Consider the following 72,089-nt stretch of genomic DNA (forward strand, 5'->3'; position numbering starts at 1 on the left):
GGTCCAGAATGGAGGGACCCTTCTACGCTCAAGACTCTGACACAACTGTACAAAGTACAAGATCTTGGGTTTATGTCCCAATGCATCAACACAGTGGTGTGAGCAGAGGGACGACTCAACAGAATAGCGGGGGATAGATTGCATATCCCTTGGGTTCCGCCAATTGCCTCATAGAGGTCTTTACCTGCTTGGCACAAAAGTAAACAATCACAAACATCGCCTCTTAAGGAGGACTTCAGACAGTTGCCTGGCTAAATAACAAGCCAGGTCTTCCAGACTACATGGAGACAAGAGAGTCTACCTCAACTGGTTTATAAAACCAAGCAGCAGCAAGCAAGTTCTTAAAGAACTAAAGCGACTTAATGTACCTGAAATCAATCAAGTATCATCAGTACTCAGACAAACCAACAGTAAACAGCAAATGTTAATATGTACAGTCAAACACAAGTTAATGCACACAAGTGCAAGCCATGAGCTCAAACTCAAGCATCAAACCCTACAACACAAAGCCAATGTTAGTTTACAACATCAAACAAACTTAATTTACAACTTGAATTTTCCCCTTAAGGCATTTGCAGCTCAAACCTGAAACACAATTCCAACGGTGAGAAACAAGACCACTAGGCCAAGCCTAGGGTCCAAAGGGGATGAAAAATCCAAAACAGCAAACGAAAATTATCCAAAATCACAATCAAACAATTTAGGAACAAATTCAATTGGTCCCATGCTCATATCAATCACCATTATCATTTTATGCACAAAATAGCATCAAACATGCAATTTGCAACTTCAAAAGACCAAACAGAACTATCTCAACCAAAAGCATACCAAAACAATTCAATTAATTCCAAAAAAATTCAAATCTAAACATAACATATCCAATGAATAGCATATCAAATTTCAGCTCAATTGGACAAAAGGAAGTAGGTCAATGAAAATCAAGAAGTTCAGACAAGTTCAAGCAAGCCAACACATGGTATCCAAACAAACATCAACTTCCAAAAATCATAAATCAGTGACACAACAAGATAAATGAATGGGATCAAAACCACAATGACCTATAATGTGTCTACAATGCTCATACCAAATTTCACACTCATACAATCAATGATCAGAATTTCACAAATCAAATGGTAACATGTGTCACATGAAGTCACAAAAATGAGCCAAACAGAGGGAAAAATTCCAATCAAATAGGAAATGCCATCAATAAATCCAGAAAAAATCACATGTGATCTCAACATACATATGTTCAATCATGCAAAAAATTGGCTCAATTCAACATCCCTAAGCAAGGCAAATAAAATCATGAAATTCATCAAGCTTGGTGTGACACAAATTGTCACACCTCTATTCAAAAATTTATATCTCCTCAACCAAGTATCCAAAAATTACAAACTACACATCAAAATCACCATCAAAGTATCCAGAATATGCACAAAAATTTTCATCCATTTCTTTGAAAGCATCAGCATTTTATGAAAGATATGGCAAAGCATGTACAAATGTGACAACATCCAACAAACTCTAGGCATTTTAATTTTCTACACATGCAAAAAATCACAAAAATCATGATTAAACTCTACACTTCATCAGGAGCCTCATGGAAAAAATCTCACTCAATTTGGACTATTTTTGAAGGAGATATGATTTTCCTAAGTTGAGGTATCAAAAATGAAATAACAATTAGAAAAGAAATGAAATAATATTAATAATTAAAAGGAAAATGGCATTCTCGTAATATTAAACTGCCAGGCCAAAACAACGTCGCATCATTTTAAAACGTTGGCGCTTTACTATTGGACAGTGGCGCGCGGGAAACAGGATTTGAAACGCAGGCGAAGGACAAATGGATCTAGCACACGTTACAGTGAGTTCTTCTTCAAACACACATTCCAGAAAATCGCGATGAAAAATTTCTCACTAAAATGAACAAGCTATACATCAAAAGAACCGTCTCATCACGTACATCATGGATATGTAATTATTTTAACCTAATTCTAAACGTAGCGACGGGATCGAGCAAAAGAAGAAATGATCATCAAACTTCAACTCACGATTACTCTCTCAATACTTAATCAAATCACAAACCACAAACAGCATGTTAATCTACGTTGAACGATCTACAAAACGCATATAACAATTCAAGCAATGGAGAAATTCGAATTTGCACCTTATGATGATGGCAGCTTGTGATTTGTGTGTTTCCACGCGCAAAAAGTCCAAGATGGAGATTAAGGTTGTGCAAGTTGATTGGAAGAGGTTCCTCAGCTCAAGGATGCTCCAATTGCAAGATTCTTCAATACTCCATTGATGAGCAAGCTTTGGACAGTTCAAATCCAGCAATGTTTAGCCACGAATTTTGCAAAACAGTTCCTCCTCAAGGCTTTTGGAGCATGGATCCACGAAGAATGAAGCAAATTGATGAAGATTTGGCGAAGAAATGTTGAAAAATGATTGATGAAGTTTTGGAGAATTTGAGAGAATTGGAGGGAAAAACAGTTAGGTTCTTGAGAAATGGAATGTGATTATGATTCTGTTATGATTAGCAACTTATACTCACTCCTTAATCCATTTCCTTAATCCAAATTAGCAAAAATCAAATGATTAGTGAAAATGTGATTTTAAGTGAGATGTCCAAAATGACCTTTCCAAATTATGCACTATGACAGCAAATGACAGCTCACACAAGTCATATTTGGCATTTGGAGAGTGTTAGAAGTGGTCTTGTGTGCAAAATCCAAGTAATGCTCAAATTCACTATCTCACACCAAAAATGTTAAATAGTCCACTTGAAATTTGACTTTTTGCCTTGACCATTTTTGATGAATTTTGACCATGCACCATGAAAGTACATGTGAAATGGGGTTTGCTCACAAAAAGATCACCCAAATTGGACATTCCATGTGAAAGTTATGCCACTTTGATTATAGGCATTTTTGGAAAATGAATGGACCATAACTTGTCAACCATACATTAGAAATTCAAGTTCTTGGACTTTTTGGAAAGGTGAGAGCAAGATCTACAACTTTCATGTTGAACAAAATTTAATTTGAAGCTTTTTTGGACATGTAATTTTGTGGTGAAAAACTTTCCATTTTTGGAAACTTCCATTACAAGTCACTTTCTATTTTTGGCAACTTTTTGTCTGACTTTATTTTCTTCATTCTTGATGTTTGAAATGTCAAATGAAGCTTGTTTCAACATGAATGAAGTGTATCCAACTCTCTCCCACCTCCAAATCCATAAAATCAAGCACAGTTGACCACAGTTGACTTTTCAACTGATAGATGAATTTGGCAATACACTGATCAAGTTGAGCCCCAATTCTCTGATGAAATGGCTCAATGATGAAACCCTAGCTTCCATAAACTCAATATATTCACAAGATGATCCCCATATCCATTGTAGACCCCATCTCCTTGCCATGCCCTGATTGGCCCAATGCGGATGATTAGGGTTGACCAGTGGTCAAAACCCTAATCTCAAGGTATATGATCAACCACTTGAACCTCTTGGATGATAACAAGACCATGATGATGATGATGTACCATTTCAACCAAGATGAAGCTCAACCCCCTTGAGAATCAAGAAACCCTAATTTGAATCACCAACCCTCAGATAGTTAATGATCCAGTCCATTCAACCAATGAAACCATCAACTTGCATATATCCACCTCTTTATCTTCTGATCAAGACTTGGAATATGACTTGCACAATGTAACCACATGATATGCAATATGCAATGCCTAATGACCTAAAAAAATGAAATGCAATATGTTAAGCTAGTCCCAAGAGAGGAGGGCAAATTTTGAGGTGTTACACCAAGGAAGGTGTATGATTTATCCATGTAACAACTCTGAGTTACTATTACATCAACAAATATCAATTACTACCAGTTCTCAAGGGTATTTTCTCCCAAGTCCTTGGTGAGAAAACCTTTAATCAATCTACCCCATTTCCTACGTCCATAGCCAATTAGGGTGAAGTTAAGCTGTATAATATCAAGAATGCTTTGGTTCATACAGGGTACCCCTATTCCTAGGTGATATCTACTGTAGAGTAACCTTAAGAAAACCTTATCAATGGCGGTCCAGCCTAATTGATAACCACAAATCAATCTCAATTGGTCCGAAAGAGAAAGCAATAAACACATCAAAAGGTTACCGTAAAAACAATATTATAAATGCAAATGTAAACTCAAATTCATTACAATTCTAAATCAGGGACACCCCCTAGCATTGGGGGGTTTAGCTACTCATATTGTTCAAAACAAATGCAAGATAAAAGTTACACATTACAAGTAATTGGATGACTTTGATCTTCAATCGCTCTCGCTCATGAATATCTTCAGCTTTCCAAATGCCTTGATCTCTGTAATACTTGATTGCTTCACAATACTGTGTTTTGCTGTATTCCAAGATAATTTTTCCTTTGGTAGAAGACCTCCCTTTATAGTGAAAATCCCCAGCAGCAGTTGGACAGGTCCAAAGATGTCTCTAAAAAGCCTGACGAATGAAAAGCTCGAGAAAACTGAAATTTTTGGGCTTGGGCTGACACGGGCCGTGTCAGCCTACTATTTAAGCTGACACGCCCATGGCAAGGGTGACACGGTTGAGGGCTCTTCCTGACACGGCCTGTGTCAGCTGACATGGGTGGCCGTGTCAAGCTACTGTTTTCTTTGCTTATCTTCCCTTGCCGTCACACGGCCCGTGTCAAGTGACACGGGTGGCCGTGTCAGACCTCCTGTTCCGGGGTTTTCTGCTCCTTTGCATGCCAGAATCTTGCACTATCTTGTTCTGAGTTCTCCGGTTCTTCTACCTGGATCTGTCGGACAAAAACACAACTATCCCACACATAAAATCAAGATAATAAAAGGTAAAACATAACAAAGATAAAAATGCGTAAATAAAATGACGGAAGTAAAACTAACTCGAAATGTACCATAAATGCTTGCTTAGTGTGTCAAATGTCTCTATTTTGCGTCGGATCAGTAGTGAAAACTCAATGTAAATGGTGACTGATCAGTATCTTAGCTTAGCTCTGTAGTATTGTTGTTGCTCTGCTTGTTTGATATAGGGGAGAATTCTGGTGTTTATTTGTGTGATACAGAGGGAGAATTCTCTGTGTTCTATTTGTGTGAAGCAATGTGGTTGTTGCTTGTTGTGGACTGGCTCAAGGGGGAGTTGTTGTGTTATGGGAAGTTGCATGGACTTGACGGAGAGCACAAGCACTTGTGTGTCCTGATGTTTGCTAGTTGGTTCTTGCTAGTGTTATATGTGCAAGTGCTTGTGTGTTTACTAGTTGTTATTTTTGCTAGTGATGTGTGTATGTTTTCTTCTGCTGCTGAACTGATGCTCTGATTGAATTCTTGTGAACGTGTTATCTGTTGTTTGTTTTAGCCAAAATTTGCCAAAGGGGGAGTTTGTTGTTTCTATGAATTGGCATCAATTTTGGTAAAACTTAGTGTTATCACAAGATGTCACACTTGTAGTCTTAACATGTGATATCAGCTTTCTACAGGTTGTTTGATATGATCGTGCAAGATTTATTCAAGATGTCAGACCCGGTGTTACGACATGTGCATACAGATCATTCAGTCTGAATGTTATGTATTTTTTTGTTGCATTTTTCATGCAAGTATTTGTGTGCTTATGTGGAGATTGCATGCCTTATTCAAGGAGTAATTCTGTTTTAAGCCAGAATATTCTGTTTCCCAAAAAGGAATGATTCGCTGCTATTTCTTAGGGAATACACAATAAATAATATTAGGGTTTCATGCTGCCCAGACCCATTTAGAAAGATTTTATTTAAAGACTATGTAAACCCTGTTTTATATATAGAAAATATGCACGGTGAAGTGAGTGAGTATTAGGGTTTTAGTCTTGTGTGCGCCATTCATCCATCTTGTTGATGTGTGAATTGGACTGAGTTTTTGAGTTGTAATTTATCCATTCTAAGCTTTGAAGAACGAGTGTATTTGTTTACTTGATTGAAGCTTTTAAGCAAGATCAAGTGTGTGTCCTTGAAGTGTGTCTTCTTTCTTTTTGGTATTCGTTCTAGTATCACTGTTGTGATTGAGGGGTAGTGAGTAGGGTGTCATGTCTAAGAGTTCTTAGATAGAAATCACACGGGTAGAGATTAGGTGAAAAGACTGTAACTTAAAGTTGTTTGCTGGGAGTCTTTGAACTAATTATGTTTAGTGGACTTCCTTCCTAGCTTGGTAGCCCCCAGACGTAGGTGTGTTTGCAACGAACTAGGTTAACAATTGATTGTGTCATTTTTCAATTGTTTCCTGGATTTTATTCTGTTCATATTTCACTTGTTGTTCAGATATTAGTGTCATGACATTACCTTCGACATCTCATATCTGATACCAGAATTTCATAGATCATGTTCTAAAAAGTTCCCAGAGTTTTAATTCCATTTATCGAATATTACAGGTTAGGATGATTAACTCATCAACCCATAATATTCTCAAGAGAAACTCGTCTGAGTGTTATCAAGTCTACACTTGAACAGTCTTCGCACTACGTCCTAAATAGGCCTAGAGGGGTTAAATGTTCTACGGTCCTCAGCTTCTCGGACCCCAAACCAGAGATAGTAATGCCTAACCACAAATAACTTGTGTGACATTCCTAACTCCAAAAGGGTCTCCACTAAGTAGATGGGTCTCAAGCCAACTTGTTAAGGACTACTCCACACAAGTCGAACATGACTATACCATCCTCCTATCTTAATTGCACTCAAGTTCGGGTTAGAACTTATCTCACCACTCAGAGATCAGCAAGCATAACAAGCAGATTATATCATACAAACAAATATACATACATCAAATATACAGTTATGTACACACAAATAAGTAGGCTAAACCCACTGGAGACTACTCCCCGGCAGAGTCGCCACTTAATTTCTGTAGTAGTAATTTCATGACCATCAAGCTATGGATAAGCTAGACGTCAATAAAACCAGAGTCGTCACCGCGCTTTTATTGTTTTCAAGGGAAAAGGGAAAAGTACGAACAAAACCCAAAAATAAGAAGTTTTCAAATCAAAACTAATAAAATGCCATAGATTACATGTAAAGGGGTTGGTTACACAGAGGAAAGGTGTTAACATCCAAAGTGTCCTAGGGACTCCTAGGGAGCCCTTTCTTGTGTGCATATGTGTTTTTGTACAAATGATATTTGTAAACAAATAGAATGAGGGGATGAGAAAAGAATTCATTAATTATATTTTTGTTTGACAAGACCTTTGAACTTGTGCCTACGTACCAATATAAAAATGAGGGATCAAAACCTCGTAGTTCATGGTATCAATTTCAAAGTGGATGCATTGCTTTTAACAAGAATTTAAGTTTGAAAGGCACAAGGGCCTAAAATGGTTTGAATGAGTGCTAGTTCTTTTTGGCTCTTGAAATTTTAAATCAAAGTATAGTTAAATTTATTTACAAGTTTGATTAAGAAAAGATTTTTAAAAATGCAATGGCATAAGGCCAAAGTTTCTAGTTTGCAATAAGGTCAAAGTTAAGAAAACAGACACAAGCGAAAAAGATTTTAAAAGGAGGGAGAGATTTTGAAATTAAAGAAATGGAAAGGAGATGAAGAGACTAATCCTAAGCATAAATTTAAAAGTTGAGAGTTGAAAATATCCGACGAATGGGCTGCAATCCAATAGACAAGAATGTCATATAGAAACCCAAATTTCCCTTGGACTTTAGAATCACACATCAATCAATACACAAATAGCAAGTTGAAAAGCAAGGCATCAAATAAAGATAGCCACATCCAAGCTTAGCAACTCCATGATCTTCTTCAAAATTTCCCATGTAGTAGATGAATTCAAAGATGGCATAAGTCACAGGTTCAAAATAACAGCTTCACAATGATCATGTTGCAGATGAATTCAAATGGATCTTCAATGATGTATCAGATGAAGTTTCAATTCACAAGCACTTGGTCTCGTGAAAGTTGGCATTGGTCAAGTCCTTTGCATAGGGAGTGTTGCCTAAATTCTAAGTCCAATAGTCTCAGATCAAACTAACAGTCCACACAACATATCTTTTAGGTTTTTTGTTCTTATTATGTACATTGAGGTCAAAAGACCACAAAAACAATCACAATATACACAATCATAAAATATGGTCCAAGTGGACAAAGTAAAAATGACATTAACATAAGCAATTTGAATGGTATGAATAATGGCATATGAAATAAGGCTTAAAAATTAAAGTGCATTAAAATTAAATGACTTGAAATTAAATGTTAGTTGTTAATTAATTAGAAGTTAGTATTGCTTTTGCTTTGCTTTTGTTTAAGTCATTCTTTGGAGAACACTCAACCCAATTATCACAAACATGGATCCTTGAACCAAGACATCTTCCAAAGGAAGGAAAAAAGGCTAAGTTTCCACACAATATCATGAAAGAGGGGAGACTTACAATCTCACTAACTAGAATGCTATGCCTTTTTGTGTCAAAATTTAGCGCTATATTAAGCAATCGTAATTGGACTTATGTAGAAGTCACAATTATTTGTGGCCGGGTAATAGAATTTTGGTGTTAATGCATGTTAGAGACATAGTATGATGAACTATGCCCATGAAACATACCACACACAAAAAGAATATGCAAAGTGGGGGACCTAATCTCATCCATACTTATATTGATTTTCTAATCAAGTAGCCTTAGGATATTGAGATATCATAGGTCCATGATATGAATGCATAAATAAGGGGGAATGAGATGAAGAGGGAAGGGAATGGATCAAACAGAAATTGGACAAAGGAGGACTTTTACCAAGTTAAGATCATTCATTCATTTTGGGAGATGGAATGTACATTCCATCAATCCCCTATATCCAATGATCTTAACATAACAAAGTCAAATCAACCTTGACCAAGGCTCAACAACACAAGTCAAACTCACAAAGTCAATTAAAATGGCTCTACACAATTTATTTGGCATTTAATCAATTAAAAATAATGCATTAAATTAAATATGGTTTGTCAAATTCCTAAAACCTCATCAAAACACCAAAGAAATGACCATGAGATTTATCATAAGTTAAACAAGGTCAAAGGACCTTGGAGAAAATTTTTCAGGATTTTTGGAAACTTAAAAGCATTTTTAAACAATTAAAAATATTCACAAAATCAATTAAATCATGAAAAATATTAATAATGATCCAAAAAATAATTTTAATTCAGAAAATGAAAGGATTTTATTTAATTTTTTTTGGTGAAACTCTCATATTTTTTGGATCAATATTAAATTTAATATGAATTAATGAAAATAAAAGGAATAAAATGAAAATCAATTAAATCAGAAAAACGTGGACCACTTGATCTCCCTCATTAATTGAGGTGGCAAATCAAGTGGTGGAAAATGCGTGTTCCATTATACGCTTGAGTCAGCGGGCCACACGTCTGGTATTCAAAAGTAAAGTTCAAGATTAAAACGATTTGAATTGATCTAATGACTTAGAACACATCCAACGCATTGCCGGAGCAAAGTGTCGGTCATCTTCTCCGATGACCCTGGTCGGACTGGTTCTCTCATCACCATCACATAAATGAAAAATGAGGACATGATCTTAAAGAAATAATGGTGTAGATCATGAATATCGCCTCAATTTAACCTAACTCCAAGTATATTGAGAGATATGTGGGGTTGAATTTTGAGGTGTCTGAACTGAGTTACTTTGATTTGACCTCAAAGCAACTTAATCTTCTTGCCTACATTGGTAGGACTTCAGACAACCAAGGATCCAAGAGAATTGATGAGAATTGAGGGAGAATCGAAGAAAAGAAAAATCTGGAAAAATACCTCCAATGATGTGCAGAAATGGATCTATTTTGCTTCAATTCGTGCTTGATCTTGCTTATGGAGCTTGCAGAAGTAGATTAGGAATAGTACAAGGCTTTGGATCCTGGAGTTCTTGAATCTCCAAACAGTGAGATTCAAACTCAAATTTCAAGTGAAATTTTTCAGATTTTCCTTTGAATTGTGAGAGTTTCAATGGTTGGAGGCAAAGCTGGCACACAAGGTTCTCTAAATCTGATGTAAGGGACCTCTATTTATAGCAAATGTAAGTGATATTTGCACACTTGAATATGCTTCCAAAATTGGAAATGTGAAGTGCACGTTTGCATGGGAATGTACAGGCCCATGAAGCAACTAAATTAGGTCCAAATGCAAGTGAAATGAAGTCTGAATGAGAATTGTGATGCAAGGCAAATATGTTTTGATGTTTTAAGCATGATTCTTGCCAGCATATACAGCCATGTTCAAGCCATGCGCAGACCCCTCAAACCTTGTCCAAAATGGATGAAATTAGAATCTTTGGAAAGGTTAGATGAAGGGGAACAACTCTTATGTTGAACACTTTTCCATTTGAAGCTTGTATCATGGTGAATTTTGAGGTGGAAGTTTGGAAATTTCAACATGTCAAAATATTTTCTAAGTGTCAAGCCATATGTTCAATTATTCCACCTTGGACAACTTTTTATGTGAGCTCCAAATGAGAAAAGTGTCTTCATCAAAGTTGTATCCCTTTCAAAAACATTTAAAATGGTTATCCATTTGACCTCATTTGGATTTGGTATGAATGATTTATTCATTTTTGAAGTTAAGGAAAATCACTTGTTCAATGGTATTGGTCCAAAATGATCAATAACCTATCCTAATATCACATGCTCATAAAAGTTGATTTAGATTTTCCTCCAAACATCAAAGTTAAATTATACACCTTGAATTTTATTTTGCAACTTGGAAATCTTTCATCTCATAAAAATTGGGCAAGTTATGGCCTTGGGGAGTTGACTTTCAAATTAGGGTTTAGACAAAATGACCTATAATCTTTCAACATAAAAAATGGCTTTCCAAGCAAAACTAGCTCTATACCTCAACATGAAAGTTGTTTGGAATGTCATTTAGAGTAACGTTGCTCTTGGAATCATTTTCATATGATTAAAATTGTAGGAAATAGGGTCTAGGGAGACCTAGTTTTGATCAGATGAATCCATCTGGCCAACCACCATCAACCAACTTGCTAAGTTGCAATTATCTTGACTCTTTAGGATAATGGGAGAACATATATGCAATGAGGGTCTTAAACCCTATATGTGAACTTGATAGATCAATGGTGATCATGCCCTGCCTAAAAAAGAGTTAGACAAATACAAAGACATATTTTTGGTATTTTGGTTAGTAAAGGACAAATACAAAGTATGATACAATCACATGGTGCTTGGTTATCTCTCCCAATGAAAAAGGGGAAAGGAGGATGCCAAGGTATGATCCCAATGCTAATGCATATGATGAGATGGCATGAGGGATCTTATGGTCAAAATTGGGGTCTTACAGGCAGGAGAGGAAAGGTCCAAATGCATCAAGTTTGAGAGTGGACTTCACCCAAAGATCAAGAAGTTTATTGGATACCTAGAGATTCGTGAATTTCCAGTACTAGTTAACTAGTGTTGTATTTATGATGAGGACAATCGTGCTCGGTCTGCTTATTATAAAAGTGTAAGTGATAAGAAAAGTGGTAATCAGAATCATGGGAAGCCTTATGTTATTCCTGATGGCAATGGTAAACAATTCTTTTAGAAAAAAGTAATGGTGGAAAAATGTCAGAGTGGGGGATGCGTTACCACTCCAATCAAATGTTTCAAGTGTCGGGTAACCAGTCATCATGCTTATGAGTGTACTATAGTGACTTGCTACAGATGTGGAAAGGATGGACATAAGGCTAATGAATGTAAGAGTGCTGGAGTGGTTTGTTTTAATTGTGGAGATATTGGTCACATTAGTACCAACATCATAAACCTAAGAAGACTCAGGATGTCAAAGTTGGTGGAAACGTTTTTTATCTCAATGGTGCAGAGGCCTCAAAGTCTGATAATATTATATGAGGTACATGTTTTATTAATGGTATTACTTTTATTACTATCATTTTTATATTTGTTGATTGGGTGAAAATATTAAATCTTAATGTGTCTCATATGGGTGTAAGTATGATAATTGATACTCCAGCTAATGGGTCGGTGACTAGTTCTTCAGTTTGTTTGAATTTCCCTCTAACGATATATGGTAGGGAATTTGGTATCTACTTAGTATTCTTACCATTGAGTCAACTTGATGTTATTTTGGGGATGAGCTGGACAGAGTTCAAGCGTATCTATATCAACTATTATTCCAAAGTAATGTTATTTCCTAAGTTCATGGAAGAGAAAGATCCTCTATTCATATTGGCCAGTCAGATGAGAGAGTTCTTGAAAGACGAAGCCCAAGTGTTTGCGATGTTTGCTTATTTAAAAATGGGAAGTAAGACATCAACGGTTGATATACCTATGGTTCAAGAATTTCCAGAAGTATTCCCAGAAGATATTAATGATCTACCACCCGAGAAAGAAGTTGAGTTTTCCATTGATCTAGTGTCGGGCACCAGACTCGTATCAATGGAACCTTATAAAATGTCTCCAGTATAATTTAATGAATTAATGAAATAATTATAATATTTTAATAGAAGAAATTTATCAGACCAAGTGTGTCTCCTTGGGGAGCTCTAGTGTTATTAGTCAAGAAGAAGGCCGACAATACGAGATTGTGTGTTAACTATCGCCAGCTGAATAAAGTCAATATTAAGGATAAATATCCTCTTCCTATAATCAACGATCTTATGGACCAATTGGTTGGAGCATGTGTATTCAGCAAGATAGATTTGAGATATGGCTATCATCAGATCCGAGTGAAAGATGAAGATATCTCAAAGACTTATTTTAGAACTTTGTGTAGTCACTATGAATACTTGGTGATGCCTTTAGAGTTTCTAATTCCCCTGGCGTGTTTATGGAATATATTAATAGAACTTTCCATCCTTACCTGGATAAGTTTGTTGTGGTTTTCATCAATGACATCCTGATATATTCCAAGTCAGAATAGGATCATACAGAGCATCTTTGTATTGTGCTTTAAGTCCTAAAAGAGAAACAATTGTATGCCAAGGTATCTAAATGTGAATATGGTTACATGAAGTTAGTTTTCTGGGTCATGTAATTTTCGGTGGTGGTATAAAGGTGGATCCTTTGAAAGTAGATGCATTATTACAATGGGAAGCTCTGAAGGTAGTTACTGAGATCAGAAGTTTCCTTGGACTAGCCGATTACTACAGGAGATTCATCGAGGAATTTTCCAAGTTAGCTCTACCTTTGACTCAGTTGACTCAAAAGGGTCAAGAATTTGTGTGGGATATCCAGTGTGAGGAAAGTTTCAGAGAGCTGAAGAAGAGGTTGACTACTGCACCAATTTTAATCTTACCAGATGTGAAGGAACCATTTATAGTATATTGTGATGCAACCAATATGGGTTTAGGCGGAATACTTATGCAGAGTAGCATGTTAGTGACTTATGCTTCCTAACAACTTAAAGTTCATGAGAAGAACTATCCTACACATGACTTAGAATTGGCGGCAATTATTTTTTGTATTGAAGATTTGGAGACATTACTTGTATGGCTCTAGGTTCGAAATATTCAATGATCATAAAAGACTAAAATATATTTTTGATCAGGAGGAGCTTAATATGAGGTAGAGGATATGGTTGGAGTTCTTGAAGGACTATGACTTTGGTCTAAATTACAATCTTGGTAAAGCCATGTTGTAATCGATGCTTTGAGTCAGAAATCATTGCACATGTAAACTCTGATTGTGAGATAATTTGACATGATCAAACAATTCAGAGGTATGAGCTTAGTATGTGAGATGACTCCTAGTAGTGTGATATGACTCCTAGTAGTGTGAGATTAGGCATACTGAAGCTTACCAGTGGTTTCCTCGACGATATTATCAAAGGTCAGAAGCTAGACATAAACTTGGCTGATCGACTATCTTCCGTTGGTCATGATCAAGATGAGGATTTTATAGTTGACGAGAATGGTGTGTTGATGTTCCAGAATATAGTATGTGTGCATGATGTGTCAGACCTGAAGTGTATGATTCTTGTGGAAGGTCATAGAAGTAGCTTAAGTATTCATCTTGGGGCTACTAAGATATACCAAGATCTGAAGAAGATGTTTTGGTGGCCGGGTATTAAGCAAAAGATTGCTTAATTTATTTATGCTTATTTGACTTGTTAGAAGTTGAATATTGAGCATCATAAGCCGTCTGGTCTGATACAATCATTGGATATACCTTAATGGAAGTGAAACAATATATCTATGGACTTTGTGATTGGGTTGTCGAATACTCCGAGAGGGAGTGATTCGATTTGGGTGATTCTTGATATGCTGACTAAATCGGCTAATTTCATATCGATTAAGATCATTTTTTTATTACAGAGGTTGACTGAGATATGCATTAGTATTATTGTGAAACTGCATGGCATTTCGTCGAGTAATGTTTCCGACAGAGATCCGAGATTCACTTCCAGGTTTGGGGAGAGCTTGCAGGAAGCTCTGGGTACTAGACTGAGGTTGAGTTATACCTATCACCCACAGATATATGGTCAGACTGAAAGGACTATCCAGTCTCTAGAGGACTTGTTGAGGGCATTTGTCTTAGAGCGGGGAGGTGCTTAGGATATCTGTCTACCATTAATCGAGTTTACTTATAATAATAGCTACCATTCTAGTATTGGAATGGCACCATTCGAGTTGTTGCCTACCATGTGGCTTTACCCACATCTATTTTGAACTTGGACGATGTTTTCCACGTGTCACAACAACAGAAGTATATTCACGATTCGTCTCACGTAATCTAAATGGATGATGTGCAAGTTCGGGATAATCTAACTGTTGAGGCATCACCCACTCAGATTGAGGACTGAGAAGTGAAGCCGTTATATGGTAAAGAGATTGTTCTGGTGAAGGTTATTTGGGGAGGACCTGTTGGGGGTAGTATGACTTAAGTGTTGGAGAGTTAGATGAAGGAATTATATCCGGAGCTTTTTCCTTCAGGTAATTTTCAAGGAAAAAAATCCTCTAAGTGGGGGAGAGTTGCAATACCCCGACTTTATATTACTATTTTATTTAAATTATTAAAATGATTATATTGGGCGTTGTGATTATTTGATGATTTTCAGTGTTTTTGGGAGTGTAAGGGCATTTAAGTAATTTGATAATTACTTAAGTAGTTGAGTTTAAGAGTGTGGGATTTAAAAATTAGAATTATTTGAATTATTGGTAGTAATTAATTAACTTTAAGATATTTAGTAATTATACAAATAATTAGAGTTTTAGAATTTAATTATAATTTTTTAATTAAATATTTATTTAATTGGAATATTTTTTATTAATTATTTAGAAATAATTTGTACTGTAACATTTTATTTAGCATTTTATTTAATTTGGAATAATTATTTAATTGAGGTTATTTTATTAATAATAAAAAGGGAACGTATATTATCCTTAGAAGTTTTAACGTTAACATTTGAGGATGTGGAAGTAAGTAGGAGGTGAAATGTTAAAAATGTGATTTGGAATTTAATAGTAATAATAATAATAATAAGTATCTAAATTTTTTTTTTACATTAGTTTAGAATATAATTATGAGTTAAGTTGGGATACATAGTAACATGTAAGGACTAAATTGGAACCGATTTTTTTTGGGAAAAGAGATTGATCGAGTCTGAGGAATTACAGAGCGTGGAGAGGGAGGAACGTGGAGAACATAAAGCTTTGTTGAGGTAGGGGAGATTACCATACTTTTGGGTGAATAATGTGGCAGCTAGGATGAGGAAGGGTCCTTACCCTCCCAATAGCGCCCTTTAATGCGAAGTTTATATTTTTTGAATTCTTATAATGATGCTCTTAGCTGAGGGAATTTGGGATAATCCCTAAGGTGTCATATAATATTTTGTGCTTTACTGTTTTACTCACTGTTTTATTTTTTTTGAATTGTTGTAATGATGCTCTTACATAAGGCAATTTGAAATAATCCCCTAAGGTAGTCGTACCTGTTGTGTGTGGGGTTAGGTTATAATGAGGATAAGAGTTACTCTTAGTAATAAAGTAAGCATTTTTTCCAAAATTAGGAAGGAAAATCCATTTTATAAAAATCACTTTTTTTGAATTAGCAAAAAACATAACTTTTCAAATATCAGAGAAATCGACTTTCTCAAAAATCAAGTGAATAGTATTTCGGGTGAATAGTGTTTCTGGTGAATAGTGTTTCGGGTGAATAGTGATGTTTCAGGTGAATGGTGAATTTTGAGTTGTCGAATTTTAGAGTAATGGCATAATATTACTCAATTATATGAGGAGTCTTTAGTTGTGGTTAGTAACCATGAAGGTTATATTGATTGCCTAGATTGGCGAAAATGAGGTTCGAACGAGGAACCATTTTAATGATAATTTTGATGGTGGTTTATGATGATTGCTTTTTATGTTTGATATGAATAATATGAACCATTACATTCATACATATAATTGGAGATAGTTAGGACTCCGGTCCAGTGACGACCTCTGTTTCATTGGCGGAACCGTTGGTTCAGTGAGGAACCAGGGGTGTGTCTCAAATTCATTGGTGGAATCGTTTTTTCAGATGAGGGATCAAAGACCGTGGATTAATCAGTAACAAACCTCTGATATCCAAAAACCGGTACCACTTCATGTTGGGTGATGGAGTTGGAGTATTAGCATTGCATTATTATATTGTGGATGTTTATAATTAAATGTAATGAATATGAATTAAATTTGTTATTCCATTTTTAATGAATATGAATTGAATTTGTTATTCCGTTTTTATCATCTTACTGTTGATTTTTAATCTTTAATAATTGTAAGGTGTATCTTCACCCCTTGTTGTCTTTGTGGCTTGTGCTCTTTTTTCGGAGTATAGATTAGCAGGCAACCTAGCAGTTGTTTAGTGCGAGAGGATGGGGTGATACTATTCTTCTACTATTTCTGTTTTGATTTTAGATTACATTTCTCTGATTTTGTAACACCGTGCAGAGCGAATGATATTTCTATTTCATTTATATTTCTGTTTGTGGATGTTATTTAGAGAGTTGAATATCAAGCTCTAAATGTTTGATGATTTTTTGTTGTACGGAGGCTTTACCTTAATTTCATTTCAGTTTTATTGAAATAATTGATTTGAGACGTATATGAGTTTATACTGCATGTTTAATTAATGACTTATGTTGCGATTATACCCTAAGTGCAAGTGATCATGTGATGATAGGTGTTAAATGTTTTAGTTTTAAAATCATATGTGTTACAGATGATCAAATTTTGGTTTGAGTAAGTGCGACACCCTATGTGTTAAGTGCTTATTAATTAATTTAGTTGTTAAATTATGCGCAGGAAATTAGGGTGTTACAAAAATTAGAAAATCAAACACACTTAGAAACTAAGACACATAAGTGAGACTATTCTTCATAAAAATCATCATCCAAGAACAAGTATCGAGGCAGTTTCCCCGAGTCTTTAATAAAGTGACGAGTTATGAAGTCAATTTTGTCGTTTGTCTTATCCAGCTTCTTGATTATGACTTTATGCAGGTCTTTAGTTAAGGGAAGTTGAGGGATATTTTAGTTAAAATATTTCAAATCTACAGGTGCTTCTTGATCATCCATCTTTCTCTTCTTTTCATTGGAGGGGTTTCAATTGCCTTTCCATCAATGATCTTATATCTCATCGTTGCTAAAACTGTTTCTCCTATCTTTGTTACATCTTTTACAAAGTCTTCTTCTCCAAAGTTGAATACGGTGTGATCCAACATTTTTGTGATTAGATTACCATATGGTAGGCACACTCTTTTTTTCTTGCTTCCCATCATGTATTGAATCACTTGATTTTCCCAACTTGTCTTGATTTTTTTTCAGATTATTCATACAACTCCAACATCAAACTGAGTCATGAGACAAAAATTTATTTTTCTTGGAAAAAGTATGTGATTGGTCACATAATAGATCATATGACTATCACAACAAATGTACATTACACTGAAAGGATTTGGTGTCAAGGATGGTGGGTTTTTCGATAGTGAGGATACTATAGTCTTGTGGTTAAAGTTATAACCTTGATCTCTTAGATCGAGGATAACATCTTCATCGGGAAGATCCATGATGTTTTCAAACTCTTCCAATGATCAAGATATTTTGTCTTTTTTTACTTCAAAATAAACTATTTCATAAGTGAAGTAAATATTTGAAAAGAACATCTTAACTAATGATGGATACATCTTTCTTGAGGGGTTGTAGAGGAAGGTGGACAAGTTTAGCTCTTCAAATGTATTGAAGAAATTACAATCTATAAAGGCTTTTGTATCCAAGGTATGAATTCTCAAGATGGTTATGTTGGCAAAGTCTTGGAGGAATATTTCTTCTTGTTGTTTAGAGGTGAAAGAATCAGAGAGAGGACTAAAGGCAAATCTCAACCTCCTAGGAGCCATGATGATGATTTTGAATGAATAGTCTCACCCACACAACTAAGGAGAAGTTAAAATATGCAATGCAAAAGAGTGAGGAAAGCTTACCTATTTACAACATGGAATTTGACGAATTTGAGCGTGTAAATGTTGCATGTAATTAATGGAGATTATATATAATCAAAATTAGAGAAAATTCATTCGAAAAGTAGTGTTCCAATCGATTTGGTTAATGCTCCAATCGATTGGGTGATTAAATCTCTAGAGATTTGATCATTTTTCATCAATTCAAAGATTTGATTGACCTGTGGGAGAAATTCCAATCATATAGGATTTGAAAAGGAGTGTGCAAAGGTCCTCCAATTGATTTACTCAAGGCTTTAATTGAGGGCTTGTCTGAATCAAACCCTTTGATGATTTTTAGGCGTTGTGTTGGATTTGCTTTGCCTTTTTCAATTTTATGCACCCCTATCCAAATTTATTTTCACCTTCTTTCTATAAAAGACTCAATTCTTAATAATCCTTGATAAAGCTTCCATATTTTAAGGGAACACCAACACATTGCGGCATGTCCTTTTCTATAGATCATTGGATACGATAGTTGGTTAAACAATGAGATTTATATGTCCACCAGAGATGTATCTACTCAACCTACTATGTGGTTATTTGATCATGGATCAAAGATGTTGAGATCATCCTCAATGAAAAATCTTTCTTTGATACACCATCATCAATCATTCTTGGATCAGAGACTTCAAACCATTGTATACTTAAGAGTACACTCTTTGCTTTGCACAACTTCATTTAATACGCTTTAAGGCTTCATAAAAGCTACAAAGTAACCATACAAAAGATATTAGGGTTTCACCTTTGTTACTCAAATTTTCTTGAGTCCAAGTGCATTATATCTTTAGACCTTTTCAATTTATTGAAACAAAAATTCTCTAAGTGGCCTAGTCTATTACAATGAGAGCACTTATGAACATGCCAGTTTAATTTCTTCCCATTTAATGATTTACTAGGATCTATCGAGTTTAAATACCAGTCCATTTTTATTTGAGGAAGGTCTTTGACTTGATAAAATCAAGTCAAGGTTATATTTCCCCTTAGTAAACTTACTTAGGATTTCATGATCTATCAATTCCTTTTTAAACGAGACACAAGTCTCACATATTGCTATTGAGTTTCTAATATTAACCATTTCTAACTTAAGTGTTTTATTACTTTCATAAAAAAACTCTAGACACTTCTTAAGTTCTAAGTTACATATTTTAATCTTATCATTTTATTCAATTAAATATCACTTATTTTAAAGAACTGATTGCAAGATGGCTTTATTACCTCATAATCATCTTCCTCGTGAGATACTTTCAAGCAAACTTCATCTTCTTTGTTAGAAGAGGATTCTTCTATGGTTTTTCTTGAGGTTGACTCTTCTTTCATTTGTGGAGGTTTCATTTTATATTTTTCTTTCGAAGATTCCATTGGACGATGTTTCTTCTTCATATTCTGTCACATATGAATCCATCAGAGTTGTTTAACTACTACTTATGTTCCTTCGAATGAAACCATCAGAGTTGTTTAATAGGAATTTGATGAAGTTGCTAAGGATTCTTCAATTTTCGAGCTCGTGTCTTCATCTTTAAGTAATTGAAATAGTTCATTCAATTTTAATATGATTTCATCCTTCTTTGATTTTTTTCTGAAATTTAGAAACACTTCCATCTCTTAATTTAAGGATTGGATCATATTTCTAATTCTTAACTCGTAGATATTTCTCAGTAACAAACATTCAAATATAATTTCTAACATTTCTAAATTTTGAGAAACATTTATGAATGAAACATTAATTTTAGTCGCCTCTTGTGGTCATTTTTTATAGTGTTTGATACTTAGAGAAACTCCATATATCATTTCAAGAGTATCCCACATTTCATTGGCGGTTTTGCAATTATACAAATAAAGGAGTTTATTATCATCTAAGGACATTACTAGTAATTCTTAGTTTTTAAATCAATTTCAAGTTTTCTATTTTCCTCTACGCTCCAAAGAAAATCAAGTTTATCTACTACTTCTCCATATATTTGGTGAGTAGGGATAAATGGACCATTAATCATATTTTCCCACAATTCAATATTTCCATAGTTCAAACAGATCACCATTAAATGTTTGAGGTATATTTAGAAAAAATCTCTTGTTAGAAAAGGTGTTAAAAGTCATATTCCTCCTGAGACGATTAGTCTTTGAATAAGAGTTAGGCTCTCATACCACTTGTTGGACATGAGACTCCACACACAAGAGGGGGTGAATTGTGGGTTTTAGAAAAACGATAGTTTTATAACTTTTCATTGTCATTTTAAGAGTTTAAAACCATTTTCTAAAAATGTTTTTTAATAGCACCAGATAATTATATAGGTTCGACCAAGAAGACCTAATCATGTCCCCAAGACTTGATCTTGAGAGTATCCAACAATGCTTAAGATATTTTAGTAAGTTAAACCCTCGACCCCCTCCCCCCCCCCCCCCCCCCCCCTTCCTTTATACAAGGAAAAATGAAGTTTCGGGCTAACTTTCAACCAAATAGTGAACAATAAAGAGAAACAGTTTGTCTTTCTTCAAAATACAAACTTACTTAGTCTTCCTTCCAAACACAAACTTTCATAGAGAAACAATTAATCTTCCTTCCAAATACAAAACTGCGGAGAGAAGTTATTAGTCTTCGTTCCAAACACGAACTTGAAATAGTTAGTCCCAAGCTAGACCAAGATTTTGTACGAAATTATCTCAAACTAAATCGGAGTTTTGTACAGGATATCCTCTAAAGGAAATTAAGGTTCTTAACAAACTAACCATGAACCGAGTTGATATTTTAAATCGGGTTGATCTCAAACCGAAGTAGGCTTTTACATGGGATGAGTTTATGAACCAAACTGGGCTTTTGAATAGTCTAACCATGAACTAAGTTGAGATTTTAAACCGGGTTGATCTTGAACTGAAGTAAGCTTTTACATTGGATGAGCTTACGAACCGAAAAATTGACTTAAGAATCTAAATCCCCAAACAAAGCTTTTAACGACTTTAGATTTTGAACCCAAACAAACACTCCCTTAAGGATAAATTATTCAACCAATAGAAACAAAATTGTTGGTTAATTTACAATAACACCCTTTATAGAATACAAACTTCCTCACCAAACACAAAGACTCTCTCGAAGCGCTACGATTAAATTAAAGCGAGAGAAAGTGAAGAGATATTTTTAGAGAGAGAGATGAGTGAGACAAAAATATCAAGTTTTATATATGTGAAAATGTGAAGAGACAAGCCTCTATTTATAGGCTAGAGTTTGGCACAAAAAAGGAAATATCCATGGGCCAAAATGAAAGCTCCAATCAACTCGGACCTTAGGCCAATCGATTGGAAGGTCTCAATAATCATTTTCTAAGTCTCACAAAGGAAAGATTGCATATAGAGACGTAGCCCTTCATTAAGAAATTATCACAATCATTTATGGACATTTCTTGCACTGGCCCAATTGATTAGGTATAAGTGTCAATCGATTGGACAGTTCAAAAACTTGTCCAAAACTATTATGACAGTTCTTAATTCAATCAGCACGAATCCAAACCATTTTAGGGATGTTTTCTTTAAGAGTTAATGGCTTAAAAACTACTTCTAATGTGTGTGTGTGTGTGTGATTTACCCACACTAATTTACAATAATACCCTTGTGTTTTTACAAAACACGGTTCACTCTGATGCAACTAGGCGAGCTTTCAGACTTCCTCTCATTCACAATTTTAAGTTTTAATACTTGTCAAATAAGCCAATCATATAAGTGTTTGTTTGAATATTCTTGGATATGAGGGTTGGGGTACCTTCAGGTCGAGTGCCTTTATCAGAGGATGTTTGCAGTGATCATTAAACGCTAATTCGCCTACTTGCATATTTAATCGTCTGTCATACATGCTTGACTTAAATGTTGCATCTTCAAGTTGTCGTACAAGTTATTCTTTTAGTTGTCATCATCAAAAGAACATTATAAAATACAAACCCTAATTGTCACCATTTGGCTTTGATCACTTCTTTACATAACCTACAAAATATTGTTCCATACTTGGGTCTGATCATGAATAGTTTCCCCCAAGCTTGCTATGTCAAGAAGCATGGGAAGTATTCAAAATTGGTCCAGGTAATTTTATGCCTTCATTTTCGTGTCTAATCATTGAACGTTTCACTTACCACCTTACATGTGGCTTTAGGTAATCCGGCTAGGGAGTGACGTATCTGTAACACCCCTTTTTTCTACCTCAAAATACTTAAGATATAATCAGAGTAAATAAGCATGCATATAAACAAAAGGGTGTCACATCGACGTTTTCAAAAACTAAAAGCTTTCAAAAACCAAACATCATTCATCATCAATATACAATACACCTGGTCATTTAAAATAACACATTTCAAATATCATGAGTCATCAAGAATATGCGTTCGCAGCGGAAAATAATGAATACTCATGCATTTCATAAAATGATCCATGTCCCATACCATGATCATCTCTCAATAATCTCCTCAAGATAAAATAAAACCATATTCAGAACATTTGGCACTATGGCCTCTCAAACAGCAATTGCAATTAAACATGTTCATAAGTAATAACATAATACATATCCAAATAAGATATGAGTTCAATACTACTATTCTACCCCGTGTTACATGACCAGAGCATTGACTCACTACCTAGTCTCTAAAGCGAAACACAGAAACTCTCTGGCTAAATCTCGAGTGAGCTACCGTCCACTTACTTCAGCAATACTACTCTTGAATATTTGCACGATGCCCATGTAAAGGCAACATTCAAACAGAAGGGTGAGAATTCAAATCATTATGAAGAAGTATAATAAGGCACAATGATTAAATCAACAATTAACGGAATTCATCACACCTTGCGTAACCATGTAAATAATACTAACCAATATTTATTTCACAGGTTTCAAGCATACATCAAAACTCAAGGAGTATACTATTCAAATCCAATATTATATTCCCAAATATGCACACAACTACAACAATCACATAAGCACATATTTTGCCAAATTATGTATCCAAACATCACCAAATTCAATTACCATATCTCATACACACCTCACAATCACGTCAATGCATACATCCAATTATCACATAACTCTAATGTGACTCAATGCAAGACATGTGACTCTATGCATGTGGTACCGTAATGTGAACTCAACGTTTCACTGCTTTCCGATTCAATATCAAGAAATCAAGCCACGCTTCCGATCCGGACAAGATCAAAGCCACTACGCCTATTTCCAATTAAGGATCAACGTCTGCTACACCTATTTCCATTCAAGGATCAACGTCTAATACCATGTGAACCCACAGTTTCACCGCTTCCACCATGAAGCCGACCATGCCATGAATGAATGTACAAATACCAACACATATGCAATTAAGATCATCTCTAGCATCTTAACATTCCACATATCACCATAATTCAACTCGATGAATTATCCACCAATGGCACATATACACATTCATAACAATATATCATTCACAAATATAGGCTAATTATCAAATACGCACACTTAGATTTCATTCAAAATGAATACAACTTTTAAAATCTCAATTTATCATTTTTCAACAACAAGTAACCGGTTAACGCTCGGAGGGTAACCGGTTAACACAAAACAGAATCAACTTCTGGGCAGGTTTTTAGCAAGTAACCGATTAACGCTCAGAGGGTAACCGGTTAACGCAAAACAGAATGCAATTTCCTGCGCAAATTTTTAGCAAGTAATCGGTTAACGCTCAGAGGGTAACCGGTTAACACAAAAACAGAATGCAGAATTTTCTGCGTTTTTCATCGTTGGAGGACTTTCGGACCTCCGATTTCGATTCCGTAAAAAGCCAAACGTTCAGAAAATTATAACTCATACAATACTCTAAGTATATAACGTTAATTTGCAGTTTTAACACAATCAAATCACCACAAATCAAGAATACTCATCAAAACCTAACAATTCCAAAACCATGAAATTTAGGGATTTCAACGTAAACATACTTCTACCCATTGGCCCAATCATACTAACCCATAATAATAATAATTATTCTCCCCCTTACCTCTTCAATTTTCTGGAAACCTTAGCTTCTCTCTTGTTCTTCCCCTCTTCTCCTTACTTTTCCTCTTTTCTTTCTCTGTTTCCGTCAATTGATCAAATAATCCTACTCCTCACTCTCCTCACCTCTTATATCCTAGTATCATATTTGGGCTTAAAGAATGATACCTCTAATTTAATTATTAGGCCCAATAAGACCTAGTATTATAATATCTCTATTTAATTCAAATAAATTAAACCAACACAATTAACACACCAAATTAATTAATATAATTAATTGTTATACTACCTAACAACCAATTAATTAATTAACACTCCAAATAAATAAAATAAAATATAATAATAATAATATAAGAAATAAATACTAAAAAATGGGTTGTTACAACTCTCCCCCACTTAAAAGATTTTCGGCCTCGAAAATACCTCAAACGAACAACTCCGGATACGATTCCTTCTTCTTATCCTCGAGTTCCCAAGTAATATTTCCATTGGCGGCTCCGCCCCATATCACTTTCACTAAAGCAATCTCCTTACCACAAAGCTTCTTCACTTCTCGATCTTCAATTTGCATAGGTGATGTATCAACCGTCAAATTATCCCGCACTTGCACATCATCTAATGGGACAACATGCGATGGATCCGTAATGTACCTCCTCAATTGAGACACATGGAACACATCATGAAGATTAGAAAGTGATGGTGGTAATGCAATCCTATATGCCACTTCACCTTGTAAGACCCCAATTTTGTCCCTAAGATCCCTCATGGCATCATATCATACTATATCATTGCCTCAAGGATCTTTGTGCACATTTGCTTCCCTCCTAGTGGGTGGGTTATCTTCTGAGTGTGGTTCTTGATCACCAAGCATGTTTTGCATTTGTATATCATTGCTTTTCATCTGTCTATTAACCAAAAGTACAAAAAATATTGTCATCTAACCATGTTACTTGCAGATGAAGCAAATTAGGTCAAATCAGTCAAAGTCAGTCATTGAGATAGATGGTGGCCATTCTTGCAGAATTTGGGCACCATGATCATTCATCAATAGTTTATATGAGTTATGACATCATTTTGAATCAAGATCTCAAGTGGTAGGGGCTTGGAATTCATCAGAACATGGTTCAGTCAACCAAAACCCTAGCAAAGTCAACTGAAGTCAACTGTGGTCAACTGTGCATTTAATCAGTGATTTGATGGTGGGAATTGGTTTGAGAGGTCTCATTCATGTCCATATAAGCCTCATATAACATGTCAAACATCCACAGTGAAGAATTTGAAGTCAAACAAGAAATTTCCAAAAATAGAAAGTTGACCTGTAATTGGAATTTGTCAAAAATGGAAAGTTCTTCTCCTCAAAATTACATCATCATACAAGCTTCAAATGAATTTTTGTCCAACATGAAAGTTGAAGATCTTGTTCTCCCACTTCCAAAAAGTCCAAGAACACTCATTTCTCATTTATGGTTGGCAAGTTATGATCAAATCATTCTCAAAAAATTTTGAACTTCAAAGTGAGATAACTTCCAAACCATTTGGCCAAATTGAGTGAGGTTTTTTGCTACAAGTCATATTTGATGTACTCTATCCAAATCCTTCATCACAATTCACCAAAAATCAACCAATCAAAATGGCCTTTTTCAAGTGGCTTGAATTTAAAATGAGGGAGGTGAAAAAGTGGCTTTTCAAATTAACCATTTCCAATACATTTTACCAATCACAAGTGTTCAGAAATCACATTTGGAGAGTGGTTTTGGGCCCATTTCGCACTGTAGCTCATGCACATGCAATTTGACTTAATTTCACTAATTGGCAAAACACTTCATTAAGCTAATTCTCAATTACCACCTCATTAACCAAGCTTATGCTTCATTAAAACAGAGTATATATTTCACTTTTCTGATAGAAAACCCTAGCCACTGTTCACCAAACCAGATCCAAATTCATTTTTCTCTCAAACTCTCTCACTTTTTCATCTTAACTTTTTCTGAAAATATTCAAGGAACTTGTGCTACTATCCATTGATTCATCATTCACCAACCTTGTTGAAGCTTTTGCAAGGGTAAGATCACGACTGTAAAGCCTTTCTCCATCACTGTTCCATTAAGCTTCATCCATGGCAGCTTTGTGGTTGAGCTAAATCGTGCCAGCTGAGCTTCAAGTCTTGCTTCCATTCATCAATACAAACCTCCTTGTGCATCTGTTTCAGCTTTTTGAGACCAAAGGACCACGAAATCATCACTGTTCTTCAAGCTAGGTAAAATTTCGAACCTAGCCATTCTTAAAATCATGCTATGCTTTAGAAAGGTCTTGCCATGCTGAGTACAATAAAACTTAAATCATGAAAAACCATTGATTATTGAGAGAGAAACACTGTTTTGAAGTTTGTTGGTTAAATGTGTTTGTGCTCGATTCATCCTTGTTAGTATGAGTTAATGAAAATGAATGTTGGATTTGGGATGTACGTGATTAGATGATTCGAATGCCATGCTTGTTTCCAAATTCTGGGAAATTTGATTCAGCATGATGATGAGCATGCTACTGTAGCTTAAACCCTAACTTTAAACCCAGAATCGCGTTTTGGAAGGGAAGTCTGCATGTGAATTTCCCTGTTTCATTGGCCATGACCAATCACCAGCTGACACGCCCTTAAGTGAAACGCGGCGTTTCACTTAAGTGGCCGTGTATTTACCATTGTGCCATTGCCGGTTTTAATTTAATTTATTTCATTCTCTTATTTCATTATTTATTTCATTTTGGCATGGCAACTTAGAAAAATCATAAGTCACTCAATTTTAATCCAAATTTGATGGGATTTTTTGTGGATTGCTTCTCTTGATCTCTAGTTTATTATGATGATTTTTCCAGATTTTTTGCATGTGTGGATTTTAAAATGTGCTAGGGTTTGTTCATGTGTGTCCATTTTATGTATGCCTTGCCAAATTGCTTGTGAAATGATGATACTTAATCCAATGAGACTGAAATTTTTTGTGCTTAAACTAGACATGTTCATGGTGATTTTGGTGTAGAGTTTGTGAATTTATCATTGCTGGTTGTGGAGATATGATTTTTTGAATAGAGGTGTGACAATTTGTGTCACACCATTCATGTCCAACTTCATGATTTTTATTACCATGCTTATTGAACTCAAAATGGTCTGGATTTTTGCATGAACATACTTATGGATGTTTAAAATACATGTGAATTTTTCTGGAATTATTGATGGCATTTCCTATTTGATTGGAATTTTCTCCCCTGTTTGGTCATTTGTTGACTTTTTGTGATACATGATGTTATATGATTTGTGAAATTCTCATGCATTATTGGATGAACTTGAAATTTGACATGTGAATTGTAGACATCTTAAAGTTTGTCATGGTTTTAGTCCCATTCATATATCATGTGTTGTCACTGTTTTATGATTTATTGAAGTTGGTGCATGTTTTGATGCTTTGTTTGAGTTTGCTTGAACTTACTTTGACTTTATGATTTTCATTGACCTACTTCCTTTGATCCAAATGAGTTAACATTTGGTATGCTTATCATGTTATGGATGATGTTTGATCATGAATTATTTGAGGATTTATTGAAATGTTTGTGATTGGATTTGACTTGAATCTTTCTGTTGACTTCTTTGAGGTTCTATATGACATGCCTTGACCTAATTTGTTTGTGAAATGATAATGATGAATGATATGAACATGAAACCACTTGGGTTTGTTCCTTAATTGTTTGAACTTGATTTTGGATATCTTTCACTTGCTGTTTTGGATTTTTTATCCCCTTTTGACCCTAGGCTTGTCCTAGTGGTCTTGTTTCTCATGTTTAAGTTTGCTTTTCAGGTTAAGAAGCAAATGCCTTAAGGAGACTTATGCAAGTTGAATGAGTTTGATTGATATCATGAACTAACTTGTTTTTTTTGTAGGATGTCTAGCTCATATGCTTTGAGCTTTGTGCATTGCACATTTGACTGATTGTGTTGATCCTTATCTTATATTGGTTTTGAGTTTGAATTGTATACTGATTTTACTTGATTGATTTCAGGTACCATTAGTTGCTCAGTTCTTTTAAGAACTTGCTTTGCTTTGCTTGATAGCATTTGCATTGAGGTAGAATCCTTTTTCTTCATGTAGTCTGGAAGACCTGGCCTGTTACTTGGCCAGGCAACTGTCTGAAGTCCTCCTTAAGAGGCAATGTCTGTGCTTGTTTACTTTTGCCCCAAGCAGGAAAAGTCCTCATTTGAGGCAATTGGTAGACAAAAGAGATATGTAGCCTATCTCCTACTATTCCGTGAGTCACTCACCTTGCTCACACCACATGTGTTGATGCATAGTGAGTAAAAACCCAAGATCAATCGAGTCAATAATCTGTGGAGAGAGTTCCTACTTTCTGAACTCCCACACCTTCTATCATTTGAAGCTCTCCCTGACCAGGGATAAGAGCATGAGGCACACCCCTCATATCCTTTCATCTGCTTCACCTTGGCTCTCAATGTCAAGGTTAAGAGCACCAGTAACCCTATTCCAGTTGGCTTTAATGCCTAACCCTTTGTATGAGCCTCATTGTTTGGTTATAGAGTGTGCTGAATGCCTTTGGTTGATTGATTACTCAGTTCATTTGTACATGTCTGCTTGCATGCTTTGTGCATTTATCATCATTAATTGCTCATTAGTGCATGATCATTTCATTTGTCTTTGTGACATATCTTTGTTGTTTGCCCATTGAGGACAATTGTAAGACCATTCATTGGCCATTGTTCCTATGATATGGAAGTGAGTATAAGACCATTTTATTGGCCACTCATCTTTTCTTTGCCTGATGCATTTGTTTGTTGTATGTGAGGATGCAATTGTAAGTCCGTGTAATTTGGCATTTGTTTTCCTATGATCATATGTTGGAGGTTAGAGTAAGCCCAGATAGATTGGCATCTGACATCCAAGTGTTTGCTTTGTTGTTGGAGATTGGTATAAGTCTAGATAGATTGGCATCCGGTATCCACTTTTTATTTCTTTGTTGAGGAGATTAGTATAAGTCCATAGAGTGGCCTCTGATATCCAGTTCTGTTTTAGGAGATTGGTATAAGTCCAGTAATTGGCATCCGGTATCCGTCTTTGTTGACTTTCTTCCTTTGCTTGTTTGTTATTGCTCATCGCCTATTCCAAAGGACACACTTGAATCATCTTCTATATGATTTCAAGAGGTGAACCTTCTAGGAAGTTTTACACTCCATCTTCATCCATTCATCCATTTTGTCCTAAACCTTTTCACACATTACTTTCAAAACTTGAGATAAATATTGTGCAAACATCTTCATGCTTTCAAATTAAAAACCTGGACCCCAAGTCCTTGACTTTTTCAAACTCCATTTCTTAATACTTCTTTTGAATCAATCTTAATCATACTTTGACCCTCCTTTTGTGAATAATCATAATCAATTAACTTCACCCATTCAATGGTTTTGTGGCTTTGTCCATTCTTGTTAAGTTTTCATACATTAGCCATAGGTTTGATTTATCCTAGTTGGTTGATGTCAATCTCACCTATTTGTCCTTAGTTGATTGAATTGTAAGTCTTCCTTGCTTATTATAGGGTTAACCCCTCACTAGCAAGTTGAAGCTTTTCTCACATGGTGGACTTGTTGTTTGTATAAGGTTGAGTTATCTCCCGTGGATAACGTAAGACCTTAAGGCTTGTGTTTAAAATTGAATCCACTAACTTTTGGAAATCTTTTAGCCGAACTACGGCGTTTTGATCCTTACCTTTGATGGAAGGTACGTAGGCAACGGGTTCATCCGTTCGAACACAAAAACAATAAAAATTGTATATTCTTTTCTCATCATCCCAATCATGTTTGCACAATAAATATTTCATAACAAATAACAATTTCATTCAACAAGTGTGAAAAGGGCTCCCTAGGAGTACCTAGGACGTAGTGGGTGCCTAACACCTTCCCATTGTGTAATTTACCCCTTACCCAGATTCTCTGATCTTTTCATTAGTTTTCTACGCGTAAAACTTCTTAGGCTTTTGTTCGCTTTTTAGTCAGTCCTTTGGATAAATAAAAGTGCGGTGGCGACTCGAATTCATTGTATGCTTTGCTTATGGTTTAATCAATAAATCATATAGCGACGAATACACCGCTACACACCTACCCTATCGGAAATCTGATAAGGACCAATGAAACGCGGCGTCAACTTATGCGACTTCAAAGCTCTACCAACACCCGTTATTGGCGTAACTCGAAGAAACACATGCTCATCTTTCTCAAACTCAAGAGCTTTCCTCCTCTTATCATGGTAACTCTTTTGACGACTTTGAGAAACCTTCATCTTCTCTTGAATCATCTTAATCTTATCCGTAGTCTCTTGAATCAACTCGGGTCCAACCACAACACTCTCTCCCGATTCGTACCAACACAAAGGACTTCTACACCTTCTACCATAAAGAGCCTTAAAAGGTGCCATTCCAATACTCGAATAGAAACTGTTGTTATACGTAAACTCGATCAAAGGCAAGAAACTATCCCAATTTCCTCCTTGTTCCAAAACACAAGACCTCAAAAGATCTTCAAGTGACTGAATAGTCATCTCCGTTTGACCATCAGTTTGCGGATGATATGCCGAACTCAAACGCAACTTCGTACCCAACGCACTTTGCAAACCTTCCCAAAATCTCGAAGTGAACCTCGGATCTCTATCCGAAACAATGCTCGACGGAATACCATACAAAAACACAATCCTTTCGATGTACAAGTTAGCAAGTCTCTCCATCGAATAATCCATCCTCATCGGAATAAAATGAGCACATTTCGTCAACCTGTCCACAACGACCCAAATCGCCTCACAATTACTCAATGTTCTCGGCAAGCCCGAAACAAAATCCATAGAGATACTATCCCACTTCCACTCTGTCGCAACCTACCTGCGAAAAAAAAACAACCGGCGAAAAAGAAAAGACAGAAGAGTCGCCACCGTACGTTATTTATCCCAAAGGAGGGAAAGGAAACAGTCGAAGTAAACCTGGAGAAAGGAAAGGAAAAGATAAGGTCTCGCAACCAAATCTTGGGTTCGGGAGTCGATTATGCGAAGGGAAGGTATTAGCACCCCTACGCATCCGTAGTACTCTACGGCATCCACTCTTGTAGTTCTTGTCTAAAGGGTGTGGGTTATCTAATGTACTATTTACTAAGAAAAAGGGTCAAAAGGAAATGACTCGCACGGATGTCGCATCCACTACATACGTATCTCATCTGAATATGAGAATCAGAGTCTTCGTAGCTCGGCTACCTATGGGTTAGGGGGATGTGTGCTCGCTAAGACATCATGTCTTATGCCTACGTATCTCATCTGGAATGAGAATCAACGCAAGCCGTAGTTCGGCTAACTACAGGTTAAGTTTTGGGATGAACGACGTTACTACGCAATCTACCGGATGCTCGACCTTTGGAGACTTACTCGCCTGTAGTAGAAGGAGTAAACGTGTTCTTAGGAGAAGAAAAATCAATTAGTTTGTTTGTGTTTTAGGAACGCTCATGCAAAAGGGGTAATGAGGATAAGACCTCATAGCTCTTAACCCTGGACAGGGTGAGCTCATGACAAAAAGTGGGGGTTCAGAAAGGTGGAACCCTCTCCACTGACTGACCGGACAAAAGATCTGGGGTTTTTGTTCTGAAGCATCGACACGTAGTGTCATCTTAAAGAACGACGCACTGAATAACGGGGGATTGATTATTGATCCCTTTTATCCGTCAATTGCCTCTTCATGGAGGTCTTTAGGCAAAAAGTAGTAAAATACGGGAAAGATAAAGGGTGTTAAGAGATCTACGACACGGATAAAGATCCGAAGCAACAACAAATAAAGAGATAAGAAACCCAGTGATCTCTTAAGCTAGCACCATCAAAGAAAGCGAGTCAGTACAGGTAATCGGAATAAACCTCCAAGTGGTATCCCACAAATAAAGTGGAACACCAGGAAAGCCATCTCTCCAAGAGTCATGTGAGCCCTCACAAAACAAAACTCAACAGGTTAGAGAAACAAGATAGGGTAATCAAGAGTTGCCCCCAAACCAAAATGTAACCACATGAATCATGCCATTAAAATTCACAAAAAGCTCACAAAAAGCAACCAAGGGTAGGAGGCCTAAACCTCTTGTCAAACACATGCATCAAAAGGGTATCAAATTCACCCATAATACCTCATACATTCAGAGCATTCAAATTAAAAGCATAAAGTAATGGGAATAAGGCAAACCTGATTGGAGAGATCGAATGAAATTGAATTGCCCCGTTGGGTTTGCAAAGCAATCTGAGGGTTTATATGAGATGGAATTGGTTCTTTGCAGATGAGTTCCCTTCAGTCTCTGGAGGTTGCTCTGAACTCTGTTAGCTCTTCTCTCACTATCTTTTTCCCAACCAGGGTAATAGGAATAGAATGGTCTTTTGTTTCACTGAAACTCTGAATTTATAACCTGATTTTTGTGGACCTGTGGGCTCAAATGAGAGAGGCCCAAGTCCAAAAATTTTCTGTGATATATATATAATATATATATATATATATATATATATATATATATATATATATATATATATATATATATATATATATATATATTATATATATATATATATTATATATATATATTAAACACGTGGGCTTCGCCTAGCGAGCATGACAGTTCAAGAAATTCCTCTGTGCGTAGGTGATTCTGGTGGCTTTTCTTGGGACTCGCTAGGCGACCCATTTTGCTCGCCTAGCGTGCATGACAGCTCATGAACAAACTTTTGCTCCTTCAAGATTAACGTTTTGACTGACGAATAGACCCCATTTGAACCTGTTGGAAGTAACTCAAGTCTTTCCCTTGTGTTGACTGATCATCTAAATAGAACCCACAAAGTGTCCTGGATGATGTTCAAGCTTCTTGGAGCTAATCCCGATTGACATGATGAAATGCAATGTATCTAATTCTGATTGATAATGATGAAATGCAATGTGAAATGTTAAATGACCTAAAAATGAATGCATGAATGAGGAGGGCAAATTTTGGGGTGTTACAGCTGTCCCGATTCAGTCATCAACTAACCCGAGCAGGATGAAAGCGAACAGCTTATCAGACAAATAGGGTGAGCTGTGATTGAATACCAAAGACAGACCGAAAATTTGCGCTCTAAGAACACCACAAAAATGCTGAAATACCCCGCGCCGTTTATTTCTCTTCCGATCCTCTGGCTGAATCTGAATCAGTCTTCTGACTTAACCTGGAGTTTTGATCCTCTGGCTGAATCTATACTCAATTTAGTCCTCTGGTTGGATATTAATTTTGATCCTCGGGCTGGATACGGTTTTAATCTTCTGGCTAGATCTTCTTCGATCTTCTGGCTAGATCTTCTTCGATCTTCTGGCTAGATCTTCTTTGTTTCGATTCTCTGGCCGAATCTATTCTCTTCGATTCTCTGGCTGAATCGACTTCGATCTTCTGGCTAGATCTTCTTCGATCTTCTGGCTAGATCTACTTTGTTTCGATTCTCTGGATGAATATATTCTCTTTGATTCTCTCGCTGAATCTATTTCCGGTCTTCGGGCTAGACCTGACTTCGATCTTCTGGCTAGATCTACTTCGATCTTCTGGCTAGATCTACTCTGTTTCGATTCTCTGGCTGAATCTATTCTCTTTGATTCTCTGGCTGAATCTATTTCTGGTCTTCGGGCTAGACCTGACTTCGATCTTCTGGCTAGATCTACTTTGTTTTGATGATAAATTCCCATCATCAGGATCTCGCATCTGAGGCATGCGATGGTTGACCCTCTTTCGAAATCTACACCCAACCTTCATGTTAGATATGCAGCTCCGAGAATACTCCACTTTTGGGCTTCGTACATATTCTTCAGGCTAGAACATGCTGTAACGACTCTTCAATTAGACTTTTGTTTTTAAATTGCGATCCGCGGGCTGGACCCTCTTGTAGATTGATTTTCTGTTGAACTGTCAATCTACTCCTCTAGCTGGTTTGCTGGGGAAATAACGCTTGTAGGCGATTCTCTGGCTGAATCTTCAAATTGAACCTCAGGCTGGCTCATTGGAAAATGATTCTCAGGCTGAATCTTCGAAATGACCCTCATGCTGGATCACACACACTTGATCCTCTGGCTGAATCTCATGACTTTGGTTGTAAAGTAATTCTTCAGTCTGCTTTGAAGAAACCGTTTATCAGCTTATGTGTATGCCTGATATGCATGCAAATGCAAATGTTATGAATGATGTAAAAAGAAATCTGCTTGGGGAAGCAAGCTCCGGTAGGGAACGGATCGCTGTATCAATCCTTGAATGCGCTGTGGGGAACGATCTGTCTGCCGGGACCGGGGAGCCACCGAAAATAAATCGGTTTTTTTCTGGAAAGTTGACCTTGCTGGGGAAGTATCAACTATGGAAACTTTGTTTGGCGAGGCTCTGTAAGGAGAGTCTGTGGGGAAAGCACTTCCTGGGGAAATGTCGTAGGAATCGACCTTTGTTGGGGATATGAACTTGCTAATCATCCTCAGGCGGAGGATCAAAACAAATCTGTTAAAAATAAATTTGTTGGGGAATGAGATGAACACTAGGGACACCACCCTCTTGTTTGTTGGGTATGCAACTACTCCGCTGTTTCTGGGGATACAAGGTGCAACTCTACTGGGGGGACATGTTCTGTTGAGGAGAGACTTTGTCAACCGCTTGGGGGTGAGGATTCATGACTTGGCATCCAGTTCCTGTGACCTACAATCACACACGTATGCCCCGGGGGAATTACTCGGTTCGAATTCGCCGTCCGGGATTAGGCACATTCGAAGCAATTTTAAATGTTTTCCTGTGCAAATCATCTGCAAAAGCCTCCATTATGTTCAGATGCAATATGTTTCATCAAGAATTCAGACATCTTTTGCAAACAAACTGATAAATGAAAAATAAAGAGGCTCTTTAGCTGAATTATTCGACTTTTATTGGTTGAAAAATTTGTGCTAGGAATAGGCGAGTACATCAGGAAGTTGATCCCTGAAAAGAGGCAATCGCTATAAATTGAACAAAAGAAAACTATCCTAATGGCAATGTGGATACGGGGTCCCACTGAGTTTCGACTCTGCTATGGCTCGTATGACCTCAAGACGCTCTTCTCATCTTGCTTTCTGAAGTGGATGATTAGTCGATCTTTAACCTTCGGAGATTGCCGGATTGAATGAAACAGTGATATAACACGGATGAACTTAGACTGCAGTCATTCGCTTATTCCCTCTTTTGCGTGGACCACCCTTTTGGGTTTTCAATCCACCGGGATACCCTTTTTTGCCTGAGCCGCCCTTTCGGGTTTTCGACTCACCCTGTGTACTCTTTTTTATTTTTATATCCCTAATTTTTGCCCGAACCTCTTTGTTCTGTTGTTGTTTTTTTTGTTTTGGTTCGTCGGGATTCCCTTTTTTGCCTGGACTCTTTTTCTTTTGTCCAGCGGGTCAATTAGGCGAAGTATTTTTTAACTACGTCTGAGTTGACAGGGGATGGGAAGTCTTTGCCATCCATGGTTGTTAGCATCAAAGCTCCGCCAGAGAAAACCCTTTTAACCACGTATGGGAGGAAGAATTCTTTTGAGTTCCAATTCGCCGACTTGATACTCCCGAGGGCGTACTTTCTGATCAAACGCTCTCTTCATTCGTCTATGATATAGTTGGCCATGGCATATAACTGCTAGTCTCTTTTCCATAACTAGGCTCAGCTGATTGTATCGGCTTCATTGTTGGTGCAGGGAAAAGTTATTCTGGCACAAAATGGCATATGAACCCCCTCTGGCGTGATCAACACTGCACTAACTCCGCGACCATTGACGTTGACCGCCCCATCAAACATCATAATCCATTTGGATTCAGGGTCAGACCCCTCCTCCGGGAGTGGTTCCTCGCAATCTTTCGATTTGAGAAACATGATGTCCTCATCAGGAAACTTGAACCTCATAGGTTGGTAATCATCAATCGGTTGCTCTGCAAGATAGTCTGACAAGACACTTCCTTTGATGGCATTTTATGAAGTGTATTGGATGTCATACTCTGTAGGTATCATTTGCCACCTAGCAACCTTTCCGGTAAGCGCCGGCTTTTCAAAAATTTACTTGACTGGACCCATCTTTGATATCAATAGAGTCGTGTGAGTCAACATATACTGTCTTAGTCGGCGAGCAGCCCATGCCAAAGCGCAGCAAGTTTTCTCGAGCAGTGAGTATCTTTGTTCACAGTCGGTAAACTTTTTGCTAAGGTAGTATGTTGCATGCTCTTTTTGACCTGACTCGTCATGCTGACCGAGCACACAACCCATTGACCTTTCTAACACAGTCAAGTACATGATCCTTTATCTTTCCCGCATTTTACCGCTTTCTTTGATTTTCATCGCCATGTCAGGATGAGTTCGGCGTAACTTCTGCTTCACCGGCGGCATATCTTCATTCAACGATAACCTGTGCACAACGATGTCTGTATCCAAACCTGGCATATCTTGATAGGACCAAGAAAAGATGTCGACATGCTCACGAAGCATACTGATCAACTGTCTTTTCACCTCGACCTGTAGACTGGCCCCGATCTTGATCTCTTTCTTGTCGTCTTCGGTGCCAATGTTGACGATCTCAATCACCTCCTGATAAGGTGTAATAGTTCGGTCCTCCTGTTTCAACAACCTGGCTAACTCTTCAGGCAATTCACAATCTTCCTCAACCCTTTCTTCGACTTGCTAGATAGGATTGTCGAAGTCATACTTGGCCATAGCAGTGTCGTTAGCAGTGAGATCCGGGTGATCAGCTGTGCTTGATGGAGGATCATGCTTTACGAGATTTTTGGAAATAAAAACGAAAAAGAAACATTGCCATTCTTTGTAAAAGTAAAAATAATTGAAAGAAAGAGAACACAAAATTGTTTGCAAAAGTTGTCCTTTATTGATGATGAAAATAATTGCGAAATGCGACTAAATGGATGGCCTTACAGATGAGTCATTACACCTTGGGCAAAGTTTAAGACTTTATTATGCATGTAATAAAAGCAAAACAATAAAAATTACTCTTTCAGTAGAGTAACCCGGACGACTTTTTCGGATGACCAATTGTTGAGCTTTTCTCCCAGGACACACGGTCGAATCCAGCTATCTAAGTCACAGTCGCTGTCAGCCTTGTCTTCATCTGCAGCATTGACGATGTGGGGAGAAACCAAACCCCCGCTGGAGAAAGTACCAACTTCGTTCTTCTGAGACCCCGGAGTAAACCCCAATCCAAACTTGTCTTCTTTGATGACTGGCTCCACAAATTTGCCCCAGCCTTGGGCATTACCAGCTTTAACCACTTCAACAGCTTGCTTATATGAAGAGATGGAAGTCCCGACCTTCTCGGGCTCAGGTGAAAAGACAGCTTCGGGCGTGACCTCACTGATGTTTATAGCTTCGAAGCCCTGACACAGCATCTCATGCATCTCGCCATCCATCTCCACATACTTAAATGTAGACAGGTGACTAACAAAAATATCCTCTTCACCACAGACAGTGGCGACCTGACCTTCTAGTTCATATTTGAGCTTCTGGTGGAGAGTAGAAGTAACAGCACCGGCGGCATGAATCCAGCGCCGACCTAGCAAACAGCTATAGGCAGGCTGGATATCCATCACACAAAAGGTGCTCTTGAACACTTGCGGTCCAATCTTAACTGGCAACTCAATCTCGCCAAAGACAGATCTCTTAGAGGCACCAAAAGCCCTCACAACTAAATTTCTTGGCTTCAGGATGATGCCATCGCAATCCAACTTCATTAAGGCTTTCTTTGGAAGAACATTCAGAGAAGAGCCTGTATCAACCAAAACATGGGAAAGCACCGCCCCTTTGCATTCCATTGTGATATGCAAAGCTTTGTTGTGACTCCTGCCCTCCGATGTCAGGTCGTAGTCGGTGAAACCTAGCCCATGGCTAGCGTTTACATTTGAAACTACCGACTCCAGCTGGTTAACAGTTATCTCTGGTGGAACATAGGCCATATTCAGTACTTTCAACAAGGCTGCTCTGTGAGCCTCAGAGCACATCAATAATAAGAGAATGGAGATCTTTGAGGGTGTCTGATTTAACTGGTCGACTACCTTGTAGTCACTTTTCTTGATAATCCTCATAAACTCGTCCACTTCCTTCTCGAATGCGGTCTTAGGAGGAGCTTCCTCAGTAGTAACCTCTTCGGTGGCTACCTGTTTTCCTTTAGCCTTGGCAGTTGCCTCAGCTTCAGTATTCGTGCGCAATGTTGATGGTGCAAACAGGCGTCCACTGCGAGTGAAGCCACCAACTCCTCCAACATTGTCTACAGCGGAGCTACCAATGTCAATGTCTTCCCTGTTAACTTTCTGCCCCTGGCAGTAGATATCAGCCACATAGTGCCACGGGATAGCACTGTCTTTCTCATACGGAACAGGTCCTGGTACCGTGATGGTGACCGGACTAACCAAAGTCGGTTGAGGGTTGTCAAAGTAAATTGTAACTGGTGCTGGACTTTCGATGTTTACCATTGTTGGTTCTGTACTTTCTGGGAAATATACTGTTATCGGAGCGGGTCTCTCGGGAACATATATTTCTTCAGGAGTGAAATAAATCGTCATTGTCGACACATCATTCCTCACTGGACGGGTCTGATCGAACTGAAGACAACCTTCATCTATCAGTTGCTGAATACCTCTTCTCAAACTGTCACATCTGTTTTCGGCAGCTTGACAATTTCTGCACTCTTCCCCACAGCCCGGGAAAATCTGTCCTTTTAAGAGTCGGTCTTTAACCACCGATAGCGAAGTCTTCACTTTAGTCACATCAGAAACCAAATTCAAAGCTTCCCCACTATCAACAGCATTAATCCTCTGCCCGCCGTGAGCTGGCATCGGGTTTTGGATAACATTAGGCACTGGAGAAAAATTGATAGCCTGGGCATCTCTCAAATCTTGTACCTTTAGCTGAAGAGCCTTACAATTATTTGTAGTATGGCCAGGTGCGTTGGAGTGAAAAGCACATCTGGCGTTGACATCATAACCTCTAGGCAAATTATTGGGATCGATTGGTGGGGCCAGAGTCCTTAACGTAACCAGATTCAGGTCAATCAGCCTGGGAAGTAATATAGAATAAGGCATGGGAATTGGCTCAATGACCCGATCCGTCTGCCTTGGACGTTGTTGATAGTGTCTCTGCTGACCCGGATTACCTCCTTATTGTTGATTGTTGTACCTGGGTTGCTGTTGCGGATGATACTACGGTTGTTGTTGCTGTTGAGGAGCAGGTGTTAGAATAGTGACCGCGGCCACTTGATCTTGATAATAATTAGGGCGTCCTCTTCCCCTGCCTCTGCCGGCATACACAACGCTTGTCTCGCCTTCTCTTCTTCGCTGACCGTTACCAGCAAACGGTTTCTTGGAAGCACTATTGTCTTGAATTCGGCCCATCTTCAACAGACTCTTGATTCTTTCTCCAGCAACTACTATCTCTGCAAAGCTGATTGACGGGCAAGCAGCCAATCTCTCAATATAATTGCCTTGAAGAGTGTTCATGAACATGTCCGCCATCTCCCTTTCAGACATAGGGGGTTGGACAGACGCAACAATTTGTCTCCAACGCTGAGTATATTCTCTAAAGGTCTCCTTGGCCGTCTGAGACATTCCTTGCAACAAGGTCCGATTTGGAGCCATGTCCAAGTTGTATTGATATTGCTTGACAAAAGCCTCTGCCAAGTCTTTCCAGCTCTTGATGGTAGTACGGGACAAATGAGAGTACCATTCACGAGAAGCTCCAGTTAGACTGTCTTCAAAATAGTACATCCACAGCTTTTCATCTTCCGTGTGAGCTCCCAACCTTCCCAAATAAGATTGGAGATGAGTGCGTGGGCAAGAAGCCCCGTTGTATTTCTCAAAAGTAGGGGGTTTGAACTTGTGAGGAATCCTTACTCCCTGAACTAGACCAAGATTTGTGACATCAAAACCTAATGAATTTTGAGACTCCAGAGATTTGAGCTTTTCAGCAAGCTCATCCATACGGCGAGTGGTCTCGTGAGCTTCGTCGTGCACAGAGAATTGATCATACTGATAATCTTCAGTAACGGGGCGCCCGTTAATCCGAATTCCTTGATTCACATTGTACCTTCCGCCAATGCCATTTCCAACATTCTCCGTGTTGCCAACATTACCCGGGTTTCCATCAGCATTTGAATTATCCGCGTTACTAGTGTTCATAGGATTATCAGTGTTCCCAGGGTTACGAGGGTTTCCTTCAGCATTTGGTATCTCTACCTCTGGATCGGGCCTCGGTTGCTCAACCAATTCCCTCAGCTTTTCCTGGCCTTCTGCCATACCAGTCATCAATGTCATGAACCGATCCATCCTTTCACGCATATCAGCCAACTCTTTCTGTACCTGGTCCATCTCTAGTTGCAGACGATTTTCCTTTGTCGGGTACCTGTGGACTCGCTTGGGACCAATAATGCCTGAGACAGGGAACAAACATTAGACACTGCGGTGATGTAACACCCTTCTAAAATACCCCAAATATTTAATTAAAAATAGCAATATATCAATCAGAGTAATTATGCAATTAAGGGTGTCACACAATCGTTTCACACCATTCACCATAATAACTGTCATGCTCTTTTATTAACTCAAAACATAAAGCATTTGCACAATACGCAGCGGATAGAAATCAAATCAATCATGCAAAACATGTAACACATTACATGTAAAATTATTCAACAAGGTAAAACATCCCGTCCCGATGTTACATCTATCAGAGCATGACCCACTAAGGAGATTACACTAGACTCCAAGCATTAGCTTCTACTCAATCACTGCTCGTTACCTGAAAAATAGTTGTAAGGGTGAGTTCCTCAATCGATATAATAAGCATTATAAAATATCATGTAATACTAAGTAAATAACACATTAATCACCCTAACCATAGCACACATTCGGTAACGGCAACCTCCACTCAAACATCATAATCATGCTCAACATAAACATCAAAACACACGTATAATATTGGAACACATCCATTCATATTATACACAAGACATACATTATGCAATGAGACTCCATGCATGCGGTACCGACTATTCGTGAACATATAGTTCACCTCACCGATCAAATCCAGATACGGCTACCAAGCCCACTAGTCCCACTCATTTGAGACCTAGTGACTCACTCACTAATTCCTCACCACGGAAATTAGCTACCACCAACTCACTAATTCCTCACTATGGGAATTAGCTACCACCATACAGACTACAATATGCATGCTAAATCACCTAGCAATGCAAAATCATCAACAATAATCCACAATGATTTACTCACTAATTCCTCACCATGGGAATTAGCTACCACCATAAAGGCCACAATATGCATGCTAATTCACCTAGCAATGCAACATCATTAACAACAATCCACAATGGACATATGCTCACACTCTAAGCCATAAAACAGTCCATTCACCAACACATGCATAATATATACATTCACAACATTATGCATATTTTCACACATCATCAGCACATGTATCAAACGTCATATCATGTCAAATAATTAATCACAGTATTAGCACACTCCACTAATACCTATACTGCTCAAAACAGCGGGAATTAATCCCTATTACATCATACGCCAATATAGGCCAAACACCAATTATGCACACATTATTCAAATATTAATTTTTCCAATTTCCAACAGTGTTAACCGGTTAACGCCCTGGGTTAACCGGTTAACGCAACACAGAACACGCTTTCTGGCAAAACTCAACAGTGTTAACCGGTTAACGCCCTGGGTTAACCGGTTAACGCAGACAAAACAACAATATTTTCACAACTCACAACATTGTTAACCGGTTAACGCCCTGGGTTAACCGGTTAACGCAAGACAGAAAGCTGTTCCTGCGCTAACACGAAGCAGAATGCAGAATTCTCCGCATTTTCCGCCGTTGGAGGACTTCCGGACCTCCGATTCCGATTCCGTAAAAAGCTATACGTTCGGGAAATCACAACTCACACAAATACAGATTCAATTACAGCTTTAACACAACTTATCCAACACAATTTCTCAGCATTCAATATCCCAATTAGGGTCAATTCAACGGTTTATCACTACCCATTACATGTTAATCCATAATACCCATTAAACGACGATAAACCCCCCTTACCTGAGTTAATCCGGCAATCCTTTAGCCTTAAGCTCTTCTCTTCTCCAACCTTCTTCCTCTTGCTCTGCCTCTTTGCCCTTTTCCTCTTTTTGAGCCGCTTCTCTGTTTTCACGTGAAAACTCTTTTTACCAAAAAATGGAACTCTTTTTCCTTATTTCCAACTTATATATTTTCCAATAATTATTATTCCAATAATAATAATAATAATAATCCAATAATTCCAATTATTTAATTAAATTAATAAATATAATATTAACTTAAATTAAATAATTATCTTATTTTTATCGGGGTGTTACAACTCTCCCCCACTAAAAGAGTTTTCGTCCTCGAAAACATACCTCAAGCGAATAACTCCGGATAAGACTCCTTCATCTGACTCTCAAGTTCCCAAGTCACATTGCCACCTGCTGGTCCTCCCCAAGCTACCTTTACCAAAACAATCTCTTTACCCCGCAACTGCTTCAATTCTCGATCCTCGATCCTCATATGTGATGTTTCAACAGTCAGGTTATCTCTCACCTGTACATCATCTACTTGGACCACATGCGACGGATCAGGAATGTACCTCCTCAACTGAGACACATGAAAAACCTCATGCAAATTCGTAAGTGACGGCGGTAAAGCGATACGATAGGCTACCTCTCCTATCCTCTCCAAAATCTGATAAGGACCAATAAATTGAGGTGTCAACTTCTTCGACTTCAAAGCTCGACCAACCCCAGTTATCGGAGTAACCCGAAGAAACACATGATCTCCCTCTTGGAACTCAAGTAACTTCCTCCTCTTGTCGTGATAACTCTTCTGACGACTCTGAGCAATCCTCATCTTCTCCTGAATCATCTTAATCTTTTCCGTAGTTTGTTGAACAATCTCCGGTCCAACCACAGCACTCTCACCGGACTCATACCAACATAAAGGCGTCCGACATCTCCTACCATACAAAGCTTCAAACGGTGCCATACCAATGCTCGAATGAAAACTATTGTTGTAGGTAAACTCAATCAAAGGTAAGTAACAATCCCAAGCACCTCCCTTTTCTAAAACACAAGCCCTCAAAAGATCTTCCAATGACTGAATCGTCCTCTCAGTCTGACCATCAGTCTGCGGATGATATGCAGAACTCAATCTCAGCTTAGTTCCCAAAGCCTTCTGCAAACCTTCCCAAAACTTCGATGTAAATCTAGGATCTCTGTCCGAAACAATACTCGACGGAATACCATGCAAACTTACAATCTTCTCAATATACAACTCAGCTAATCTCTCTAACGGATAATCCATTCTGATCGGAATGAAATGAGCCGATTTCGTCAATCTATCAAAAATCACCCAAATAGCTTCAAAATTCTTACTTGTCCTCGGTAAACCAGAAACAAAATCCATACTGATACTATCCCACTTCCACTCTGGAATAGCCAACGGTTGCATTAGCCCAGACGGCTTCTGATGCTCAACCTTTGACTTCTGACAAGTCAAACAAGAGTAAACAAAACTCGCAATTTCTCTTTTCATTCCCGGCCACCAAATTAACTTTTTCAAATCATGATACATCTTCGTAGCCCCAGGATGAATACTCAGGCCACTACGATGTCCTTCCTCAAGAATACTCTTCTTAAGCTCGGTAACATCCGGAATACACACCCGATTACCAAATTTCAAAACACCATTCTCATCCACTCTGAATTCACCACCTTGACCTTGATTCACTAGAGTCAACTTATCAACCAAAAGCACATCGGATTTCTGACCCTCTCTAATCTCATCCAGAATACCACTCGTTAACTTTAACATTCCCAATTTAACACTATTGTGAGTACTCTCACACACCAAACTCAAGTCTCTAAACTGTTCAATTAAATCCAATTCTTAACCATTAACATAGACATATGCAATGATTTCCGACTCAATGCATCAGCCACTACGTTTGCTTTACCCGATGGTAATTCAAACCAAAGTCATAATCCTTCAGAAACTCTAACCATCTTCTCTGTCTCATATTCAGCTCTTTCTGATCAAACAAATACTTTAAACTTTTATGGTCACTGAAAACCTCAAATCTTGACCCGTACAAGTAATGCCTCCATAACTTCAGAACAAATACCACGGCTGCCAACTCTAAATCGTGTGTCGGATAGTTCCTCTCATGAACCCTCAGTTGTCTCGAAGCATAAGCTATAACCTGCTTATTCTGCATCAACACACCACCCAAACCCAACAATGAAGCATCACAGTAAACCTCAAATGATTCCGACGAACTCGGTAATATCAGAATAGGAGCAGTAGTCAACCTTCTCTTTAACTCTTGGAAACCTTCTCCACATTTTGAGTCCCAAACAAACGCTTGCCCCTTTCTAGTCAACATCGTCAACGGTAACGCCAACTTAGAAAATCCCTCGATGAATTTCCTATAATAACCAGCCAAACCAAGAAAACTCCTTATCTCAGAAACTGACTTCGGAGCTTCCCACTTAGATACCGCTTCTATCTTAGAAGGATCAACAGCAACACCACCTCTTGAAATCACATGACCAAGAAAACTAACCTCTTCTAACCAAAATTCACACTTAGACAGCTTAGCAAATAACTTCTTTTCTCGTAGAACTCCTAAAACCACTCTCAAATGCTCAGCATGCTCTTCTTCAGATTTGAATACACCAAAATATCGTCAATAAACACCACAACAAACTGATCTAGGTACGGATGGAAAATCCTATTCATATACTCCATAAACTCCAGGCGCATTAGTCACACCAAAAGGCATTACAGAATACTCATAATGTCCATACCTCGTTCTGAAAGCAGTCTTCTGAATATCCTCAGTTTTCACACGTATCTGATGATAACCCGATCTCAAATCTATTTTGCTGAACACACTCGCACCAACCAACTGATCCATCAAATCATCAATCCTCGGCAAAGGATACCGATTCTTGATCGTCACTTTATTCAGTTGCCTGTAGTCCACACACAACCTCATAGTACCTTCTTTCTTCTTAACCAATAACACTGGTGCACCCCACGGTGACACACTCGGACGAATAAATTTCTTATCCAACAGATCTTCCAACTGACTCTTCAATTCAGTTAACTCAACAGCAGACATACGGTACGGAGCCATCGATATCGGCCTAGTACCAGGTACCAATTCAATCGAGAACTCAACTTCACGCTCTGGCGGTAATTCATTCACTTCTTCAGGAAACACATCAGGAAAATCACACACCACAGCTAGATCGCAAATCACCAGTTTATCTTTAGCCTCCAAAGTCGCTAACAGCATAAACAACTCTGCCCCATCTGCTACTGCCTCATTCACCTGCCTCGCTGATAGAAACAAACTCTTTCCTTCCTCAATCTCAGGAAAGATCACAGTCTTATCAAAACAATTGATATAAACTCGGTTAAACACCAACCAGTTCATACCCAAGATAACATCAATCTGCACTAGTGGAAGACACACAAGGTCCATCCCAAAGTCTCTACCAAAAATACTCAAAGGACAATTTAAACAAACTGAAGTAGTAGTCACTGAACCCTTCGCAGGAGTATCAATCACCATACTACCATGCATCTCAGATATCTCTAACTTAAGTTTCACAGCACAATCCAAAGATATAAAGGAATGAGTAGCACCCGTGTCAATAATAGCTACAAGAGGAAAGCCATTAATATAACACGTACCTCGGATCAAACGATCATCTGCAAAAGTCTCAGAACCCGATAAAGCGAAGACCTTGCCTCCCGACTGGTTCTCTTTCTTCGGCTTAGGACCTTGTGGGCTAATATGACCCAACTCTCCACAGTTGAAACAAGTCACAGTCTTCGACCGACACTCTGCAGCCAAATGACCACCTTTTCCACACTTGAAACACTTCCTCTCAGCACTGGTACATTCATGGACACGATGTCCAACCTGACCACATCTGTAACACTTAGCAGGGGCACTAGAGTCTCCCCCACTAGGCCTCTTCATTCCACTCTGTCTCTGGAAACCTTTGCCAGCTGCATACGGTTTCCCACGATCATTCTGATTCTTGCCTTTCCTATCAACCCTCTGCTGATAGCTTTCCGCTCTGGCCTTGGTATCCTGTTCAAAAATCCTGCAACAGTCAACCAAATCAGAAAACACTCTAATCCGCTGATATCCAATAGCCTGCTTGATCTCGGGACGCAACCCGTTCTCAAACTTCACACATTTTGAAAATTCTCCCAGCAGCCTCATCATAGGGAGTGTAATACTTCGACAGCTCTGTGAACTTAGCAGCATACTCAGTAACAGACCGATTGCCCTGCTTCAATTCTAAGAACTCTATCTCTTTCTTTCCTTTGACATCCTCTGGAAAATACTTCGTCAGGAATCTCTCTCTGAACACCGCCCAAGTGATCTCAGCATTCCCAGCAGATTCCAACTCAGTGCGGGTAGCAACCCACCAATCATCTGCTTCTTCTGACAGCATATGCGTACCGAACCTGACCTTCTGGTTATCGGCACACTCAGTCACTCGGAAGATCCTCTCGATCTCCTTCAACCACTTCTGAGCACCATCTGGATCGTATGCTCCCTTGAACATTGGAGGATTGTTCTTCTGGAACTCACTCAGTTGACGAGCAGCTCCCATTCCCACAACATTCGGATTTCCCCCAAGTACTCCAGCCAGCATACCCAGAGCCTCAGCAATCGCAGCATCGTCTCTACCTCTTCCAGCCATCTCTATTCTGAAAACCCAACAAGCTAAAACAATAAGTACTGATAGGGTTACACAACACCTATCCCGTACAGGGGAAACAGAATAATTACGACTCGACTCGACCGACTATGCTCTAATACCACTAATGTAACACCCTTCTAAAATACCCCAAATATTTAATTAAAAATAGCAATATATCAATCAGAGTAATTATGCAATTAAGGGTGTCACACAATCGTTTCACACCATTCACCATAATAACTGTCGTGCTCTTTTATTAACTCAAAACATAAAGCATTTGCACAATACGCAGCGGATAGAAATCAAATCAATCATGCAAAACATGTAACACATTACATGTAAAATTATTCAACAAGGTAAAACATCTCGTCCCGATGTTACATCTATCAGAGCATGACCCACTAAGGAGATTACACTAGACTCCAAGCATTAGCTTCTACTCAATCACTGCTCGTTACCTGAAAAATAGTTGTAAGGGTGAGTTCCTCAATCGATATAATAAGCATTATAAAATATCATGTAATGCTAAGTAAATAACACATTAATCACCCTAACCATAGCACACATTCGGTAACGGCAACCTCCACTCAAACATCATAATCATGCTCAACATAAACATCAAAACACACGTATAATATTGGAACACATCCATTCATATTATACACAAGACATACATTATGCAATGAGACTCCATGCATGCGGTACCGACTATTCGTGAACATATAGTTCACCTCACCGATCAAATCCATATACGGCTACCAAGCCCACTAGTCCCACTCATTTGAGACCTAGTGACTCACTCACTAATTCCTCACCACGGAAATTAGCTACCACCAACTCACTAATTCCTCACTATGGGAATTAGCTACCACCATACAGACTACAATATGCATGCTAAATCACCTAGCAATGCAAAATCATCAACAATAATCCACAATGATTTACTCACTAATTCCTCACCATGGGAATTAGCTACCACCATAAAGGCCACAATATGCATGCTAATTCACCTAGCAATGCAACATCATTAACAACAATCCACAATGGACATATGCTCACACTCTAAGCCATAAAATAGTCCATTCACCAACACATGCATAATATATACATTCACAACATTATGCATATTTTCACACATCATCAGCACATGTATCAAACGTCATATCATGTCAAATAATTAATCACAGTATTAGCACACTCCACTAATACCTATACTGCTCAAAACAGCGGGAATTAATCCCTATTACATCATACGCCAATATAGGCCAAACACCAATTATGCACACATTATTCAAATATTAATTTTTCCAATTTCCAACAGTGTTAACCGGTTAACGCCCTGGGTTAACCGGTTAACGCAACACAGAACACGCTTTCTGGCAAAACTCAACAGTGTTAACCGGTTAACGCCCTGGGTTAACCGGTTAACGCAGACAGAACAGCAATATTTTCATAACTCACAACAGTGTTAACCGGTTAACGCCCTGGGTTAACCGGTTAACGCAAGACAGAAAGCTGTTCCTGCGCTAACACGAAGCAGAATGCAGAATTCTCCGCATTTTCCGCCGTTGGAGGACTTCCGGACCTCCGATTCCGATTCCGTAAAAAGCTATACATTCGGGAAATCACAACTCACACAAATACAGATTCAATTACAGCTTTAACACAACTTATCCAACACAATTTCTCAGCATTCAATATCCCAATTAGGGTCAATTCAACGGTTTATCACTACCCATTACATGTTAATCCATAATACCCATTAAACGACGATAAACCCCCCTTACCTGAGTTAATCCGGCAATCCTTTAGCCTCAATCTCTTCTCTTCTCCAACCTTCTTCCTCTTGCTCTGCCTCTTTGCCCTTTTCCTCTTTTTGAGCCGCTTCTCTGTTTTCACGTGAAAACTCTTTTTACCAAAAAATGGAACTCTTTTTCCTTATTTCCAACTTATATATTTTCCAATAATTATTATTCCAATAATAATAATAATAATAATCCAATAATTCCAATTATTTAATTAAATTAATAAATATAATATTAACTTAAATTAAATAATTATCTTATTTTTATCGAGGTGTTACAGGTGACACCTGCAAAACAAACAAGGGTTAGTATGCATGGTATGCGATGCACTGCTTATTCAATTTTAAGGCACCCTCCCTTTTGAAAGGGAATACCCTGCAAATGAATAAGCATGAGATGTTGGATGCAAATATGCAGATGATGTTATGCAATGCAAAGGCATGTCAATCAGGATTGTTGGATCAGCTTGAACATCTGTCAGGTTGCACTGCCTGGAGAGAAAACCACTGAGGAATATAACACAGGATCAGCACTTCGGCATGAATTCGGAACCGGGAACCATAGGACACAGTCATCAACTCAGAACCCATACTTTAGAACAACGGTCACCAACAAGAACCGAACAATAGTCACCAACAGAATAAGTCATCATCAGTACCTGTAAATGATTCATTCCCGCCCCACTCACGGGTGTAATCTAGGCTAGGGTAATGTCAAGAGAAACGCAGGATAAACAATCCTTTCAAGAATATCATCATATGCACACCTGGTGTATGCAACGATATTACCCCATCAGAATCTGAACTGCTCGTGATACCATGTTCTGCTAAGTGGCGCCATACCACTCACTTCCCATGAATCACTCTATTCCTAGGTGTCCTAAAGTTCACTCATAGCCTGTGTATTGGGCCTTTTACCTCTTGTGGAACATCCCATCCCATCAAACAGAACCAGTAGATACGGCAATCATATGTACACAATGCAATAAGATAAAGCAGGTAAATGATGAAAAATAAATAACTGTACAAAAGAGTAAACACCCAACAAACAAGAAACCTACAAAAGCTAGGAGGGACTCGCTTAGGGAAACAGGGTCCCCAGCAGAGTCGCCAGCTGTCGCAACCTACCTGCGAAAAAAAAAACAACCGGCGAAAAAGAAAAGACAGAAGAGTCGCCACCGTGCGTTATTTATCCCAAAGGAGGGAAAGGAAACGCTCGAAGTAAACCTGGAGAAAGGAAAGGAAAAAACAAGGTCTCGCAACCAAATCTTGGGTTCGGGAGTCGATTATGCGAAGGGAAGGTATTAGCACCCCTACGCATCCGTAGTACTCTACGGGATCCACTCTTGTAGTTCTTGTCTAAAGGGTGTGGGTTATCTAATGTACTATTTACTAAAAAAAAGGGTCAAAAGGAAATGACTCGCACAGATGTTGTAACACCCCGATAATAATATGGTAATTATTTGAATTAAGTTAATAATATATTTATTAATTTAATTAGATAATTGGATTATTATTATTATTATTTTGGAATTATTGAATTATTATTTTATTGGGATAATAAAATAAATTGGAAAATATATAAGTGTGAAATAAAGAAAAAGAGCCCATTTGGTAAAGAAAAGGTTTTCACGTGAAACAGAGAAGCGATTGAGAAAGAGGAGAAAGGGCAAAGAGGCAGAGCAAGAGGAAGAAGATTGGAGAAGAGAAGAGCTTGGAGCTTAGAGATTGCCGGATTAACTCAGGTAAGGGGGGTTTATCGTCGATTAATGGGTATTATGGGATAATATGTGATGGGTAGTGATAAGCCGTTAATTTGACCCTAATTGGGATTATTGATGCTGAAGAATTATGTTGGATAAATTGTATTTAGACTGTAATTGAATCTGTGTTTGGGTTAGTTGTGAAATTCCGAAAGTATAGCTTTTTACGGAATCGGAATCGGAGGTCCGGAAGTCCTCCAACGGCGGAAAATGCGGAGAATTCTGCATTCTGCCTTGTGTTAGCGCAGGAACTGCTGTTTTGTCTGCGTTAACCGGTTAACCCAGGGTGTTAACCGGTTAACACTGTTTTGAATAGTGAAAAGGTGCTGTTTTGCCTGCGTTAACCGGTTAACCCAGGGCGTTAACCGGTTAACACTGTTGCGTTTTGCCAGAAAATGTGTTTTGCCTGCGTTAATCGGTTAACCCAGGGCGTTAACCGGTTAACACTGTTGCAGAGTGGAAAATTGGCTTTTTAATGTTGTGTACATAATTGAGAGTTGGCCTATGTTGGCGTATGATGTAATAGGGATTATTTCCCGCTGTTTTGAGCAGTATAGGTATTAGTAGAGTGTGCTAATCCTGTGTTTAATTGATTGACATGATAATGATGTGTTGATACATGTGTTGATGATGTATGATGATATGCATAATGCTATGAATGTATATATTATGCATGTAATTGTGAATGGACTGTTGTATGGCTTAGAGTGTGAGCATGTGTCCATTGTGAATTGTTGTTGATGTTGCATTGCTAGATGATTAGCGTGCATAGCATAGCCTTTGGGGCTGTAGCTAATTCCCATGGTGAGGAATTAGTGAGTGAACCATTGTGGGTTGTTGTTGATGTTTGCATGCTAGATGATTAGTGTGCATAGTCTAGCCTTCGGGGCTGTAGCTAATTCCCATGGTGAGGAATTAGTGAGTGAGTCACTAGGTCTCAAATGAATGGGACTAGTGAGCTTAGTAGCCGTATCTGGAGGGATCGGTGAGCTTGAACTATATGTTCAAGAATAGTCGGTACCGCATGTGTGGAGTCTCATTGCATAATGTATGTATGGCGTATAATATGAATGGATGTATTCCAATATTATACGTGTGTTTGTGTTGTTATGGAGTATGATTTGAGATTATACTTGTGCTTTACATTGGTGTTGAGTATGATGTTGAGCTGATGTGCTGTTACTGATTGTATATTGCGATTAGGGTGATTAATGTGTTAAATTACTTAACATGACATTATATTCTATAATGCTTATTATATTGATTGAGGAACTCACCCTTACAACTATTTTTCAGGTAACGAGAAATGAGTTGAGTAGAAGCGAATGCTGGGAGTCTAGTGTAGTCTCCTTAGTGGGTCGTGCTCTGATAGATGTAACATCGGGATGGGATGTTTTATGTTGTTGAATAATTTACATGTGAATGTTACATGTTTTACATGATTGAGGAGATCTCTATCCGCTGCGTTTTATGCAAATGGTTATGTTTTGAATTAATAAAAGAGCATGACCGCTATATTGTTGAATGGTGTGAATAATTGTGTGACACCCTTTAATGGCATAATTACTCTGAATTGTTATATGTTTATTATTTTTAATTAAATATTTGGGGTATTTTAGAAGGGTGTTACATTAGTGGTATCAGAGCCTGGTCGGTCGAGTCGAGTCGTAACTATTCTGTTTCCCTGTACGGGATAGGTGTTGTGTAACCCTATCAGTACTTATTGTTTTAGTTTGTTTGGGTTTTCAGAATAGAGATGGCTGGAAGAGGTAGAGATGATGCTGCGATTGCTGAGGCTCTGGGTATGCTAGCTGGAGTACTTGGAGGAAATCCGAATGTTGTGGGAATGGGAGCTGCTCGTCAACTGAGTGAGTTCTAGAAGAACAATCCTCCAATGTTCAAGGGAGCATACGATCCAGATGGCGCTCAGAAGTGGTTGAAGGAGATAGAGAGGATCTTCCGAGTGACAGAATGTGCCGATAACCAGAAGGTCAGATTCGGTACGCATATGCTGTCAGAGGAAGCTGATGATTGGTGGGTTGCTACCCGCACTGAATTGGAATCTGCTGGGAATGCTGAGATCACTTGGGCGGTATTCAGAGAGAGATTTCTGAGGAAGTATTTTCCAGAGGATGTTAGAGGGAAGAAAGAGATAGAGTTCTTGGAATTGAAGCAGGGCAATCGGTCTGTTACTGAGTATGCTGCTAAGTTCACAGAGCTGTCAAAGTATTACACTCCCTATAATGAGGCTGCTGGAGAATTTTCGAAATGTGTGAAGTTTGAGAACGGGTTGCGTCCCGAGATCAAACAGGCTATTGGATATCAGCGGATCAGAGTGTTTTCTGACTTGGTTGACTGTTGCAGGATTTTTGAACAGGATTCCAAAGCCAGAGCAGAGAACTATCAGCAGAGGGTTGATAGGAAAGGCAAGAATCAGAATGATCGTGGAAAACCGTATGCAGCTGGCAAAGGTTTTCAGAAGCAGAGTGGGATGAAGAGGCCTAGTGGGGGAGACTCTAGTGCTCCTGTTAAGTGTTATAGATGTGGTCGGGCCGGACATCGTGTCCATGTGTGAACCAGTGCTGAGATGAAGTGTTTCAAGTGTGGAAAAGGTGGTCATTTGGCTGCAGAGTGTCGGTTGAAGACTGTAACTTGTTTCAACTGTGGAGAGTTGGGTCATATCAGTCCACAGTGTCCTAAGCCGAAGAAAGAGAATCAGTCAGGAGGCAAGGTCTTTGCTTTATCGGGTTCTGAGACTTTTGCAGATGATCGTTTGATCCGAGGTACGTGTTATATTAATGGCTTTCCTCTTGTAGCTATTATTGACACGGGTGCTACTCATTCCTTTATATCTTTGGATTGTGCTGTGAAACTTAAGTTAGAGATATCTGAGATGCTTGGTAGTATGGTGATTGATACTCCTGCGAAGGGTTCAGTGACTACTACTTCGGTTTGTTTGAATTGTCCTTTGGGTATTTTTGGTAGAGACTTTGGGATAGACCTTGTGTGTCTTCCACTAGTGCAGATTGACGTTATTCTGGGTATGAACTGGTTGGTGTTTAATCGAGTTTCTATCAACTGTTTTGATAAGACTGTGATCTTTCCTGAGATTGGGGAAGGAAAGAGTTTGTTTCTATCAGCAAGGCAGGTGAATGAGGCAGTAGCAGATGGGGCAGAGTTGTTTATGCTGTCAGCGACTTTGGAAGCTAAAGATAAACTGGTGATTTGTGATCTAGCAGTGGTGTGCGATTTTCCTGATGTGTTTCCGGAAGAAGTGAATGAATTACCGCCAGAGCATGAAGTTGAGTTCTCGATTGATTTGGTACCTGGTACTAGACCGATATCGATGGCTCCGTACCGTATGTCTGTTGTTGAGTTAGCTGAATTGAAGAGTCAGTTGGAAGATCTGTTGGATAAGAAGTTTATTCGTCCGAGTGTGTCACCGTGGGGTGCACCAGTGCTATTGGTTAAGAAGAAAGAAGGTACTATGAGGTTGTGTGTGGACTACAGGCAACTGAATAAAGTGACGATCAAGAATCGGTATCCTTTGCCTAGGATTGATGATTTGATGGATCAATTGGTTGGTGCGAGTGTATTCAGCAAAATAGATTTGAGATCTGGGTATCATCAGATACGTGTGAAAACTGAGGATATTCAGAAGACTGCTTTCAGAACAAGGTATGGACATTATGAGTATTCTGTAATGCCTTTTGGGGTGACTAACGCGCCTGGGGTATTTATGGAGTATATGAATAGGATTTTCCATCCGTACCTAGATAAGTTTGTTGTGGTGTTTATTGATGACATTTTGGTGTATTCGAAATCTGAAGAAGAGCATGCTGAGCATTTGAGAGTGGTTTTAGGAGTTCTACGAGAAAAGAAGTTATTTGCTAAACTGTCTAAGTGTGAATTTTGGTTAGAAGAGGTTAGTTTTCTTGGTCATGTGATTTCGAGAGGTGGTGTTGCTGTTGATCCTTCTAAGGTAGAAGCGGTGTCTAAGTGGGAAGCTCCTAAGTCAGTTTCTGAGATAAGGAGTTTTCTTGGTTTGGCTGGTTATTATAGGAAGTTCATTGAGGAATTTTCCAAGTTGGCGTTACCGTTGACGATGTTGACTAGAAAGGGGCAAGCGTTTGTTTGGGACTCAAAATGTGAAGAGGGTTTCCAAGAGTTAAAGAGAAGGTTGACTACTGCTCCTATTCTGATATTACCGAGTCCGTCGGAACCATTTGAAGTTTACTGTGATGCTTCATTGTTGGGTTTGGGTGGTGTGTTGATGCAGAATAAGCAGGTTATAGCTTATGCTTCGAGACAACTGAGGGTTCATGAGAGGAACTACCCAACACACGATTTAGAGTTGGCAGCTGTGGTGTTTGTTCTGAAGTTATGGAGGCATTATTTGTACGGGTCAAGATTTGAAGTTTTCAGTGACCATAAAAGTTTAAAGTATTTGTTTGATCAGAAAGAACTGAATATGAGACAGAGGAGATGGTTAGAATTTCTGAAGGATTATGACTTTGGTTTGAATTACCATCCGGGTAAAGCAAACGTAGTGGCTGATGCGTTGAGTCGGAAATCATTGCATATGTCTATGTTAATGGTTAGGGAATTGGATTTAATTGAGCAGTTTAGAGATTTGAGTTTGGTGTGTGAGAGTACTCACAATAGTGTTAAATTGGGAATGTTGAAGTTAACGAGTGGTATTTTGGATGAGATTAGAGAGGGCCAGAAATCCGATATGCTTTTGGTTGATAAGTTGACTTTAGTGAATCAAGGCCAAGGTGGTGAATTCAGAGTTGATGAGAATGGTGTTTTGAAATTTGGTAATCGGGTGTGTATTCCGGACGTTACCGAACTTAAGAAGAGTATTCTGGAGGAAGGACATCGTAGTGGTCTGAGTATCCATCCTGGAGCTACGAAGATGTATCATGATTTGAAAAAGTTATTTTGGTGGCCGGGAATGAAGAAAGAAATTGCGAGTTTTGTTTATTCCTGTTTGACTTGTCAGAAGTCAAAGATTGAGCATCAGAAGCCGTCTGGGCTAATGCAACCGTTGGCTATTCCAGAGTGGAAGTGGGATAGTATCAGTATGGATTTTGTTTCTGGTTTGCCGAGGACAAGTAAGAATTTTGAAGCTGTTTGGGTGATTGTAGACAGATTGACAAAGTCGGCTCATTTCATTCCGATCAGAATGGATTATCCGTTAGAGAGATTAGCCGAGTTGTATATTGAGAAGATTGTAAGTTTGCATGGTATTCCGTCGAGTATTGTTTCGGACAGAGATCCTAGATTTACATCGAAGTTCTGGGAAGGTTTGCAGAAGGCTTTGGGAACTAAGCTGAGATTGAGTTCTGCATATCATCCGCAGACTGATGGTCAGACTGAGAGGACGATTCAGTCATTAGAGGACCTTTTGAGGGCTTGTGTTTTGGAAAAAGGAGGTGCTTGGGATTGTTATTTGCCTTTGATTGAGTTTACCTACAACAATAGTTTTCATTCGAGCATTGGTATGGCACCATTTGAAGCTTTGTATGGTAGGAGATGTCGGACACCGTTATGTTGGTGTGAGTCCGGTGAGAGTGCTGTGGTTGGACCGGAGATTGTTCAACAGACTACAGAAAAGATTAAGATGATTCAGGAGAAGATGAGAATTGCTCAGAGTCGTCAGAAGAGTTATCATGATAAGAGGAGGAAGTCACTTGAGTTCCAAGAGGGAGATCATGTGTTTCTTCGTGTTACTCCGATAACTGGTGTTGGTCGAGCTTTGAAGTCGAAGAAGTTGACACCTCGATTTATTGGTCCTTATCAGATTTTAGAGAGGATAGGGGAGGTAGCCTATCGTGTCGCTTTACCGCCGTCGCTTGCGAATTTGCATGAGGTTTTTCATGTGTCTCAGTTGAGGAGGTACATTCATGATCCGTCGCATATAGTCCAAGTAGATGATGTACAGGTGAGAGATAACCTGACTGTTGAAACATCACCTATGAGGATTGAGGATCGAGAGTTGAAGCAGTTGCGGGGTAAAGAGATTGCCTTGGTGAAGGTAGCTTGGGGAGGACCAGCAGGTGGCAATGTGACTTGGGAACTGGAGAGTAAGATGAAGGAGTCTTACCCAGAGTTGTTCGCTTGAGGTATGTTTTCGAGGACGAAAACTCTTTCAGTGGGGGAGAGTTGTAACACCCCGATAATAATATGGTAATTATTTGAATTAAGTTAATAATATATTTATTAATTTAATTAGATAATTGGATTATTATTATTATTATTTTGGAATTATTGAATTATTATTTTATTGGGATAATAAAATAAATTGGAAAATATATAAGTGTGAAATAAAGAAAAAGAGCCCATTTGGTAAAGAAAAGGTTTTCACGTGAAACAGAGAAGCGATTGAGAAAGAGGAGAAAGGGCAAAGAGGCAGAGCAAGAGGAAGAAGATTGGAGAAGAGAAGAGCTTGGAGCTTAGAGATTGCCGGATTAACTCAGGTAAGGGGGGTTTATCGTCGATTAATGGGTATTATGGGATAATATGTGATGGGTAGTGATAAGCCGTTAATTTGACCCTAATTGGGATTATTGATGCTGAAGAATTATGTTGGATAAATTGTATTTAGACTGTAATTGAATCTGTGTTTGGGTTAGTTGTGAAATTCCGAAAGTATAGCTTTTTACGGAATCGGAATCGGAGGTCCGGAAGTCCTCCAACGGCGGAAAATGCGGAGAATTCTGCATTCTGCCTTGTGTTAGCGCAGGAACTGCTGTTTTGTCTGCGTTAACCGGTTAACCCAGGGTGTTAACCGGTTAACACTGTTTTGAATAGTGAAAAGGTGCTGTTTTGCCTGCGTTAACCGGTTAACCCAGGGCGTTAACCGGTTAACACTGTTGCGTTTTGCCAGAAAATGTGTTTTGCCTGCGTTAACCGGTTAACCCAGGGCGTTAACCGGTTAACACTGTTGCAGAGTGGAAAATTGGCTTTTTAATGTTGTGTACATAATTGAGAGTTGGCCTATGTTGGCGTATGATGTAATAGGGATTATTTCCCGCTGTTTTGAGCAGTATAGGTATTAGTAGAGTGTGCTAATCCTGTGTTTAATTGATTGACATGATAATGATGTGTTGATACATGTGTTGATGATGTATGATGATATGCATAATGCTATGAATGTATATATTATGCATGTAATTGTGAATGGACTGTTGTATGGCTTAGAGTGTGAGCATGTGTCCATTGTGAATTGTTGTTGATGTTGCATTGCTAGATGATTAGCGTGCATAGCATAGCCTTTGGGGCTGTAGCTAATTCCCATGGTGAGGAATTAGTGAGTGAACCATTGTGGGTTGTTGTTGATGTTTGCATGCTAGATGATTAGTGTGCATAGTCTAGCCTTCGGGGCTGTAGCTAATTCCCATGGTGAGGAATTAGTGAGTGAGTCACTAGGTCTCAAATGAATGGGACTAGTGAGCTTAGTAGCCGTATCTGGAGGGATCAGTGAGCTTGAACTATATGTTCAAGAATAGTCGGTACCGCATGTGTGGAGTCTCATTGCATAATGTATGTATGGCGTATAATATGAATGGATGTATTCCAATATTATACGTGTGTTTGTGTTGTTATGGAGTATGATTTGAGATTATACTTGTGCTTTACATTGGTGTTGAGTATGATGTTGAGCTGATGTGCTGTTACTGATTGTATGTTGCGATTAGGGTGATTAATGTGTTAAATTACTTAACATGACATTATATTCTATAATGCTTATTATATTGATTGAGGAACTCACCCTTACAACTATTTTTCAGGTAACGAGAAATGAGTTGAGTAGAAGCGAATGCTGGGAGTCTAGTGTAGTCTCCTTAGTGGGTCGTGCTCTGATAGATGTAACATCGGGATGGGATGTTTTATGTTGTTGAATAATTTACATGTGAATGTTACATGTTTTACATGATTGAGGAGATCTCTATCCGCTGCGTTTTATGCAAATGGTTATGTTTTGAATTAATAAAAGAGCATGACCGCTATATTGTTGAATGGTGTGAATAATTGTGTGACACCCTTGAATGGCATAATTACTCTGAATTGTTATATGTTTATTATTTTTAATTAAATATTTGGGGTATTTTAGAAGGGTGTTACAGATGTCGCATCCACTGCATACGTATCTCATATGAATATGAGAATCAGAGTCTTCGTAGCTCGGCTACCTATGGGTTAGGGGGATGTGTGCTCGCTAAGACATCGCGTCTTATGCCTACGTATCTCATCTGGAATGAGAATCAGAGCAAGCCGTAGTTCGGCTAACTACGGGTTAAGTTTTGGGATGAACGACGTTACTACGCAATCTACCGGATGCTCGACCTTTGGAGACTTACTCGCCTGTAGTAGAAGGAGTAAACGTGTTCTTAGGAGAAGAAGAAAAATCAATGAGTTTGTTTGTGTTTTAGGAACGCTCATGCAAAAAGGGGTAATGAGGATAAGACCTCATAGCTCTTAACCCTGGACAGGGTGAGCTCATGACAAAAAGTGGGGGTTCAGAAAGGTGGAACCCTCTCCACTGACTGACCGGACAAAAGATCTGGGGTTTTTGCTCTGAAGCATCGACACGTAGTGTGATCTTAAAGAATGACGCACTGAATAACGGGGGATTGACTATTGATCCCTTTTATCCGTCAATTGCCTCTTCATGGAGGTCTTTAGGCAAAAAGTAGTAAAATGCGGGAAAGATAAAGGGGGTTAAGAGATCTACCACACTGATAAAGATCCGAAGCAACAGCAAATAAAGAGATAAGAAACCCAGAGATCTCTCAAGCTAGCACCATCAAAGAAAGTGAGTCAGTACAGGTAATCGGAATAAACCTCCAGGTGGTATCCCACAAATAAAGTGGAACACCAGGCAAGCCATCTCTGCAAGAGTCATGTGAGCCCTCACAAAACAAAACTCAACAAACAGGTTAGAGAAATAAGATAGGGTAATCAAGAGTTGCCCCCAAATCAAAATGTAACCACATGAATCATGCTATTAAAATTCACAAAAAGCTCACAAAAAGCAACCAAGGTTAGGAGGCCTAAACCTCTTGTCAAACACGTGGATCAAAAGGGTATCAAATTCACCCATAATACCTCATACATTCAGAGCATTCAAATTAAAAGCATAAAGTAATGGGAATAAGGCAAACCTGACTGGAGAGATCGAATGAAATTGAATTGCCCGGTTTGGTTTGCAAAGCAATCTGAGGGTTTATATGAGATGGAATTGGTTCTTTGCAGATGAGTTCCCTTCAATCTCTGGAGGTTGCTCTGAACTATGTTAGCTCTTCTCTCACTATCTTTTTCCCAGCCAGGGTAATAGGAATAGAATGGCCTTTTGTTTCACTGAAACTCTGAATTTGTAACCTGATTTTTGTGGACCTGTGGGCTCAAATGAGAGAGGCCCAAGTCCAAAAAATTTCTGTTATATAATTTTTTTTTAAACACGTCGACTTCGCCTAGCGAGCATGACAGTTCAAGAAATTCCTCTGAGCGTAGGTGATTCTGGTGGCTTTTCTTGGGACTCGCTAGGCGACCCATTCTGCTCGCCTAGCGTGCATGACAGCTCATGAACAAACTTTTGCTCCTTCAAGATTAACGTTTTGACTGACGAATAGACCCCATTTGAACCTGTTGGAAGTAACTCAAGTCTTTCCCTTGTGTTGACTGATCATCTAAATAGAACCCACAAAGTGTCCTGGATGATGTTCAAGCTTCTTGGAGCTAATCCCGATTGACATGATGAAATGCAATGTATCTAATTCTGATTGATAATGATGAAATGCAATGTGAAATGTTAAATGACCTAAAAATGAATGCATGAATGAGGAGGGAAAATTTTGGGGTGTTACACACTCGGGAATAAATAACGGTTGCATCAAACCAGACGGCTTTTGATGTTCAATCTTTGACTTTTGACAAGTCAAACATGAATACACAAATTCCGCTACATCTTTCTTCATACCTTGCCACTAAAACATCTTCCTCAAGTCTTGATACATTTTAGTAGCACCAGGATGAATACTCAGACCACTTCTATGCCATTCCTCAAGAATACAAACTCGATCACGACACCTCATGATACCATTCTCATCAATCCGAAAGTCACCACCTTTGCCTTGATTAATCAATGTCATAACATCGACTAATTTCAAATCTGACTTCTGACCTTCTCTAATTTCGTCAAGAATGCCACACTTAAGCTTCAACATACCAAGCTTAACACACGAAGGCGTCGCTTCACAAACCAAACTCAAATCTCTAAATTGTTCCAACAATTCAAACTCTCGAATCATTAACATAGACATGTGCAATGACTTCCTACTCAATGCATCGGCTACAACATTCGCCTTTCCAGGATGATAATTCAAACCGAAATCATAATCTTTCAAGAATTCCAACCATCTCCTTTGCCTCATATTCAATTCTTTCTGATTGAACAAGTACTTCAAACTCTTGTGATCACTAAACACATCAAATCGCGATCCAAACAAATAATGTCTCCAAAGCTTCAACACAAACACAACGGCAGCCAACTCTAAATCATGCGTCGGATAATTCCTCTCATGAACTTTAAGTTTCCTTGAAGCATAAGCTACCACTTGCCCTTTTTGCATCAGAGCACCTCCCAAACCCAACAAAGAAGAATCACAATACACAATGAAAGTTTCTAAAGGATCCGGTAAAATCAAAATAGGAGCCTTAGTCAATCTTCTCTTAAGCTCTTGAAAATTCGCTTCACACTACGAAGTCCAAATGAAAGCTTGACCTTTCCTAGTCAACTGCGTCAATGGTAACGACAACTTAGAAAATCCTTCAATGAACTTCCTACAATAACCAGCCAAACCAATAAAACTTCTAATCTCAGCAACAGACTTAGGAGCTTCCCATTGAGATACAACTTCAATCTTCGTAGGATCCACAGAAATACCACCACTCGAAATCACATGCCCAAGAAAACTTACTTCACTCAACCAAAACTCACATTTAGAGAGTTTAGCAAACAACTTCCTCTCTTTCAACACCGATAACACAACCTTCAAATGCTCGACATGATCCTCTTCGCAAGCAAGTCTTCAAGTTAACTCTTCAACTCTTTTAACTCACAAGCAGACATTCTATAGGGAGCCATCGATACAGGACTAGTTCCAGGAACTAAATCAATCGAAAACTCAACCTCACGTTCCGGCGGTAAATCACTTATATCTTCCGGAAATACCTCCGCAAACTCACAAACTATTGGCAATTCTTCAATCGTCCTCTTCTCACAAATATCCAAAGTGGCCAACAACATAAACAACTCGGCACCACCTTGCACCGATTCATCAACTTGCTTAGCAGACACAAACCAATCTTCCTTCGCACCAACCTCAGGAAAAATAACCGTCTTCTCGAAACAGTTGATATACACCCGATTAAATTCTAACCAATTCATACCCAAAATCACATCAAGTTGCTCTAAAGGAAGACAAACTAAATCAATTCCAAAATCCCTACCAAAGATACTCAACGAACAATTCAGACATACATAGGAAGTAGAAACAGAACCCATAACAGGCGTATCAATAACCATACTGCTACGCATATCAGATAATATAAGATTTTCAATTGCTTAGCACAATCCAAAGAAATGAAAGAATGTGTTTCACCGGTATCAATAATGGCAGTCAAAGGTGTACCATTAATAAAGCACGTACCTTGGATTAGCCTATCATCGGTAGTGGCCTCCGCACCAGACAATGCAAACACCTTTCCCTTCGCTTGCTCCTTCTTCGGCTTATCACATTTGGTACTAATGTGACCTTTCTCACCACAATTGTAATAAGTCACACTCGAACCAACTCCACACTGGTTTGCTTTGTGGCCACTCTTGCCACACTTGAAACACGTCACAGAATCCTTACTACAATCAACAACACGATGACCTTCAAAGCCACATTTGAAACACTTAAGTGGAGTAGAAGATCCTCCCCCACTTGGCTTCTTGCCAAAACCAGATTGTCTCCTCTTGTCATCATACAGTTTCCCACGATCCTGGTTTTTCCTCTTCAAACTCTTGTAGAAAGAAGCACTTTCCCTACTATCCTCATCATAAATCCGACTCTTGTTAACCAACTCCGCAAAACGAGTAATTTGTTGGTAACCAATGGCCTTCTTGATATCATATCTCAAGCCATTCACAAACTTCAAACATTTAGATCTCTCAGCATTAGTCGTATTGTAATAAGGACAATACTTGATAAGCTCCTGAAATCTAGCAGCATATTCAGCAACAGTACCATTTCCTTGCTTCAATTCAAGGAACTCCACCTTTTTCTTCCCACGACAATCTTCTTGAAAATAGTTCTCCAAGAAGACATCACGGAAAAGAGCCCAAGTAACCTCAATGTTGTCTTCTTCAAACCTCTGAAGAGTGTTATTCCACCAATCTGCAGCTTCCTTCTCAAGCATATGACTACCAAACTTCACTTTCTGAGCATCAGTACAGTCCATGACTCTGAAGATCTTCTCAATTGCCTTCAGCCAAGCTTGAGCTTTATCAGGTTCATGCTCACCCTCAAAGACAGGAGGATTGTTCCTCTGGAATCTCCCCAAAGCACGGAACTCATCATCATCTCCATTTCGGTTACCAGCATTCGCTTGAGGGATCTGACCAATGGAGTCAGCCAACATCCTCAGCGCCTCAGCAATGGCATCGTCATTCCTGCCTGCAACCATCGTCCTGAACAGCCCGAACAACTAGACAAACAGTATCGATCGTGTCAGATACACAAATCAAATACAACAGGATTGGAAAACACTAACGACTATTGACCAACTGGTCGACCATGCTCTGATACCACTAATGTAACACCCCTTTTTCTACCCCAAAATACTTAACATATAATCAGAGTAAATAAGCACGCATATAAACAAAAGGGCATCACATCGACGTTTTCAAAAACTAAAAGCTTTCAAAAACCAAACATCATTCATCATCAATATACAATACACCTGGTCATTTAAAATAACACATTTCAAATATCATGAGTCATCAAGAATATGCGTTCGCAGCGGAAAATAATGAATACTCATGCATTTCATAAAATGATCCATGTCCCATACCATGATCATCTCTCAATAATCTCCTCAAGATAAAATAAAACCATATTCAGAATATTTGGCACTATGGCCTCTCAAACAGAAATTGCAATTAAACATGTTCATAAGTAATAACATAATACATATCCAAATAAGATATGAGTTCAATACTACTATTCTACCCCGTGTTACATGACCAGAGCATTGACTCACTACCTAGTCTCTAAAGCGAAACACGGAAACTCTCCAGCTAAATCTCGAGTGAGCTACCGTCCACTTACTTCAGCAATACTACTCTTGAATATCTGCACGATGCCCATGTAAAGGCAACATTCAAACAGAAGGGTGAGAATTCAAATCATTATGAAGAAGTATAATAAGGCACAATGATTAAATCAACAATTAACGGAATTCATCACACCTTGCGTAACCATGTAAATAATACTAACCAATATTTATTTCACAGGTTTCAGCATACATCAAAACACAAGGAGTATAATATTCAAATCCAATATTATATTCCCAAATATGCACACAACTACAACTATCACATAAGCACATATTTTGCCAAATTATGTATCCAAACATCACCAAATTCAATTACCATATCTCATACACACCTCACAATCCACTATGAAGCCGACCATGCCATGAATGAATGTACAAATACCAACACATATGTAATTAAGATCATCTCTACCATCTTAACATTCCACATATCACCATAATTCAACTCGATAAATTATCCACCAATGGCACATATATATATTCATAACAATATATCATTCATAAATATAGGCTAATTATCAAATACGCACACTTAGATTTCATTCAAAATGAATACAACTTTTAAAATCTCAAATTTTCATTTTTCAACAGCAAGTAACCGGTTAACGCTCGGAGGGTAACCGGTTAACACAAAACAGAATCAACTTCTGGGCAGGTTTTTAGCAAGTAACCGGTTAACACTCGGAGGGTAACCGGTTAACACTAAATAGAATGCAATTTCCTGCGCAGATTTTTAGCAAGTAACTGGTTAACGCTCGGAGGGTAACCGGTTAACACAAAAACAGAATGCAAAATTTTCTGCGTTTTTCATCGTTGGAGGATTTTCGGACCTCCAATTTCGATTCCGTAAAAAGCCAAACGTTCAAAAAATTATAACTCATACAATACTCTAAGTATATAACGTTAATTTGCAGTTTTAACACAATCAAATCACCACAAATCAAGAATACTCATCAAAACCTAACAATTCCAAAACCATGAAATTTAGGGATTTCAACGTAAACATACTTCTACCCATTGGCCCAATCATACTAACCCATAATAATAAGGATTCTCCCCCTTACCTCTTCAATTTTCTTGAAACCTTAGCTTCTCTCTTGTTCTTCCCCTCTTCTCCTTACTTTTCCTCTTTTCTTTCTCTGTTGCCGTCAATTGATCAAATAATCCTACTCCTCACTCTCATCACCTCTTATATCCTAGTATTATATTTGGGCTTAAAAAATGATACCTCTAATTTAATTATTAGGCCCAATAAGACCTAGTATTATAATATCTCTATTTAATTCAAATAAATTAAACCAACACAATTAACACACCAAATTAATTAATATAATTAATTGTTATACTACCTAACAACCAATTAATTAATTAACACTCCAAATAAATAAAATAAAATATAATAATAAAAATATAAGAAATAAATACTAAAAATTGGGTTGTTACAGTATCTGCCTATATCATTTGAGTTCACTAGTCGCCATAATGTTATTTTTATGAGCAAATTCATATGAAATTGGAAGAACAATGAGCAAAAGTCATGCTAAAGTATGAATAATATAGAAAAAACTATAAAGAGTGGAAGAATTGGGACTTAGAATAATTCTGAAGAAAAAGTGAAGAAATGAGTATTTTTCAACACAGTTTACATCATGATGCATGTCTAGTAATTGAATCATATTTGGAGTTTTGTAACTTGAATTGAGACGGGTTTTATGCAAAATAAATCTAAAAAGGATATATTTCCACTATTGTAATTATCGCTCCTGCGATGCGTCCCATCAACGACACGATGAAGCTTGCATCGCGGCGCGATACTGCTATATCATGGCGCGATGAAACACATTTTCTGACAAGAGGAATTGCTATTTATAAGAGTTTTTGCCAACTTTGTAGGGGTTCTGAAATTTTTATAGGAAGTGAGGCTAGAGACATTCAAGGGGAAATTTTTGAGCATATTGGAGTCATTAGAGAGTAATTATTTCATAGATTTTGATGATGAATGCTTATCAACTCATGGTATTTGTTAATTTATCAATGAGTAGTTAAGTTTTTCTATATTAGGTCTTTTTGAGATGAACCTTATTTTTATTTTGTTGGATCATATGTCAGTTTGAAATTTGTTGAGTACTTTTAATGTTATTATCTTATTTAAATTGTTCTTGTGTTTAATGTTTTTTGTCGCTTACGGGGGTATGAATCGATCTAGATAATTAGAGATTTCTGACCGTTAGCCTACTTATTTGATTTAAACAATTTAGTCAACTTTGTAATTAACTAGCGATATATAATTATAAGTTTTTGCTTATGAATTAACACACTTATAACGCCTAATTTAACTTTGAATTGACCTAAGGAATTAATGAATTATCGTATAAATTAGTGAGTTGCACACTAAGGAATTGAGTTTAGTGGCCTTGTTAATTCATAGTGAGATGATAATTTAATTGAAACTCAACAAATACACAGTTTATCAACAGGTAAAAATAAGGAGATTTAATAGTAAAGACTAATCGCCTTTTTCATCTTAAATTTCATTCTTATAATTTCTCGTTTTATAATTGTTTTTCTAACGAAACTTCCCTTTAATTACTTACAATTGCACATAATTTTCTTGTTAAATTACAATCTCCATGGAAATGATCTTTTTGTTTTTACTTTGACGTTATCAATACACTTACCGAGAGGTCATCAGGTTTTTTGCACCGTTGCTAGAGATTATTGATTTCAACAAGGTAATTTTTGTGCGAACTTTGTTATCTTTAAATTTGAATTTTCTTTGTTGTTATTTTCTCTTTTATCCCTATTTTTGTTTTAGTTTGTTTTCGTTCCCATTTCTTAGTTGGTTAGTGTAAATACCTAAAATTCTATTTTTATTTATTTTATTTTATTTATTTTATTTTATTTATTTTATTTTTATTGTTACTATTTTAATTTTAATTTCTTATTTTTTATTTTTAGTTACTTCTTATCTAGTTCAGTGCTATTGAGGTATTTTTTTCTTCTGATTGTGTATGGAAGGTAAAGAAAGACATGTATGATGGAGCTAACTCTCAACTTGCTCTGTTAGCACAACTTGAAGTGTTATCAAAGCAATTGGTTGCCTCAACTTAAGTTCAAGCAAATGTTAATCTGGTCAGGGTCCTACGATGTGACCTATGTGGTGGAGGTTACGTTAATGGTTATTGTGTATCATACATTGAAGATGTACATTATACATGACACTATCAAGAGCCAAATCATTATGTTAACACCTATAACCAATGGCAGGATGATTATTCAAGTCTTAGATGGAGTCAAAATCAAATTCAAAATTTCAACCAGAAAGCTCTTCAAGATCCACCACCAAGGAAGTCACCCCTTATAGAAGAGACTTTTAACAAATTTATGAGGTATGTCTAAAATAATTTTAAAACAAGTGAGGCCACTCCAGAAATACTTGAAAGGACGCCATCTTTTCTAAAAGAGATTACGAACCAATTCATGTTGACTCAAAGCAAGTTGGAAGCAACAAACTCAAAAATTGAATCATTCCGCAAGAACCTTGAATCATCCAACAAGGAAATTGAAGTATCCAACAAGAATATTGAAACATCCATCAAGGATATTAAAAATATCATTACAAAGTTATGTAAACAAGTGGAAACTCAAAAATAGGAGGTTTTAATGGGAATATGTTAGATAGTTCTAGAAGTGATGAAGTTGAGAGAGAAGTCGAAGATTCATGAGAAGTAGTTGATGAAGGAGGAATTGAAAATAAAAAAGGAATAAAAATGCATGCCATCAGATAACACCGAATAAAGAATAAAAGAATTCGAGGTAGAAAATAGAAATGGGAAAAGAGCAAGAATGGTAAGCAAAGATGATTTAGTTTTGGATTCAACACTTTGTCTAAATGTAGATATCCAACAAGAAAATATCCAGCAAAATAGTTTCCCTAAAAACTATTGTAGCAATAAGGAAGATAGAAGAGAATAAATAGATAAAGTATTGAGTTCCATTTATGTCTTGTTCGTTACTATCAAGATGAAGAAAACATGGAAGCAACATCATCAATATCTCAAATTCATGGGAGTACTATCAAACAAAAGGAATAAGATGATGATGTGTTTTTTTGTCATATATGTCGCCCTAGCATTTATTCTATTGATACCCTTATCCAACTTTATTATATGTAGCACTTTGACTAAACAAAATAAGATCCAATATTACTTTACCCTTAGTAAATTTACCTAGCATTTTATGCAAATTACTAACATCATTTTGTAACAAAATATAGGTTTCACATTTTTTGGATTCTAAATATAGGCTTATAGCATCAACTAATTCTTCCTCATAAATTTTATTACTTTTTTAGAGAAATTAAATATAATATTTAAGATAAATTTTTCTTATTTCTATTTTTCATTCTCTTTACTAAGTTTAACATTTAACTTAAACATTTTCATATAAGTTAGAAATATTACCTTATTACCATCGTCTTATTCGTAATTGACTTTGAAGTAAACATGTTTTTCTTTGTTAAATTCCTTTGTTTTTTTATCATAAAGGATACTTCATGGGAGTCTTCAGAAAAACTATAAAATATATATTTGAATATTTTTCTACATGAATATCTTGAGGACTCTCCCATTGACTTTTCAAAGTTTCTTTTGGATGATGTTTCCTAAAAGATTCTCCCAGATGTTGATTCTTCAAAGAGCCTTTCAGATGTAGCTTCCTCAAAAAATATTTTAGAGGTTGATTATTTAGAGGAACATTAATTGATTGTGATAGTTATTTCAAATTAAACATATGATGTTAATCTTTCAATTACTTCTTCAAGTAGTTTTAAAGATGGTGAGCATTCCTCGAAAATTCTTGAATTCTTTTGTTCATCTTCTAGAAGCTGGATTATCTCTTTAAGTTTGAAGATAATTTCCTCATTTCTGGATTTCTCCTAAAATTCAACACATTTATATATTTAGAATTGATTATTGTATCTTATTTCTGATATTATTAAATCTGAGATATTTGTTAGATACAAACTTTCTAAAGCGTCCTCCAAGGATTCCAGTGCTTGAGAACCATTTGTGAAGATGATATTCGCTTTCACTTGGTGACTCATCTATTTGAACGTGTAGTTCATTCTCTCTTGATGAATATCTGGAAAATCTTCATGAATCATTTCAAGAGTGTCTCATAATTCCTTGTCAAATTAAAAATAACAATTAAACATAACTCTTTAGTGCTTAAATAACTCATCATTAAATATTTAACTTTAAAACTAAGTTTGACTTTTCTCTTATCTTCTACACTCCAAATATTATCTAGTTTATTCACTACCTTATTATTAGCAGAATAAGTAGAACTAAATGGGTTGTTGGTGTCATACCCCAAAATTCACCTTACCCCATACAATTTTCATCTGATCCATGACCTTATTACACATACATGCATTCATTGTTCCATCACCATAATTGCATTAACATTCATAATCAAATGCATACTGCATGGACTCAAGGCATGTTGTTCACACCTGAGAAGAAACTAAAATTTTCCTGTTAAAGCCCTAGAGAAAAAATACCAACAGGCCACTTTTGGCATGTATAACCGGTTACCAGAACCAGGGTTACCGGTTACACCCTTTTTAAAGCAACTCCCAGGCCATTTTTGGCATGTATAACTGGTTACCCTGATTCTGGTAACCGGTTACACAAGTGTAACACAGACTCCCCATGCCATTTTTGGCCTAGGTAACCAGTTACCCTGATTCTGGTAACCGATTACCCTATATAGAACAACAACACTAACGTTTTTTACTCCAAATTGACCATTCCTTTTTACTCACCTACCCACTTGTTTTCCCTATAAATAGGGCACTACTTCCCCCTCATTTGGACCATGCTTACAACCCCAAAAGTTATGAAAACATCAATCAAATCCTCTTCCTTAAACCTAAGTCAAAATATAAAAAAAGAAATCATCACCTCTCAAAATCACCTCCCACCAACTTTTTTCCTACTTCACTTTTTACCTCAAAACCTTCCATTCTCTAACACTCACAACTCAGCTCCTTCACTAAATTTTCACCATAAACACTTTCATCCCAAACCTCTTGCTTCACATTCAAGCTCAACACCACAACAATCTAGTTTTTTCTCACATTTTTGGATAATGATTGTAGCTTAAACTTTTTTTATATTTTTTGGTTCTGTTTTTGTGTTGGAAATGTTTGGTTTTTCTTGGATTGTTTTTTGAGAGAGTTTAGAGTCAAGTTTGTAAAAATGATTAAGTTTGGTTTACACACTTTTTCTTGGGATTTTTGCTCTAACTACTCTTTTATTCACCATTTTTTAGTCAAACTTTGTTATTGTTATCATTTTCTTTTTATTGTTGACTTATTGTTATATTTGTTTGATTCATGAAATCTATTAGGTCATGACTATGGTTGTTTAGAGTTGATAAAATCTTCAATGTTTCAAACCTATTAATGATTGATTAATGGATCGTTCATGATACTTTAAGGCATTGATATGTTGCCTTTATTTCAACCATACTTGGGTCATTTGATGCATAGATGAAACCATATTCTTTATATTAACTTGCTAATTCATTTGCTTATTGTTATTCCTCTAACCATTAACTACTAACATGTAACATTTATATTATTTCACTTTATATTCTTTGCTATTTATTCACTCATAATTTATTTTATTGTTCATTTTATTTTAAGTACTTTATGTTTATATTCATTATTATCTAGCCATATATCATTTACATTATGCTAATTTATTTGTTCTCTTACTATCTTGCTAAATAAAAAGGAGTAAAAACAAAAGAAAGAAAATAAATCATAATTTTTTGAGTGATATAATCTTTTATTTGTCAAAAGTTGATAGATGGACTTAGGATTGTATAAATTTCTTTGTTACAATGATAAGTTATCCCTTGATACGTCATATTTTGAGTTTTTTGACCTATGGATAGATGATTTTCAAAATGTTCATTTTGCACATATTACTAACCACTAATTATATTTAACTAAATTTGTTTATCATTAACCTTTATTATTGTGATTTTGTTAATATTAACTTGTTATTTATTTTATGTCATTTATATTCACTAACCATTGTTATTATGATATTGTTATTATTATCTTGTAATTTACTTTTATGTCATTACCTTGTAATTTTCATTCAAGTACTCATTATCATCATCATTATCATTGTATGAACTCATCATGCATATTTATTGTTATTTAATTTATTGTCATCATACATTAAAAACAACAAAAATATGATAAAATTATAAGACAAAAAACAATCCATTTCACCTAATCAATTTGGACTTAGAAGATCTCATCCTAGGACCTTTGTTTGGAGGCCTTTTCTCCAATATCTTTGTGATACTTTGTGAACGTTGGATTTTCATCCTTAACTTACATTCGTGTTGTAAGAATGACATCATGGCACCACCTTAAGGGGATATATTTGTAAGACCATTATCGTTTGTTTAGATTAGGTTACTTTTGCACACACGAGGCTTTCTTTTGGGCTGCCTATCAATGAGACACTTTATTTTCGTGTTGGTTACTTTGCGTGCATGTTGCATTACCCAAATTTCATAATCAAATAAACAAACTATTGATTCAACGTCAAGTGGCATTTTCATAATCAAATTCAAAATACAATAAAATTACGATTATTATTATACGCCACGAGCCTTAAGTGGCGGAGAATGAGTAAGAATTGAGCATT

This window comes from Lathyrus oleraceus, chromosome 1, assembly GCF_024323335.1.
Source record: "Lathyrus oleraceus cultivar Zhongwan6 chromosome 1, CAAS_Psat_ZW6_1.0, whole genome shotgun sequence".
In the NCBI taxonomy this organism is placed as follows: Eukaryota; Viridiplantae; Streptophyta; class Magnoliopsida; order Fabales; family Fabaceae; genus Lathyrus; species Lathyrus oleraceus.